The sequence below is a fragment of the Rhineura floridana genome, chromosome 10 (genome assembly GCF_030035675.1).
Source record: "Rhineura floridana isolate rRhiFlo1 chromosome 10, rRhiFlo1.hap2, whole genome shotgun sequence".
NCBI lineage: Eukaryota > Metazoa > Chordata > Lepidosauria > Squamata > Rhineuridae > Rhineura > Rhineura floridana.
The window spans coordinates 17,255,096-17,327,184 of record NC_084489.1 but is presented as its reverse complement, the minus strand read 5'-3'; positions in this window follow the sequence as shown (position 1 = coordinate 17,327,184).

Sequence of the window (72,089 nt, the reverse complement as noted above, 5' to 3'; positions counted from 1 at the left end):
AATTTGGGTGGAATGGCAATTTCAGAACACTAGGCAATGGTTTTTGAGAACATGTGGGTGTCCCTGAAATATTCCCTTTTGCCACAAAAAAACCGAATGCCATGAACGTTCAGCAAGCTCTCATTGTACCAATGGAAAAAGAAAAAAGAAAAAAGACCAGTGCTCCAGACAAGTATCAGTCATGCAAGGACACCTAACAATATTTTTTGTAGATAAATACACATTATTTATCGAAAATGCATGTATGTATTTATGTAAAGTATTTTGACCCCAGTTTTCACAACAGTCTCAAGGTGGCTTACAATTAAATAACATCAACACATTAAAAGCACAATAAAAAAGAGGTAGGCTAACAAACAATAAAAACAGCCGATAGCAGATCAGAAGACATGGAGCTGGTGACCAAGAGAAGAAAAACATGAAATCCAGGCAATTAAAAGATGTACTATCAAAAAAAGGGGGGCAGTTTCGTAAAGAAACCACTAAAGGCATATAAAGTAATTTTCATTTTATATTATTTTTAGAAAAAATAAATACACACTTTCTCTGGCAAAGGCTAAGTTATTCACTGAAGCAGAAATTATTTTGCTGGGTCACTAATTGTATCCCAGGTGAAGTGTAGCTGATGAAATGTGAAGTGGCTGTATCTTATAGAGATGTTGCTGGGCAGATCTTCATATATTACTTCTTTTCTCAGACAGAAGTGACTTGAGTTTTCAGTTGTATCCAACTAAGTTCTACTGAGAGTAGACCCGCAGAAATCAACAAAACTAAGTTAGCCATGGCCATTTACTCTGGGTAGGACTAACATTAGAGACAGCCCTTTATATTGCATGACCTCCAAGGGTAACAGTTCCCATGCTTTTGTGTATGCTGGCTTAATGCAAACAATGCCAGACCAAGATGTTGTGCTGCCTGAACTGGAGGCCAAAGAGTGCCCCCTCTTCCCTTGCTAGGGCTAATACATTAAAAAAAGTTTTCTTGTACCATTTAGACACTAATTCCTGTCTTGATCTATTGCCTGTCCCCCTGCACTCATGGTGCCACCTGAAGCAAGTTGCTTTGTCTGCTGAATGGCAGGCCCAGCCCTAAATCTCCCAAAGTAGTCCACATCAATCAGGGCCGGATTTATGTACAAGTTAAACAAGCTACAGCTTAGGGCCTCACATTACGAGGGGCCTTGTGTTAAGAAAGAAAGAAAGAAAGAAAGAAAGAAAGAAAGAAAGAAAGAAAGAAAGAAAGAAAGAAAGAAAGAAAGAAAGAAAGAAAGAAAGAAAGAAAGAAAATGTTTACAACATTGCCACCGGGAAACCATAAACATCATACAAAATGAAGATAATTTTTGGTAGGTATTGAATATCATTGTTGCGGCTCGCTTGCTAACAACAGTAAACAATTGTATAGAACATCGTACACATGCTGCCTTTTGGATTCTTGCAGAAAACAGCCCACGTGTGTTGCAACTCATCCAGCAGCTCTTGTTTCTCCAGTTGGTGACAGAGGCCAGAGTTTGCTTCCCCTCTCTTCTGCAGTCCGAAGGCAGATGGAAGCTATACTAAAATACATGGAGTTAACAGTGGTACGAAACTGGAGCAAGGGAAGAGAACTATGCTCAGCCAATGAGGAAAGGAGGAAGAACACTATACTCAGCCAATTAGCAGTTAGGGATGTGAATTATGCCCAGTCAATTAGGAGAGAAGAAAGAGAAAAATGCCCAGTCAATTTAAACAACAGACTACCAATTGTTTAATGGTGTGATTCTCAAACTATGTCTTGTGGAACCCTGGGGTTCCTCAGAAGCTGTTCATGGGATCCTCAAGAAGATCAGCAATGGTTTTAGAAATATCCTTGAAAGACATTTTCCCTCCCACACACGATGGATCTTCTCCTGCAGCATGCAACTTCAGGGGAGTGTTGGGTGTGTTCTGAGGTGCATTCCGAGTTCACACAGAGTGACAGGCTGGCCAATGCCCCTTGTGAATTGGGTATGCCCCAGAAACTGCTGCAATGCTTGGGGCTTGTGGGCAGGCAGGCAGGATTGCTTGGTGAACAGGCTGAAACAGACTTCATGCAAGGTTGAAAGTTCAAAAACCACTGGTTTAGGTTTTTTTCTGGATTGTGCCCTGAATATCTTTGAAGGATTGTACTCTCCCACTGACCATTTCTGTCTCCATTTCCTATTTCATGATGCCCTGTAAAATAGTCTGACACTTCAGACACCTCATGATGTCTGAGGCAGATCCAGAAGACATTGCTGGCTGCCTCCTCCAGTTCAGTGAAACTGGTTCTAGATATTGATTTAGAACGGTGTGCAAATGGCCTCTTGAAATGTTCTGCTCTATGTGCAGGCCAAGGAACTGAGAAGACCACTTCACTGAATTTCTCCTGGGCAGGGGAGGAGAAAGTCTCCAAGAGTTTCTTAGAAGTGGGGCTCACCAGCGATAGTAGCACAGCTTATATTCCCCTCCCCTATGTTTGGCAGCTTGTGTTAGCAGCCTGATTACCATAATGCCTTCAACCTAGCATTCTTCCACAGCATTGTGCGTGTATGGGGGGGGATGGGGGATAGTGCACCCACACCCACACGGTAGAGAATTTTCAGAGAAAATTCTGCAAAGTGGCCTTTTTCCAGGGGGTGAGAAAAAGAAAAAAGTCACATCCCCACCATACTACAGTTCCCAGAATTCTTTGGAGGAAGCCACATGTTCTACACGTGCTTCAAATGTATGCTGTGGATATGGCCATCTATCCATCCATTATCTGAAAAATGCAATCCAAGACATTTAGGCACAGCTCTAGTTTGATTATCCAAAAACTATTTTTCACAAAGCTAAAAAAGGAAAAAAGAAAACACTTTTACAGACAATCAGTTGGCAGCATTAGTTGTGTATATTAATGCAGTCCAACAAAATTAAGAAGCTGCCATTCTGTATGAGCTGCATATTAGATCTCTGAATTATTGGGAGGCTGGTGAGCCTTCACATCTGAGCTGTCTGTAAACACTGCCATTCTATGGTTCATGACCCCCCTGCTTTTCACTGAAAGGACAAAAAATTAATCTGGGTATATCTGCAGTTGGACTTGTTTAGACACTCTGATTGCCTTCTAGATACCAGTCATTTTCCACCCTGGAGGTGACAATCTTTCTACGTGCTGATTAACCAATGCCAGAAGAAATCATCACAGCACACTCCTTTCTTTATGCCTGCAGCTGTAAACTAAAGGGTATTTTGAGGAGAAATGATATTATGAACAGTCATAGACAATCTGTGTTTTCCAGTGTTTTGAAAGGCATTGGGCATAAATTGTGCCAAAATGCAACCTTATTGCCTGTTTTTAGATTTTTAGCCTGCTCTTTGCCCAAGGTTATTTGATTTGGCTTTATGATGAATTGCACTCTCTGCTAAGGACAAGGTTAACAGGATATCTATCTGTCGTTCAGGTGGATAGCCTTAAAATCTGTGTCTCAGAGCTAGAGCTTGCTATATATCGGCCATGGGGATGCCATGAAAAATGATACCCCTCTGGGCAAGTTCTTCACTGTAGTATGCATGGAAAACCAACTTCACCTTAGAATCTCCAAGTGTAGGGTTGGAAGAGGATTTTGTTTGGTTCACATTTTAAAGGAAGCTGACCTGATTCACATCTTGTGGACTAATACACGGGTTAGAACGTCATTAACCAATATGCAACTGCTGTATCCCTGACAGATGCCCTGTCTCTGCTTAAATACCTTCAGCAAGGGAGACCCCATAACCTCCGGAGGCAGTCTGTGCCACTGTTGAACCACTCTTAGCATTAGAAAGTTTCTTCTAATGTTTGGCAGAAATGTGCTTCCCTGCAATTTCCACCCATTGGTTCTGTGGACCATCTGCCCTGTGGACAAGAGAGAAGACATCTGCTTCAGTTTCCATGTGGAAGCCCTTCAGATATTTTAAGAACTCTATCATGTTTCCCCTTAATCTTCTTCAGGCTAAATATGCCCAGTTCTTTCAACTATTCCTCAGGACTAAGGATAGTGGAGACATTTGACTCAGTTCGCGTATAAAGGCAAATTTACCTGATTTAGTTTCGAAAACAATACACGAACCAAAGCACAGCCATCCTTTGAAATTCACACTTCTCTGAATTTTGCAATGGAGTTCTCCAGATGAGTAATGTGTACAGACGATAAGCAGACTTTTACAAGATGACCTGAGCTTCAAGCATGGCATATCTGGCAACATAATTGTCCGCAGATTTTTTTTTATGATTGATTCTTTCCTCTAAGACACCTAAGCTATACCGATACTCTGAATGACGTACATACCTGGACAATTGCAAATACATATGTTTTGGGTTTATTTGTTTGGTTTGTTTGTTCTTGATGTTTGGATGTTTGGTCGACTTGGTTTTTGCTCCAGATGGAGGAAGGGGTGGTCTGGAGATGGGGTGGTGGTGGATGTCACCCCATAGCCATGGTCAGATCACTTCCTGGTGAAGTTCAGACTTATGGCTCCGATCCTTCCCTGCAGGGGTGGTGGACAGATTAAGATGGTCTGCCCCCAGAGCCTAATGGAATCCACTGGATTCCTGAATGCCCTGGGGGAGTTCCCAGTAGATGGAGCAGGTGACCCTGTTGAAGCCCTTCTCACATTGTGGAACAGTGAGGCACGTCGGGATCTTGACATGGTTGCCCCCGACCACCCTCTCCGGCATTGTGGAGCCCCATCTACACCTTGGTACACCAGTGAGCTAAGGGCAATGAAACAGGCTGGACGACGGCTAGAGCGCAAGTGGCAAAAGATGTGCTGTGAGGCTGATTGGGCACGAGCAAAACATCATAACTGTGCCTACTGTGTGGCGGTGAGGGCGGCGAAGAAGGCTCACTTCTCTGCCTCCATTGCATCCGCAAGCAGCCATCCGGTGGAGCTTTTCCGTATTGTCAGGAGTCTGTTGACATCAACTCTAGGAAATGGAGTTTTAGACCCTTCAGAGGCCTGCTGTGAATTGTTTGCTAGGCACTTTGAGGGTAAAGTTGCTCGCCTCCGTAGCAGTCTTGATGCTCCCACCACATCCACTGTAGTCCCCAATGAAGTGTCCAGTGCAAAGTCTGCTGCAACTTCTTGAGAATGGTTTCAGTTGATGTGGCCTGATGATGTAGACATGGTGCTTGCGATGATGCAGCCAGCAATGTGTCCTCTCAACCCTTGCCCTCCTTGGCTTATTAAAGCTTGCTGAGGGGGGTTGATTGAGTGGATCCAGAATGTGGTCAATGCATCATTGCGTGTGGGAGTGGTTCCGGGCACCTTGAAAGAGGTGGTGATCCGACCACTCCTGAAAAAGCCCACCTTGGACCCATTGGTTTATGACAACTACTGACCGGTTGCAAATACCCCCTTTTTAGGGAAGGTGATTGAGAGGGTTGTGGCACAGCAATTGCAAGTATTCTTGGATGAAACAGATTATCTTGACCCATCCCAGTCTGGGTTCAGGCCTGCTTATGGGACTGAGTTGGCCTTGGTTGCCCTGATGGATGACCTTTATCGGGAGAAGGACAGGGGGAGTGCGGCCCTGTTATTCTTACTTGATCTCTCAGCGGCTTTTGATACCATTGACCATGGTATCCTTCTGGGCCGACTTGGTGAGATAGGTATTGGAGGAACTGTTTTACAGTGGTTCTGATCCTATCTCCAAGGTTACTCTCAGATAATAGCATTGGGTGACTGTCTTTTGGCCTGCTTGGCAGTTGTGCTGTGGGGTGCCGCAGGGTACCATCTTGTCCCCCATGCTGTTTGACATCTATGTGAAGCCCTTGGGAGCAGTCATCAGGAGATTTGGGGTGAGGTGTCAGCAGTATGCTGACGATACCCAGCTCTATTTCTCCATAACATCTGAATCGGGAGAGGCCATGCAAGCCCTGGACCGGTGCCTGGACTCGGTGGTGGGCTGGATGAGGGCCAATAAACTGAGTCTGAATCCTAGCAAGATGGAGGCGCTGTGAGTTGGTGGTTCCTGATTTCAGATAATTGGTCAGTTGACTGCTTTGGATGGGGTTGTACTCCCTCTGAAAGAGCAGGTCCATAGTCTGGGGGTGTTCCTGGATCCATCTTTATCACTAGAGACCTAGGTAATCTCTGTGGCTAGGAGTGCCTTTTACCAGCTTCCGCTGATAAGACAGCTGTGGCCATTTCTGGACTGGGATAGCCTGACTACTGTTGTCCATGCACTGGTAACCTCTAGGCTGGATTACTGTAATGCGTTCTATGTGGGGCTGCCCTTGAGACTGGTCCAGAAGCTGCAGCTAGTGCAAAATGCAGCAGTGAGACTGCTCACTGGGGCAGGGTATCACCAACATGTCACCCTGCTGCTGAAAGAATTGCACTGGCTGCCCATTTGCTACCGGGCCAAGTTCAAGGTTCTAGTTTTGGTGTACAAAGCCCTATACAGCTCAGGACCAGGATAACTGAAAGACCGTCTTATCTCTTATATACCCAGCCGATCACTGCACTCTGCAGGTGAGACCCTCCTGCAAATACCATCTTATCACAAAGTTTGTTCTGTACAACATAGGAAATGGACCTTTAGTGTGGTGGCACCTACCTGGTGGAATTCCCTTCACTTACATATTAGGCAGGCGCCATCTCTGCTAACTTTTTGGCACCTTTTGAAGACTTTCCTCTTCCAACAAGCCTTTTAAGTTGAGACCTATCCCAGTCTGCGTCTGTGTTAGCAGTGTCTTTAATATGTCTTTTAATATGTCTTTAACCGTTTCTTTTTAAAATATGTTTTTAAAGTTTTTTTTAATGTTTTTAATGTTGTTTTAATGTATTTTAAGGTCTTTTTATGATGTTTTAAAATGTTTTTAGTGTTCTGTTTTCCGCCCTGGGCTCCTGCTGGATAGAAGGGTGGGGTGTAAATAAAATAAAATAATAAATAAATTTCTCCTAAATATTTGTGTAAAGAGAAAACGTATTATGAGGAAATGCAATTAAAATGTTCATAAAAAACATACACAAATGCATTATATTAGGAAAAACTGCTTTGCAAAAAATGTGTGTATTAGGCAAAATTGGATATAAAATACATTTAGGAGAAATTTGCACAAAAATGCTGTTGAATTGTCATGATGATTTTTTTAAAAAATAATAGAGCAAATGGATGTAGAAATGTGGAGAACTGAACTTAATTTCGAAAATTGAGAAATGGAGTGAAACCAAAAATGACATATTAGACCATCCCTATTCATGACATGGCTTCCAGACCCCTCAGCATCCTGTTTTCTCTTCTCTGGATGTGCTCTAATTTATCAATGCCCTTCTTAAAATATAGCACCCAGAACTGGCCACAGTTAGACACAAGTAAGTTCCAGTTTGGCATAAGTGAACAATGAATGACAATTCCATACATTTTTAATACATCATTTGTTATTTATGCCGCCTGGGGCTCCTACTGGGAGGAAGGGTGGATATAAATCTAATAAATAATAATAATTTAATGTAAGAAGCTGTTTCTCAAAGATATTAAACATGGGAAGGCACTGATAAACTGGGTGATCCTGCATGTCCTTAGGAAGTCTGTTGATTCTCAGAGCCAAAGGTTACCCTTTAAACACATTGAAATGAGGCATTGTCATGAAAGAGGTCTGTCATAAATTTTCACACCCTGATATAAAACTATTTGGATACAATTGCATCTCAGGTTGGGGGCAATAAAAATGCACAATATTGCTGAGGAAATCCAATATATCACTGAGAGGATAATGTGGCCTTGTTTCTCTTTATTACAATTTTATTTTTAACTACACATAAGAGGTATCATAAAAAGTTAATGTGTCTCAAAATTAAAAACAGGCAAGCATCCTCATCCAAGCTCCCCTGGCATATATTCTAAGCCAGGTTCTTCCCCTACCTCAGACACAATTCAGCCTCTCCTTATTAACTCTTCTCTCCAGAGACCATGGCTAGAACTGAAATTAGATTTGTCGGCTGCAAGAGGAATGGCATAATAAATGCTGTGCTGGGCCTGTGACCTTTCAAGGCACACAAACAAAAAGCAATCTACAAGCCACAGTGTTAGCCAATTTGCGATGGGGATCTACAGGAAAATAAAGGGGGGAGGAATTCTGACACCAAGAATAGCCTAATTAGAACTGAATTGAAATTATCTGTTTAGTTTCCATTTTTGGACTCTCTCTCTCATACCAGCCCTTCACCATAATGTCCCAAGGTGGGTTACAACAATATAATACACAGTTATAAAAACAAATAAAGGAGCTACAATTATAAAAACAAGTTAAGACAGGTAACACAGAACTTCCAGCAAAAACAGAACAGCACAGATTCAGCAAAAGAGGTGGATCCTCAGCTGTCACAAGCCAGGGTAAAGAAGTGTGTCTTCAGCATATCGCGAAAGCTACACAATGAAGGTGCTAGATGCACCTTTGTGGGGATGGTTCAACAATTTATAGGCTGCCACAGAAGAAGTCCTCTGCCATGCTGCCTTTCCCAACACTTCTGAGGGTGGCAGAACTACCAAGACAGCCCTCTTTGTTGATCTCAACCTCTGAGAGTGTCTGTTTTGACTGCTTCCTAAGCAAGACTACTGTGTAATAAGCAAGCTACCTGATATTGAACCTCTTAGAGCCAATCTACAATTTTAGACAGATCACATGGTATACGTGGATCATTCTGGGTGAGTTGCTCCTGTGTCCAAGAAATTGGTCACTTGCCTGTTACACTCTTCCTGAAAGAGTAGGTTCACCATCTGGGGTGATTCTGGATCCAGCTTTGTCACTGGAGGCACAGTTACCTCAGTGGCTAGAAGCACCTTTAACAGCTGTGGCTGGCATGATAGCTGCACCTGTTCATGGACTGGGAGAACTTGACCAGAGTAGTTCAGGCTTTGGTGACTTCAAGACTGGATTACTGCAATGTAATTGGATTACATTGGGGCTACCTATGAAGACGGTTCGGAAACTTCAGCTAGTGCAAAATGCTGCGGCCAGAGTTCTCACTGGGACAAAGAAATTTGACCATATAACACCTGTCCTGGCGCAGCTGCACTGGCTACCGATATGTTTCCGGGCCAGATTCAAAGTGTTGGTTCTTACCTATAAAGCCCTAAACGGCATCGGACCGCAATACCTGATGGAGCGCCTCTCTCGCTATGTACCTACCCGTTCACTACGCTCGACGTCGAAGGCCCTTCTCCGGGTCCCAACCCATAAAGAGGCCCGGAGATCAACAACTAGATCTAGGGCCTTCTCGGTGGTGGCCCCCGAACTATGGAATGCCCTCCCAGACGAGATACGCCTGGCGCCTTCTCTGTTATCTTTTCGGCGCCAGGTAAAAACTTACCTTTTCGCCCAGGCTTTTTAAATTTTGTAAATTTTTAAATATTTTAAATTTAACATTTTAAACTTAATATGATCTTAATTTATAAATCTCAATGGCAATTTTATTAATGTTTTATAATTGTACTATATATATATATTTTTTCCACACTTGCTCATATTTTAATTGTGATTTTATTTGTTGTACACCGCCCTGAGAGCTTTCTGCTATAGGGCGGTCTAGAAATGTAATTAAATAAATAAATAAAATAAATATGTGGGCCTTGCCTTGTGTTTTATCCAGAAACTGCAGTTAGTGCAGAATGCTGCAACACTATTGTTGGCAGGAGTGAGACCCTGTCAGCATATAAAACCACTGCTCAGAGATCTGCACCAGTTGCTAGTTTGTTACTGGGCCAGTATAACAAGTTACTGCTAGTGTGACAGTTGGATGCCAGGGGGAAGAGCTCTAGCCTAGCCGTCTTCCCAATGTGCTGGCTTTCTTTGTGTAATATCTCTTTGTGTGAAGCTTTTCCTTTTTTTTTTACAATAATTTTTATTCAGATTTTCATAAAACATACAAAACAAAATCATAAAACATTCAAAGACAAAAAACAAAACAAAACAAAAATGATTAAACAAAAAAATAAAATGTTGACTTCCCATTTGTCGCAGATCAAATCAGTTATAGGTCTACAATATATAACAATCCTGTCTCTTAAATTATATTATAAAATCACTTTCCTCCAGTAGTTATCTTAATTAATCATCAAATCTCATAAACATTACTTTATTCATTCCACAAAAAGTCAAAGAGAGGTTTCAATTCTTTAAGAAATATATCTATCAATTTTTCTCCAAATAAACATGTCGATTAATCCATCTCGTTAATAATAATAATAATCTTATTGTCATAACCATAGTCCAAATAAACATATCGATTAATCCATCTCATCAAAATCTTGGGTCCAATAATTTCAATAGCCATTATTCCATTATCCCTATTAATTCCATCTTCCATCTTCAATAGTCCTGTTAAGTCCAGTAATTTCAGTGTCCAATCTTCCATTATCAGTATTCCATAATAATCTTGCTGTCATAGCCATAGTCATATAATAAGAGTCTGATGGGAATTTCCTCTATCCCAAATATTTTCTTGCCATCAATTCTGAATAAGTTGCTGAAATATTGTTGTAAAGTCATATCTCTGTTCTTCTTTTTTACAAAATGCGCTGGTTCATCTCTTGAGAGTTTTTCCATTGTCACATGGCTGCTGTTAATTCCATCGATTTTCTCTATATCAAGCTCCATCACGTCATTCCAGTCCAGAAAATTATCCAAGCCATTGATAACTTTATCTCTAATATCTTCATTAATTTCTTCAGAGATAACGTTAAATTCCAAACAGTAGATTTTATTTCTAATATCCATAAACTCCAGATCTTTTTCCAATTCCACATTTGTTCCAATCTCCAGGGCTTGTATCTTCCCTTTATTTTTTCTTTTCTCATCTCTGATCTCATTCTCCTCTCTCACAGGATCCCCTATTTCTTTAAGCTCCTGCGTCATTTTGCTCAGTTCAATTTTCAGCTCCTTACTGCCCTGTCGCAGGGTTTGTTTCGTTATCTCAATCTCATCCATTATTTTCTGAAACATAATTACTTCCAGATTCTCAGCCACTTTCTTGATTGCCATTTTTTAAAACTACGAAAACAAAGCAAAACAAAAATAAAGAAGAACCACTTCTTATTTCAGCAACAATTGGGTTAATATTCCAGGCTTGATGACATCACAGTATAAACAGAGCAGCCTGCCTTATCTCTCTATGTTCAAGAATACAAAACAAATTTAGTTCCCAGCATCAAAACAGTTAGTGGCGTCGTGAAGAAGCAGATTTGTCAAAATAAAATAGACCAAAAAGAGAATAGTCCCAGACAATATAATGTTCCTCGGAATAGAAATCCCTCTTCTGTGTATATCTTTAGAATGCACTTCCAGGACAGCTTTTTGCAATAGAAACAGAGATAAGCTGTTAATTTCGTGAATAACAGAGAAGAGTTATAACTCACCCAGAAGCTCTTTAAAGCTGATTAAATTGACAAATCTCTTTTTGCTGCAACAATTTAAACCAAGTAAAAAAAATAATAGAAAGAAGGGTGCTTGCCTGTTAGTCTGTTTTCTCTTTGAAGAAAAGATAAACGTATCGCATTAAACAGATAGAGCTTGTTCGGAAGTCCGTCCGGCATTGCTGGCTGGACCTTTTCCCATAAATTAATGAAATCCAGTCCTCCCAACAAAAACAGGCTTTTGAGGTTGATCTCTACGTTTCTCCCTGCCCGGGAGAAATTTCATCAGTCAAAAAAAAAATGTTCTGACTGATTTATATCTGAATAAGCTTCTTTTGAGGCGGGAGCCCGTCTCAAAAGCAGGCACAAGCGAAGTCACCCTTCCCGGAAGTCCTGTGTGAAGCTTTTCCTGATGAACATGAGCAATCTGGCACAAACAACACATTCTAAAATTCCCAGGTGGGTTTGGGTGAAAGTCAGAAGAACTGCATAGAACCACCATTAGGTCTCCCTATGGGAGATCCTGTGCTTCTCCTGCAAGTTCTTATTATGGTAAAGTAGAATAGACGAGGGAGTGTTTGACTATGTCAAACTGCATGTGGCAGCATTTCTATCCATGCAAAGCTACAAGGCTAGAGAAGAGGGCATGGCATTGACAAGCTAGGCATCTGACTTCCATTATCTATATTTATTTATGAAACTGCGATTTCGCTGTGGCTTTGGATGATGTTTTATCAAAAGAGGGAGACCAACAAGGGAACTTAGCTGCTCAGCCTTTCAGCAGAAACTGGCATGGGGTGCATCTACAGCTATCCATAACACAATAGCTAGCTATGCATAACACAATACAACCATTTGAGACAATTTAACGGTAGGGTTGCCAGATTCTTGGCCTGAGACTGATCCTGTATCTTTAGGAGAAGAGAAAGTCAGCCAAGTGCAGGTGTTCTTCCTCAAGGTGGAAGTCTCCCTTCCCCCTGCACAACTTTTAAAGATACAGAAGACCTCTTGGTTGCCTGGCCCGGCCTCCAAGAGGTCTTCTGTATCTTTAAAAGTTGTGGGGTGGGGAGGGAGAATTCCACCTTGTGGTTTTTCCATAACAGAGTTGCAAGAACACCTGCACTTGGCTGACCTTCTCTTCTCCTAAAGATACAGGATCAGTCTCAGGCCATGGACCTGGCAACCCTATTTAACAGAGTCAAATTCATATTCTGCTTCCTTCTTGCTAGTGATTAGTTTTTCTAGGACTAGTTAAATGCCACTTTGTATTTGTAAAGCCAGCCATCTAGAAAAAAGCCCAAACCAGTTTTGTATTTAGCGATGGAGGACAGTCAGGGCTGATGATCGCATTAGCAAACACGCATGCCTATATTGACTCACATACCTCTTTCTCAGAGCTCATTCACATGGGAGCTGAACTCCGTTTTAAAGACAAAGCTTTTCTCATTGCGGTAGAGTTTAAAAGTTCACACTTCTTAGCTTATAAGAGCCCTCAATACGCTGTTTTGCATTTACACCGAAGGGAAAGGGTCAATTGCACAGCTTCCTAATGACCACGCCCAGGGCCAGTTCTAAAGGGTGGCCAGGTTGGGCACTGGCCCGAGGACCCTGGAGCTACAGGAGCCCCTGAGGGGCCCCTGAGGGGCCCCTGAGGGGCCCTCCACCCCCACGTGATCCACGCCCCCACTTACCTGTCAGCTGGCTTTCTAGCATTGCCCTTAATGAAGATGGTGGCTGCAGCTTCCCTAAGGTACTGAAGCCACTGCCACCATCTTAGTTGATGGCAGAGATGTGTGCAAGTAGCACGCACATGTGCCATCAACAAAGATGGCGGCGGAGGCTTCATTCCCCTTAGGGAAGCCACGGCCGCCATCTTCATTAAGGGCAATGCTAATGCCCAGACAGGTAAGGAGGGCCGTGGGGGGGGGCAGGGGGCACACGCATATGCACACACACACCGGGGGGCCAGGGCAAGCTGATGCCCAAGGGCCCCCGCATGCCTGGAGTCAGCCCTGACTACACCCTCTTAAGGTCAAACTACCACATCCTCTGGCTACCTTGGCAACCGAGCATGCTCAGTTTGTTCCAGAGTAAGTTTCATTAAAAAAAGAGAAAAAAATCCTCAAATGCCATTGTTTGTATTTTCAGAATCCAGCAGAAATACAAACATTTGTTTGAACACTGTTGTGCTTTTTGCACAAGTTAAGGGGGAAAGAAAAAAAGCACCATTTCCAGCAGGCTTGCAGAATGGGAGCCAGCAGGAAATGACATGAACAAAGGGAGGAGGAGAGAGTGGGCGTGTGTAATATTTGCAAGTGTTGAAATGAACTCCAAACACTGTGTAGAAGGAGCAAACTTTATTGAACAGTGTGTTGCTGCAGAACCAAGAGCTCTACTTTCATTTTCCTACTGGTCCCACCCCCAACTGATTCCCCATACAACTACTTCTAATTCACTTGAGTTCCTACTCACATTACATCTCCCTTTTTATTTTTAAGAAAAAGATAGAAACTACTGTCTATATCGAATTGGTTTTCTGATCACTCTGCCTCTTGATGTAGTAACAGGTAACTCAGAGTCCAAAATCTTTTCTGGTATATCACTGGCACTTTGTGCTACAGCTGTTCCACTTTTGTTGTCTTGAGACTCTGATAGGTCTACCTCTGATGGAGGTGCAGTTGCAGTCTCAGTAGTCTCATCCATTTTTTTTCACAACTTGGAGTGCTTTGAAGATCTCTTCTGTTCCTTCTGTAGACAGCTAAATCATCAGTCTGAACCAAATATGATCTTGGAGTCATGTTTTGTCCAGTCACTCTGGCTGGTTTCCACACTCCATCTTGCCAAACATTAACAGAATCACCAACCTCCAAAGGTGGTAAAGGCTTTGAACCTTTGTCAAAGTAAAGCTTCTGTTTTTCTTGTCTTCTCTTCAGATGTGTCTGTATGTCACCTTTTACCTGCTGAGGTAGTAACAATGGTGCTGGTTCTTAAGCGTCTCCCCATTAAAAGCTGTGCAGGTGAGGCTGTATCTACTGTAGGCGTATTTCTGTAATCCAATAAACTAAGATAAGGATCTGTGTTATTCAGACTAGATTTCTTAAGAATCCTCTTTACTGTTTGGATCATCCTTTCTGCCATTCTATTTGATTGAGGAAATAGTGGACTGGATGTTCTGTGAACAAAGTCCCAATCTTTGGCAAACATTTTAAAGTCTCTAGAGCAAAATTGGGGGCCATTATCACTGACAACCTCTTCAGGTATACCATGTCTTCCAAATATAGATTTGCAGTGTAAAATTACTGATCTACTTGTAGTGTCTTCAAGCAAACATATTTCCACATATTTTGAATAATAATCAACCAAAAGTAGATAGTCCTTTCTTTGAAATTCAAACAAGTCCATTCCTAGCTTCTGCCAAGGTCTTCTTGGAATTTCATGAGGTAACATTGGTTCTTTTTGGTTTTTATTTCTGAAGGTGTGACATGTTGTACATGACAGTACCAATTCTTCAATTTGGGCACACATACCTAGCCAATATACAGCTTCTCGTGCCCGCTTTTTACATAATTCAACACCCAGATGACTCTCATGTATAATATTCAATATCTCTTTCCTCAAAACTTGTGGTACTACGATTCTGTCACTTTTAAAAATGAGTCCATCAGGAACACTTAATTCCTCTCTGTAATTCCAATAAACATGTATACACTCTGGAACTTCTACTCTTCTATCTGGCCACCCCTGCAAAATGGCATTTTTCAGGATTTGCAAAATGCTATCATTTTCAGTAGCCACCTGAAATTCTTTTAGTTTTGATTCGGAGATTGGTAAATAAGATAACATGAGGTTAACAGCAACCTCGGCTTCTTCAGAACTTATTCCTTCACTCTGTTCAAGATATGCCCTGGACAGGGTATCAGCAATGATTTTCTTTGCCTGGTCTATAGTGCACTTGTAATTGATATTTCTGCAGTGTTAACTGCCATCTTTGGATTCTTGGAGGTGCAGTATGCAAAGGTTTTCTGAAAATTGCCTCCAATCGTTTCTGGTCCGTTTCCACAGTCACTTTTTTGCCATAGAGAAATTGATGGAATCTTGTGCATCCAAACACTATTGCCAACGTTTCCTTTTCTATTTGGGCATAGTTCTGTTGGGCTGCAGTCATTGCTTTAGAAGCATATGCAACAGGTGCACCTCTTTGCAACAGTACAGCACCTAAGCCTGTAGAACTAGCGTCCACTGACAGAGTTACAGGTTCTTTCACATTATAATATTTCAAAACAGGAGCTTTTGTTAATAGTTCTTTCAACTGTGTGAATGCTGTTTCATGAACTGACATCCAGCAAAATTCAACATCTTGGGCCAACAGCTATCTTAAAGGGGTTGTTAATGTTGACAAATTTGGGATAAACTTTGCTAGGTAAGTCACCATTCCTAGAAATCTTTGAAGATCAGCTTTGTTACTTGGACTGGGCATTTCAGTGATGGCCTCTATTTTAGATGAATCAGGTTTTAGTCCTTTTTTGGTTAAGATGTGTCCTAGATATTTTATTTCAGTCATAGCAAATTTGCATTTCACTTTGTTCAGTTTCAGATTCCTCTCTCGGCACCTGTCCAGAACTCTCTTCAGTCTCTCATTATGTTCCTGTTTGGTCTTCCCCCAAACCAGGATATCATCTATGTAGCATGTGACCCCATCAATACTCTCAAATGTCTGTTGGATCATCCTCTGATAGACCTCAGGAGCTGAAGAGATACCAAATGGCATTCTTGTAAATCGGTACATGCCAAAAGGTGTATTAAATGTGCATAGCCTGGAACTGTTGTCATCTTGCTGAATTTGCCAGAATCCACTACTGGCATCAAGAACCGTAAACAATTCTGCTTCTGCTAGCTTACTGGTAATTTCTTTTACAGTAGGCAATTGAAAATGTTCTCTTAAAATTGCTCTGTTCATATCTCTTGGATCTAAACATATTCTTATCTGGTCCCGGCCAGGCTTGTCTACAACCACAATTGAATTCACCCACTCTGTAGGTTCTTCTACCTTAACTATGACTTTTATTTGCTCCATACAAGTCAGTTCCATTTGGACTTTATCCCTTAGTGCCACTGGAACCTTCTGAGATGCATGAATTACAGGTGGAACCTGTGGGTTGATTTTGATGTCATATTTCTCTGGTAAGCAACCTAAGCCTTCAAATAATCTTTATATTCAACTGCAACATCCCATTGATCTACTGGAGCTCTTTTCATTGAATTAACTCTTTGCACCAAGTTTAAATTAGTCACAGCCCGGAGACTGAGTACAGCTTGTGCATCAAAGTCTACTATGTGAAATTCCAACTCAGCTCTTTGATCTTTATATTTGCAATCCAGGTTACATTTACCAGACACATGCAGTCTTTCTCCAGAGTAGGTTATTTATCTGGTATTTGAATGCTGAAGTGGTTCAGCTTGCAAGGCTTTGTATGTTTTTAAAGACATTGCCTTAGCCTGTGCTCCTGTGTCAATCTTAAAGGTCACATACTTGTGATCATTTATGAGAAGATCCACACACCATTCATCTTCCAGAGCTGTAGAATTCAATGTGCCAATGAAGCATCATGAGCATTTTTAGCTGTATCTGCTACTGAGAACATTTGTCTGCGTTGAAGTTTTCTATCTCTAGTTTTACACATTTTAGCAAAATGATTAAGTTTGCCACATCCTCTGCATTCCGTCCCATATGCAGGACAAGCATTTATGTCATGATGACTGATACCACACTTGTAGTAGGCCTTTGCTGCTTCTACAGGCCTCTGTGGCATTTCCTTTTCTTGGGGGCTGGTAGTAGTGCCAAGACTCCCATTTGCATTGAGGCTGGCTTACTTTGGCTTTTCAAAGGTACTTTTGCCCTGTAAGGCATCCATTTGTTTTTCTGTTGCCCCAAAATCTTTCATCTGTTTTGCAGCCATGTCTTCTGCCCTGCATATATTCACTGCACACTCAAGGGTTAAATCACTCTCTCTCAGTAACTTGGCTCTCAATCTGGCTGTCTGAATGCCACACACTATGCGATCCTTAATGAGAGAATCACACAGCTCCCCAAATTCACAGGTCTGAGCCAAAAGCTTCAACTCAGTCACATATTGGTCTATACTTTCTCCTTCACTCTGTATTCTAGTGAAGAACCTGTGCCTTTCATAAGTAACATTTCTTCTGGGCACACAATATGCTTCAAATTTATTCATCAAAACTTGAATTTTATATTTATCTGCATCATCATCAAACTGGAAAGTATGAAATACCTCTCTTGCTTCTTCACCTGCCACGTGCAGAAATAATGCTGACTGGAGTCTCTCATCTTTCTTATCTGCTCCACTTGCAATGCAGTACAATTCAAACTCTTGCTTCCATCTTCTCCAATTCTCTGCTGCATTTCCTTCATACACCAACTTTCCTGGAGGCTTCAACTGGTCCATTTTTCACTGCCTTCTGTTTTTAGGTAGTCTTCTGACACCATGTAATATTTGCAAGTGTTGAAATGAACTCCAAACACTGTGTTGAAGGAACAAACTTTATTGAATAGTGTGTTGCTGCAGAACCAAGAGCTCTACTTTCATTTTCCTACTGGTCCCACCCCCAACTGATTCCCCATACAACTACTTCTAATTCACTTGAGTTCCTACTCACATTACAGCGTGGACTCACAAAAGCATCGGAGTTAAGCATCTGCAAGCCCCTAAAGATACGGCACAGACAGTTTTTTCTTCTCTTTTCAGATGTTGAAAACCTGGCAATTCAGGCAGGCCTACTAGATCCCTATCTGTTTTGGCTATGGGTGGTCTTAGTTTAAATTTGTATTAAGGTTCTCGGTTTTATATGTGTATTTTATATATTGTATGTTATTTTAATTTGTACGCCACCTAGAGTGGCTGCTCATGCGGCCAGATAGGCGGCTTAGAAATAAAATTTTATTTATTTTTATTTTATTAAAATGGATTGATTTGCTGTGCATTAAAAGGTAAAAGCAGCGGATTATGTTCATCTTGCCTAAAACGTCATGTAAACGCTGCAAATTAAATGGGCCTGCAATTAGCGCCAGATTCACACTAAAGCACTGTGTGAACCAACCCTCAACCTAGCCAAAGGACAAGTATGTGCAATGGAATACAAATTTATATATTTAATTTTGATTTATTATTTGATTTATATCCCGCCCTTCCTCCCAGAAGGAGCTGGTTTTGATAGTTTTTGATAGTTTTGATCTCAAGGACAGTTGTTCTGTGCTACAATTAGTCGCCAGACTGGAAAAGGAGTTGTAACCAGCATTCCCCCCCCGCTTTCTAAATCAGATTATGAAAGACAGGGAGAGGGTCCTTTTTCTGTCTAAGCAGGTGACAACCTGCTTAAACTCTTGTAACCTCAGGTCTCCTCTTGTGTCTTTAATAGCCCACAAACATGAAAGAGGATGCAGCCATGGCTTTTCATGCCCTGCTCCTCCCTGAGTCCACCCATACATGCTTGTTAAAACTACTATGTATCCCCATAGGCTCAAAATGGAGGTGGCTGAATTAGGAGACACCTGGAATGGTGTAAGATCTGGCTTCAAAAACCCACTCAGCTCATTGAGTTACCTTCTCTCAGATTTGTTTAACAATCTTCCCAGGGTGGGAATTACAGCTCTATCAAGGGAATAAAGGTCACCTAGTAACTCTCAGCACTCTTACAAACTATAGTCTATAGTCCCTCTGATTCTTTGGGGGAAGCCATGACTGTTTAAAGCAGTATAATCAATATAACAGAGGTAGCCAATGTGGTGCCTTTTCTATGTTGTTAGACAACTCCCATCAGTCTCAGCCTGCATGATTGATGGCCAGGGATGATGGGAGTTGTAGTCCAACAAACCTGGAGTACACCAAGTTGATCTCTGACTCAGGAAGTCCTAGTGTGTTGTACCAAACCTCTGCTTGATTTTACAGACATATGTCCAGTGTTTTCTCCTTTGGGTCGCTTGCTGCCTGTGCTAAAGCTGATTGGGTGTGTGCCCAGAGTAGGCTTCCCAGACCCATCCAGGATTTGATTCCCAAGAGAAATACACCTGGTCCATTTATTACCTGCTTTTAGATGGGTTGTGATGACCAATCTATTTTTTCATTGCACTTTCTTAGGCTGTTGTTTGCACTTACTGTTTTATGCTGTCATTTGAAATTACTGTGCATTTTGCTGTGGAACCGGCTTTGTTTCTATGCTGGGTTTTACCTTTATTTTATTGTATTGGGGGTTTTTTTGTCAGATGCCTGGTGCTCCTTTATTTTTTTTAATGATTTCCTGTTTTACAGTTTATAAAAATTAACTACAAGTCCTGCAATATTAATTGGAGCTTTTCCTCCCCATTCTGCATTTCCACACTGATCAAAATTTTCTGCTGATGTTTCTCCTTCCTTCTCTGAGACATGTATGGATATAATGTGGCATTATTTTGAATCTTTCCTCTTGACTCACTGAATAAATATGTTGTTTTGAAGGGTGTCATTATTGGACTCGGTTATTGAATAAAACAATAATTTGACTACAAATGTTTTGAAAACCAATGGACAGCAGGGGGATTAAAATGTCCCATTTATTCCCTCTACAATAGCATAAAAAAACCCTGAATGGATAAATGAATGCCCATTAATGTGGTGATGTTCATTCACCAAGTACATAATATAGGCTTCTCTACAGGGAGCTATATGGCAGGCTGGAAATGGTTTGGCAGTCAGATCTTTGGCTGGTTCAGCTTGGCATAATCCCTTGGTTTTAATGGGCCCTCACTGATTCAGACTGGTTGGAATGATCTTTTGATACATGAACAACTTGAAACATATAGCAAAGATCTCCATCTTTCTAGGCTGACCGCTCTGGCAATTAATGAGGAAAGATGGATTTTTAATTATAAGGGATATGTTGGTACATTTCTTTGGACTCTGCTATCTTTACACATTGCTCACTGATCCTCTACATGCCCATCTATCACAACAGAATCCAGCACTCCCCTTTGGCAGAATCTTTTCTATGATTTCTTCAGTGATCTGGCCTTGTCTCCTGTTTCTGTTCCCGTTAACCCATGGCACAGAAAGGGAACATATGAAAGCTGTTGCAATTTCGCACCTGGATACTGCACTGATTGAGCAGATGCTGATGGTACATGGAAAGGCTTCACATGTGAGAATTTCTATTGATGAGCAGAGAAACATTGCCAAACTCACAAGAGTAGATCTGAAAGGCTGGCTACTTGATCCTCTGCTACCTGATAAACTAAATATTAGCTCCAATATGATAAATTTTATCTTTTTAAATGGGGGGTGGGGAGAAGAGATTCATATTTGTGGGTCATAGATGCCTGGTCTGGTACCTTCTTAGAAGGACATATTTTGGACTAGGCAAAAACGCAATTAAGGAATTAATACAAGTATTTGCTAACTAGCAATGAGCAAACTGACCCCACTTCAATTCAGAATTGGGAAGCTGATTTATAAATCCTGTAGCATAAACTCAGATGAAAGCAGTCCTATATTCTGAGTTTTCAAATCATAGCAGAAATGTTAGCACATGTGCATCTTCTTAGAAACATGGCACACTTAGTTCAAAGTTCTTTTTCTACCACTATGCATCATGATGTCATGTGTCACAACAGCACATCATTTACTGATTGGCTATTATAGAAATGAATGGGCAGGGTATTATTTTATTTTATTTTATTTATTATTTTATTTACATCCCGCCCTCCTCCCGGCAGGACCCCAGGGCGGTTATAGCCCAGGATACACATCAGTATGTTTGATTCTTCCTGCTTGATTGGTTGTTGTATAATTTCAGATCCAAACTTTTAAATTGATTGGTTTCTTGGCAAATTGTAACTAAAGACTTAAAAGAAAAATATTCTGAGCATATGCCAGCAATGGATCTTTTCATTTCTGTGAGTAACTATAGGATTAAGTAAGCAATGTTTAAGCATATTCAAAGATGGTGGAGTTTTGCTGCTTAGTCATGAGAACCATGGAGAACCAACCATGTGCAGCAAAGGGAAATCAACACATAATAAATCTCAATTTTAACCTTATTACAATTTAGGTGGATCACCTAAGCTCATCACCTGAGGTGGATCACCTAAGCCAAATCTCATTGTACATACGGTAATTATGAACAACCTAAATTCATGGTATGGATTGAATAATGAGTTTCAGTGGCATCACTACAGCAAACACAAATTTCTCCCCACTAGTTTTCATATTTTATATTGTTAATGTATATCTAAAATATCCTAGTTGGGATAGCATGTAAACTGGCTCTGTGCTTCCATGGCAGCTGTGTTTGTGGAGTAACCTCCTTGAGGCAAGCTTGCTGATTTTGCTTGTCCACAGCCCTATTTGGATTGACATTGCATGGAGGTGCTATCATGTACCCTGCTTTCCTTGTCCCCATAAGGTGGAATCTGCTATCTTACCACATGATGCTCCATTTTAAGTACAACCATGTGCAATATAGTCATAAAATAGGTGTCATCGAGTTCAGTCGGGCTTCTTTCTAAGTAAGTGGCTATCAGATTGTAACTTCAGTAACTGATCCAAACGAGAAATGGCCTGTTCATTCCCTTCCTTTGTCCCCAGATAGATTGGCTGATTTTCATTTAATCTTTGTCCTGTTTTACTACAGTTTAATGGCTGTTATTTCATTAGTATTTTATGTGACTCTAAACTGCCCTGAAACCAACTTTCATAGAGTATAGACTGCCTGGTGACTAACTGATGAAATATTAAACTAATTAACAAGTCCCTGATATTAACGAGGTGCTCCCCTTACTACAGGGGTGGGGAACCTGAATGCGGCTTTCTAGGCTTCCCTTCTAAGGCCGCACTTGCTCCACAGGCCACTTTCATGACTGACCCTGCTTTTCACCTTCCTTGGATATATTTGCCTGGCTGGAATGTGTCCTTGAACTCTGCTAATGCTTCATGCTTGCCCAGATGGAGGAAAGAGGGAGTATGTAAGGGTCTGTAGAAACCAGTCTGTACAAGGGCAAACTTTACATTCATCACTCCACCCACTTTGCCTCTTGCCCCACTCACCACTGGCACGCGGTCCACAGAAGGTGGTCCAGAAGGAATGTAATAGTAAGATTCCCTTACTATCAGGCAAAGATAGCTGCTGGCAAAATAATTGCAGGATGCTATTGCCCAGGACAGGCTGGTGTGTGGTACCTTCTCATCTCTCCAAGAGAATAGGGAAAGCCAGTATGTGAGTCATCCTGCAGCCTCCTAGCGCATTCTGGCCATTGGCAAAAGGGAGTCTGATCCCTTTGTTGGGATTCCAGCTCAAGCAGAGGGACTTGCTACCTTCTTAGGGAAGGTAATGTATGAATTGACCTTCAAAGCCAAACTAGATGTGATGCAAAAGACCTGTGACTAGGAACTCACCCACTTTAAAAAAAAATTATTAACCACGGCCATGATATGTGTGTCATTTGGACTGGAACCATGACATTAGGAAAGGAGGGTTTAACCTGTACTACCTTGTTTATTATTATTTATTTATTAAATTTATATCCCGCCTTTTCTCCCAGTAGGAGCCTAGGGCAGGACTTAAATTTTCCCAATTAAAACTATCCTCCTCAAAGCTATTATCCTCCCCACCCCCAGCAATCCATATAAACACCTGTTTGACACCTGTATGTGAGGGGTGAGGAATCTTTTTCAGCCCTAGGACCACAGTTCCTTGAAGGCAACCTTCCAAGAGCTGCATACCAGTAGTTGGTGTGAGAAAATTTGGTTTGTTCAAACACATACCAGTCTCCATCCTCCATCAAGACAAGCAAGAAGTATTCGGACAGTTCAAGGACACGTTCCAGCCAAGTAAATTCATCAGAGGGTTCAGAGAACAGCCACTGAGAGGTATGGTTGGGGGACATGGCCTCAGCAGTATCCTGAGAGCCAGGTAGAGATGCCTGAAAGACTGCATTCCTTGTTGGCCAGTAGTGCAATCTATGTGACTCACAGACAGAGGTTTGTTCGGAGGAGAATGAAACCTGCAATAAACGGGTTAAACAGAGCAAGAGGGGTTGCCAGGTTCCTCAAGGCCAGCAGGTGGTTGGCAAGGGCAACCTGGTAGATAAGAAGCTGCTCTCGCAGAAGCTCTGGTGTGGGGGAAAGTCGTTTGGAGTGAGAGAACTGTGTTTTGTATTTTGTCAGTAAAGACTCTTACAAGAAACTTGCCTGGCCTGGCTTATTCACTGGATCTATTCAACACCAGAATTTCTTACTTGTATGATATCTATACGCACGCTCCGACAGGGGTTATGGGCCCAGCTTATCATACAAAGTAAGGGGTTCAAGAGTCGTTTACGTGACGTTGTTGCAGAGAAAAGAAAGTGCAAGAAAGAGGCAAGTAAAGAGTGGACAACATGGCTGTAAACCTGTCATCCGGGATGCCGATGGAGAGACTGAATGCTGTAAACTACTCCAGCTGGAAATGGAGAATGAGAGCAGTTCTGATTAAAGAAGATTTGAATGATGTCGTAGAAAACCCCCCTCCGGCAGCTCCTTCAGCAGCGTGGACGAAGAAAGACGAGAAAGCGAAGGCTTTTATTACTCTGGGGCTGTCTGATTCTCAACTGTTGCTGGTGAGTAATGAGCCGACAGCTAATCAAATGTGGGAGAAGCTAAGAGCCACTCATGTGCAGCAAACTGCAGGGAGCTGGCTGTGTTTAGCGCGGAAGCTTTATCAGATGCATTTTACAGATGAAGTGACTATGACAGAGCATCTGGCTGAATTTCGTAGATTATTTGCTGAACTTCAAGATAGAGGAGTACATCATAGTGACATCAGATGGTCTATATACTGTTCTTTTGATCGAAAATGGGATGTACTGGTCTCTAGTTTGGAGACTTTACCAGACGGAACTTTATCTCTGGACTTTGTAGAGCAGAAACTTCAACAAGAATGGAATAGGAGACAAGAGAGTAAGAGGACTGAGTTAAAAGAGACTGAGGCTGTACAACAACAACAATATCAAAGAAACAGGCAAGAGAATAAAATATGTTATTTTTGTGGGTCCCGGGGACATATACAGAGACATTGTTTAAGTAAGAAGAGAAGTAACAGGGACTTTGGATGTTGGAAACCAAGTGTGAACTTTATTACTAAGGAGGACAATAAACTAATTAACTCTAAATGGCTGTTAGACAGCGGAGCGTCTAATTGCCTGATCACAGACTCTAGTTTATTTTACACATCAAAGCCAGTGCAAGAGAAGATTTATCTGGCTGACGGATCGACTCAGAACGCAATTGCAAGAGGCACACTCAAGTTAAGTAATTTGAGAACTATATTGACAGATGTGTTATTAGTTTCTGGTTTAAAATATAACATTCTATTGGTGAGAAAACTGGCTCAAATAGGTTGTAAAATTACATTTGAAGGGAATAGATGTTTTGTGAGAAAAGATGGTGAAATCTGTATGCAAGGGAAATTACAGAACCAAATGTTTATGGTAGAGAGCAAGCTTGATAAACCCACGTGTGCCTGGATAGGAGTAAATAAAACCATACACGAAAACTGTATACATGAATGGCACAGAAAATTAGGGCACGCACATTTTGAGAAAGTGAAAAATACCCCAAAGCATAGTCAAGATTTGGAACTAACACATTGTGAGCATGTGGATGAATGTGAGGTATGCTATAAAACAAAAATGACTGTGACTCCTGTCAATAAGAGCTGTGAAAGTACTACCACTAAACCCTATCAGCTCATACATGTGGATTTGGCTGGACCTTCCCAGTGCTCAAAAGGTTGGGCAAGATTTTATTTAGTGATTGTAGATGATTTTTCCAGATTTACACATGTATTCTTATTGAAAAAGAAAAGTGAAGCAGAAGATAAATTAAAGGCATTTATACAGAGGACAGAGACACAATATGGGGTTGTTATCAAAAATATCAAATCAGATCAAGGAGGAGAATTTACCAGTAATTCGTTTAAAACATATTTAGAAAAGAAAGGAATAATTCAAAGTCTCACTGCTCCTTTCTCACCATCCTCCAATGGAACTGCAGAGAGGAGGAACTGGTCACTGCAGGATTCAATGAGAGCCATGCTGGCTGATGCAGATATGAATAACAGCTATTGGGGTGAATGTATTCTGTACACTGCTTACATTCAGAACCGCCTTGTGCACAGAATAATAGGCATGTCTCCCTATGAGAAACTGACAGGAAGAAAACCCAGGGTAAAACACATAGAGCGTTTTGGAGCAAAATGCTGGGTGCATGTTTCAAAGCAGAAAAGGCATGGTAAATTGGCCTCAAGAGCTCAGGCAGGTCGTATTTTGGGATTTCAGAATTCATATTATAGAATTTGGTTGCCTGAGAAACAACAATTAGTGTTAAGTAGAAGCATAAAGGTAATAGATAAACCTTGGAGAGACAGTCAAACAGTAATACTTGATGATGCAAGCAAGCAGGAAGCAGCAGATGTTCCTTTTGGGCATCAAATACCATTAAGAACCGCATTGACTGACTTAATTCAAAGTGGCAAACGTACTGTGAAAAGACTGAGGAGTGAAGACATGGCAATGCAAGATAAAGAGGTGCCAGGTACTAGTGCAGGAACAAGTGCAGACACAGGTGCAGGACCAAGTAAAATTGAGAGTGATGAAGAAATGGAAATAGATACTGTTAGACGGTCAGAAAGAAAAACAAAAGGAAAACCACCTCATAGATTTACATTTAACGTTACACAAAAGAATGATGAGACAGATGAATATCCTGTAGAATGGGAAAAAGAAGGTCCAATAGACAAAGAAACAATGGATCTCATGTGGAAATACTGTATTGAAGAATGAAATATAAATGAGTGTTATCAAATAAAAGTGAACAAAATGCTGTAAAACTTGTATGAATAAAGAAACAAACCTGAAATGGAAATAGAGACTGTAAAGGGAAACAACAAAAAAGATATGTATATATATATGTATTGGAATTGTATTGTATAACTGAAGATAAATGTAGTTTGTGATCTGTGAGTCCCAGGTGACCAGTAGTGCAATCTATGTGACTCACAGACAGAGGTTTGTTCGGAGGAGAATGAAACCTGCAATAAACGGGTTAAACAGAGCAAGAGGGGTTGCCAGGTTCCTCAAGGCCAGCAGGTGGTTGGCAAGGGCAACCTGGTAGATAAGAAGCTGCTCTCGCAGAAGCTCTGGTGTGGGGGAAAGTCGTTTGGAGTGAGAGAACTGTGTTTTGTATTTTGTCAGTAAAGACTCTTACAAGAAACTTGCCTGGCCTGGCTTATTCACTGGATCTATTCGACACCAGAATTTCTTACTTGTATGATATCTATACGCACGCTCCGACATTCCTCCCCTACTCCCAAGAGGTCTTCGGTATCTTTAAAAGTTGTGCAGGGGGAGGGAGAATTCCACCTTGTGGTTTTCCCATTACAGAGTTGCAAGGACACCTGCACTTGGCTGACTTTCTCTTCTCCTGAAGATACAGGATCAGTCTCAGGCCATGGACCTGGCAACCCTAGCCTGCAGGATGGTCGTGCCACCATCCCTGAACTTGCAGACACCTTACCCCATCCCCATTCAGTGAGAGACACTGCTGCCATCACTGGGAGACCACTGTTATTGCAGAGTCTTGGATCTACCCTGTGTTTTACTAGAACCCCAAGAGCCACTAACTACAACCAGCTGCAAAATACATACATCTAGTATGAAATAACATGATGTCTCTGAGAAGTTGCTGAGCACAGGATTATCAGAACTGAGATTAGTTCAGTTTTTCCACATAGATCTATTCCTTCTTTCCACAAGCACTCTTAATTTCAGTTGTCAAGTTTTCAGACAGGTGTGTGTCATTTTGTTGCTATTGTTAAACAACTGGAAGCCAGAAGCGCTTGCCACAAATCTCCCAGAGATCTACCAACAGGTTACAATCTACCTTCTGGCCATCCCTACACTAAATCATTTGTATGGACACAGGCCTACCTTGCTTGTTGTTGTCACGTGGTTCAAAGGAGCGCTTACAAGAATGAAACTACAATGGCAGAGGCAAGATTTCAAAACATTGCCAAAGAAGGCATTCTCAAAAAAGCAGTGTCACCTTTCTACTGTGCACCCAGAAACTGAGAAGAAAACAATTGTGGATTAGCTCATCTCTGTATAGCTCTCATCTTCTGCATCAAGTGTCATGCATCAAAATTGGACATATCCGATGGTCAGACACACGATAATGGCTGCCTCCATTAGAAACTGCTACTAGAAGCTGCTGCATCACATGGTTTTATGGTAACACAAACCTGCCTTGTACGTTTGTAATACTGTAGATCAGGATGGTTAGACTTCAGTTTTTTGATATTTTTATTATTATTACTACTACTACAAAAACCCAAGATCCACCAACCAGAATAAGCCACAAAATATATACACTTAGAATTAAACAATTCTTAGCCCAGGGATTTGTTTTTAAGAATAACAGGCAATGAAAAATTCTGTATTTTTATAGCTATAATTATGATAGTTACAGAAGTTGGTATTTTCTTTTTAAAAGTTGGTGTTTTAATTTTAAAGCTTAAGAATCTGCAGGAAAAATGAAAAGAGTAGAACTACATTTCCCTTTCTGCCAAAACTCTTTGTATTGAATGTAAGCCTTGACAGGAAACAGTTTCAGGAAGTATAACAGACCCAGCATGCCTTGCCTTGTTGCCAGTAAAAGGGAATTGCTTCAATGTCACATTTAATATGTGTCATTGAAGCCATTTTCTTTTCCTGGCAGCAAAAGTGTATATAAAGGAGATGGTACACTTGTTGAAAGTTACATGTGAATAACTGCACAAGTGTATGGCTCAACTACTTGTGTACCCAGGTACATAGACTATACGCATGTTGAATGTTACATGTGAATAACTGTATGAGTGTACAGGTCAACTACTTATGTACCCAGGTACACAGATGGTACACTTGTTGAATGTAATGTGTGAACAGGGGCCAGAACCTTCCCCATGTGTGGAATGCCCTCCCCAGTAAGGTGTCTCCCTCTCTCATTATTGACTTTAAGGATTTAAAAATATTCCTTGTTTTACCTAGAGATTTGATAGCTGACAATTCTGAGATCACTGGCTGAGAGAATGCTTTTAACTTTTTAACAATGTTTTTAGGTTTGTTTTTTTAAAAAAGGTTTTATCTTTGATGTATCTGCCTCCTTGGGCTCCTATGGGCAGAAGAGGGAGATATAAAATAAATAAATAAATATCTGTATCCCCCCCCCGCAACTGCTATTAGTACTTTTAAAAAACACAACAAGGTTCTATCCACAAATCTCCCTTAACACATCTATTTGGGCCCTCAGGCATCATGATGTGGGGTGTGTTTAGGGGGGGGAGGGCTTGCCAGTTTCCCTCCATTTCTATGAAGTGTATCATAACTAATCCCACGCCATCAATGGAAACATGATGAGGTTTGTGTTCCTTCTGGCTGCCCATAAAGCATCCTGTGTCAGCCGTCGCAACTGAGGGTCATGGAATGACAGCCTCACATCAGAGCACTGTAAAGAGCTTTCCGCTGTTCATTCAGTGTCAGGCACTGCGGTGAAGGACTGTCATTGGTAGACTCCATGGCAAAGCCTTAGAATGGTTACCTAGAACTGAGAAGCCCCTTATTGGCTGCTTCTTTTGAAAAGGAAAAAGCCTTTGACCGTGAGACTTTGGGGTGTGCTCATCTAGAAAAAAACACAGAAAACAAAATATTTACAGTTGAGCAAACTACCTCTGGGAAGTGGTATACAGCATACCTAACGGATGAAGTGCCTTAGGCAATCCAGCAGAGAATATTCTGTGAAATATTGTTAGCAGGAACTCAAACCATGGTGCAAAACCTCTCCACCTTTCTATGAGGAAGAAATACGTACACACGCGCACACACATTTTTCATTGAAGGGGGAAAATATGTGTGGGAACTTTCTTTCTGTAAAGAGCCTTTTCTGTGTTCCCAACCTGTCAGCAAAGGAGCTGCACGCCATTTTTTTTTAATTGACTGGCAAACTACAGGTCCAAAGGAAGGGGAAAAAACACACACCAGCCCTGAACTTTTTGCTTTTCACACACTTTGTCACCTTGACATATTGAGGAGGGAGCTGATGTTAATATTGCATTTTTGTAGTCCTGCAAGTAACTGAGTGAAACTGTTCCATGGAAAGATTTAAGAATATCATTGTAATTAAACTAATTATCCTTTTAATAGGAATTCAGGCTGATAGCACCTATTGTAATTTACACTTCCTGTCACAGAAGTGCTGAACGTTCAGGTCTCTGCTGCTTCTAGATAAGCTAGACATTTTTAGTCATCCCATTTTTTGCTCCATCTGTTAAGCGTTCATTGATGATCACCGGTATCTCAAGTGCCTGATCCTTTGGAGTGGATTAGTAGGCAGATGGTTACAGCTGTCAGTCACTTTCTAGGTCCAATTTAAAGTACTGGTTTTAACATGTAAAGCTTGGGCTTGGGACCAGGCTTGGGACTAGGTTTGGGACCAGATTACCTGAAAGATCACCTTCTTCCATATATACCAATCTGATGATCTGCATCGAGAGAGAGAGAGAGAGAGAGAGAGACTCCATTCAGGCAAGCAAGAAGCATTATCATTGCTCATGGACACATTCCAGCCAGGCAAAGTGTTTGAGGGTGCACAGCAGCACCAGTGCGTGAGATGTCAGGGATTTTTAGGAGGGCAGCAGAGAGCCCCAAGGCTCAACTAGAGCAGACTGGAGGGCTGCATTTGGATTTTTGGTTCCTCAGCCCTGCTTAAGATCGTCATCAGAGGCCCTGCTCCAACTGCCCCCACCAAATGAAGGGAGATGATGATGATGAAAAGAATTGATATATCGCCTTTCATTTCAAGAAGAAATACCAAGGCAGTTCACAAACAAATAAAAGCCAACAGCAAAATAACAAGAATAAAACCAATTATAAAAATACAGCTACCTGTTTTTAAAATCAAAGCATCATTCAAACATCCATAATTAAAATATATAATAAGCAAGCCCATTAAAATAGCACAACAGTTACAACAATTAAAGCCATTAAAAGAACAATCAACGCAGGAGATGAAAGTCAGGAGGTCAGGGAAATGCTTATCTAAACAGATGTGACTTCAAGAGCTGTTGGAATGTGAATATTGAGGGGGCGTCCCATATTTCAGCCAAGAGAGCATTCCACAACAATGGCACCACTGGTGAAAAATCTCATTTCTATGTTAGTACAAGCTGATAATCATGAGGTATGGCAAAACTAAGCAGCTTTAGTAGAGATGGGTGTCTACAAAAGAGAGATCCTTCTTGGTGTCAAACTGATTATGGGACAGCTTCCCCAGAGAAGCTCTCTTGGTGCCATCTTTATGGTCTTTTTAATGTTATGTGAAGACCTTTTAAACAACTTAGGTTTTTAATCAGGGCTTCTCAAAAAGCTGGTATAGCACAGTGGGGAGGAGAGCCTGGCTGGGAGTCCAGAGTCTGTGAGTTCAAATTCCTGCTCCTGTCTCCTGGGTGTCAAGGGCCAGCTAAAGATCACCCCCACAGTGAATGGCTCAGGGGTTTACGTGCCCTGCCACCTGTGCAGCCGTGGGCAAGCTGCATAGTCCCAAGGAGCCCAGTTGCCCCCCAGCTGGCAGTTGCGGACAAGGAAGGGTCTGGCTTGTGCAGCTGTGGCAAGCTGAGCAGGCCCTAGCCAGCTAGGGAGGACTAGCCTCAGAGGGAGGCAATGGTAACCCCCCTCTGAATACTGCTTACCATGAAAACCCTATTCATAGGGTCGCCATAAGTCGGGATCGACTTGAAGGCAGTCCATTTCCATTTTCCAATTTTATGATTCATGTTTTAGTGTATATCAGTAAGAAGGAAAACATTTTTATGCTGCTTTTAAAGTTTTGTATTATATTTTTAATATTTTATTTTATTCTTTTATGGTATTGGGCAGCCAAAAAAATATAGATCCAACAAGTCATGTTAGATCAATTGAAATCAATGAACTTAAGCTACTAAAGTCCACTGATTTCAGTGGGTCTGCTCTGAGTATAATTAGCAAGCGTCATTCTCCATGTCTAGCAGCCTGGGAGGGAGGCAATGACTGACGTAGAAATTCTAATGCATTGCTAGGGACTAAGCCTATTGTTGTTGTTGTTTATTTCTACCCCGCCTTTTGGCCAAAAGGCCCTCAAGGCGGCTTACAAAAAAAAAACACCACAAATATAAAAGTACATCATAAAAACAATGACATCCCCCAATACTATTCTCGTGACAGCCTTCAGTATTCTCCTCAGAACATCTCTCCCCCAAAAGATTCCTCTTCCAGCTTCCAGTCATAAACCCACTATTGACCCCTGTATTAATTCCCCATAATTATTCCTCTCAGGACATCTCCCTCCCCCACTTTCCTGATCAAAAAACACCCCCACCCGAAATATTCCTCTTAGGAATCCCATCCCTGGTCTCCATTCAGCTTCCAGTCATAGCTTGCCCACCCCCACCATATTAATTCCCCTCAAGGCATCTTCCTCACTCCAATAACCCCTTTCCAGATCAAAGACCCCCTCCCAAAAATCCCTCATCCTTATTTCCTCCACCATTACCTCCTTATCAGGACAACCAACATTCCCCATTCGCATTCTTTCCCAACCCTGAACTTGGCCTCCCCTTCCCGTCCCTCCGTAAATTGAACATAATGAGTCATGTCCCAAGTAAGCATGCATAGGATTGCTCTCCTCTTTTATCTGTTTAACATTTTACAAATATTTGCAGACCTTTTCTTTCTTGTGTTACCTCCCTGAGCACATATGATTCTTATGGTCTGTGTACCTTTGATTCACCTTCTCTAGACTGCTTCCCATGTCAGATATTGATAGCTGAACCATGTATTGAGGTGATGGAGAAGTATAAAATTATCGGAGCCATCCAATGAAGCTGAATGTTGGAAGATTTAGGACAAAAAAAGGACTTCACACAGCACATCTTTGGAATTTGCTCCTACAGGATGAAGTGATGGCCACCAACTAGGATGGTTTTCAAAGAGGATTAGGTAAATTCATGGAAGATAAATAGCTATCTATCAATGGCTACTAGCTATGATGGCTATATTTTACCTCCACTGTCTGAGACAGTATTTCTCTGAATACCAGTTGTGTTGTTGGTAATCACAAGTGAGGAAAGCACTGATGCACTCAGGTACTTCTTATATGGGCTTCCCATTGGCAACTGGTTGGCTGCTGGCTGTTTTACTGCACCATCAATCACCCCTATGCAGCCGGCAAAGACTGACAAAACACCAGATGGAGACCCAGTCCATCTGGAGGAGTGCCCAACTACAGGCCTGGACTCCTCAGGAGTAAAGGACTCCTTGAGAATAAAGGTCTGGCCACTGATGATTAATAGGAGTCAACTGACGTTTGGGGTGTGGTTCAGAAGCTTCAATATAAAAATCCCAGTGCTACGCTGGAGGAACTGCTGGAACAATGTCTATATTCCCGCTCTGTATCTGACTTGTTTGTGGCTTGACTGTTGACTCCAGACCTGACCTTGGACTTCTCTGGAACTGTTTCGTGCCTTGCCCCTGACCTGTGTTGCCCACAGACTGCTTGGTTCCTGACCCTGGACTGCTCTGACTGTGCTTTGAGCCTGACCCTTTTGTTGTGGTGGTAGACTCTGGAATCTGACTTTGGACTGGCTCTTGATACTGCCTTGGGGTTGCTCTCATCTGTGTTTTGCTGGGAAGTCTTTTGCCTCCTTAAAGAGCCTGGTGAGAATGGGACAGTAACACCCTTGTGCTCCATCCCACCAGCACAATAATAATATGTTTATTGCCACAGCAGAGACATATGTGGCCACAACATAAAATGTGAGAAACCTGGAGAAATTTAGTTCTTAGCTCATGGAGGTTCTGCTGAGCAGAGTTTGCAAGGCTTTGGGTTAAATCAACAATAGGATTCATTCATTCATTCATTCATTCATTCTCTCTCTCTAATCTTGCTGAATGTCAGGAGAATGTGGGTTTACAAAGGAGCAACGAGTTTTCAGCATTTATAAAAGAGCATCCAGTGTGCCTGGTCTGTCCCATTTGATAAATTGTTCCATTTTTGATCTACACATTATTTTGCTCTATATCCAAAAAGTTGTAAAACCTATAACTTTTTAAGAAAGGCCTGTGGCTTTTTACATATTTGTTGGACATTATCTTTTCCCAGCATTTGAATGACATTGTTCTATTATGCCTTGAAGTCAGTTTTCAAAATTCATATTTAATTCCCTTGTGTGAGCATACAACTGCCAGATTATCTCCATGCGGATTTTCTTCATATGGAGATAATTGGTGGGACATCAAACTATTAATAAATGAAGTGCTAAAATAACTACATTTAAATAATGCTAAAAGGGCCACTTGTCAAACAATTTTGGTACACAATTGGATTGAATGTGAAATTGTTATAATCAGGTAGAGTGTATCCTCAGACTACACCTTCCTTCTGAAAGTATCATTGAAGAAATCATGAAGAAATCTGCCCACATCTTACCAAAATAATACTCTGATGCACACACATATATAGATATAATCTCCATAAGTTGAGGTATGCACATATTATATAGTGCTAGGGGCTGCACTCCTGACACATTAACCCTCTCTAGAGTTTCCCCTTCCCACACCATGTAACTACTAAACTCCCTTTTCACCTTCCCAATCCCATTTCTGAAGTCACCTCTATTCTGCAGCCCAGCTTTGCACCTGTTTCCCCTTCACCCTCATGTCCATGCCTCCTCTTCCCCCTTGTTTTGTGCAACTTCCCCTCGCACACAGACTACTCCCATGGTAAGCTCCTGCATCTTCCTTCTCCTACACATTGCAACTACCAAGCACCCTTTCCACCTTACACCCAATTATGAAGCCATCATCCCCTCCTATCCTATCCTATCCCCCCATTTTCAGTTTCACTCCTGTTCCCTTGCCTCCTGCTACCTCCTGGTTTGCAACTTCCCTTTGCATCCTCATTTTCACTTTCACACCTTTCCCTCCTCCTTGCTTTTCTCAACTGCCCCTTGTGCACAGACCACCCCATTTCCATGCCTCTTCCCATTTCACCTATTCTGCAACCCCCTTTGCATACGTATCCCATTTTCACCTTCAACCCCCTTCCCTACCTCTTCCCCCGCTTTTTCTCACCTTCCCCTTACATATAGATCACTTCCATTCCCATGCCTCCTCCCCCCTCCTGTTCTGCAGCCCCCTTCACATACACAACTCATGATGATACATATTACTATATCCTTGAAGATGAATAGAATCTTAAGAGTAAGCCTGTTCAGTTAGAGAAGGTTAAGTTCAGTTGATGGGTGTTGTACATATGTGGATGTTTGCTTGCTCTCAAAAACTTGTTCAAAATTACTACATTGGATCTGGAACTTCACCTTGAAGACAACACATGGTACCAGGAGTGAGATACATTGTGCGAAGGTAGTATGGAATATCTGAGGGCTCCACATCCTTTATCTCTCTCACATAGACAGCTGAAGAATGGAAGATGGAGAAGTTTAAGTACAGCGAGAAAGGAGGGATACTGAAAGGGAAAGAAGTGGCTGTTTAAAATAATGGCAGATGTTTGAGTGAAGCAGGGATTGAGGAACACAGAGAAAAATGGTGGTTTTAAACAATGGCAGAGGTTTGAATGAAGCAGGGCTTGAGAGACACTAAGTGCAATTGTGGTTTTAAACAATGGCAGAGGTTTGAATAGAATGAGCAGGGGTTTGAGTACAGTGAGAAGGAAGTTGGGAAAGGCTCTATTGTGTTAGCTTCTGTGTTGTACCCACCTTTGCTATTTCTCCTTGTTAAACCTTTTTTTTAAAAAAAAACCCCACAACTCATCAATGTTCCTCACTTCCCATTCTATTCAAACCTCTTTTGTTTTACACCACCATTTCCCCCTGTCAATGTCCCTCCCTTCTCACTCCCATGCCATGGCCACCGGTGTGCAATCTGCCTTCACTTTTGCTCCCCTATCCTATCCTAACATCATGCAAATCAAGGATTGTGATGAGGCACTACACATTTTCCAGTGGGAGTACATGATGACGCTCTTACAATTTTATTATATGTAAGGAATAACCTTTGATGATGTATTGAGCAAAATGTATTGAGCAAAATGCTCAATGACCGACCAGGAGAGAGACCTCAGGGTTGTAGTGGACAGCACGATGAAAATGTCTACCCAGTGTGCGGCAGTGTGCGGCAGCTGTGAAAAAGGCAAATTCCATGCTAGCGATAATTAGGAAAGGTATTGAAAATAAAACAGCCGATATCATAATGCCGTTGTATAGATCTATGGTGCGGCCGCATTTGGAATACTGTGTACAGTTCTGGTTGCCTCATCTCAAAAAGGATGAGTTGGAAAAGGTTCAGAAGAGGGCAACCAGAATGATCAAGGGGATGGAGCGACTCCCTTACGAGGAAAGGTTGCAGCATTTGGGGCTTTTTAGTTTAGAGAAAAGGCGGGTCTATAAAATTATGCATGGCATTGAGAAAGTGGATAGAGAAAAGTTCTTCTCCCTCTCTCATAATACTAGAACTCGTGGACATTCAAAGAAGCTGAATGTTGGAAGATTCAGGACAGACAAAAGGAAGTACTTCTTTACTCAGCGCATAGTTAAACTATGGAATTTGCTCCCACAAGATGCAGTAATGGCCACCAGCTTGAATGGCTTTAAAAGAAGATTAGACAAATTCATGGAGGACAGGGCTATCAATGGCTACTAGCCGTGATGGCTGTCCTCTGCCACCCTAGTCAGAGGCAGCATGCTTCTGAAAACCAGTTGCCGGAAGCCTCAGGAGGGGAGAGTGTTCTTGCACTCGGGTCCTGCTTGTGGGCTTCCCCCAGGCATCAGGTTGGCCACTGTGAGAACAGGATGCTGGACTAGATGGGCCACTGGCCTGATCCAGCAGGCTCTTCTTATGTTCTTATGCAGCTGATGGGAATATTTTACACTTCTAATTTATTTATTATTTATTTATTACATTTATACCCCACCTTTCTTTTCATGATAGAAACCCAAGGCGGCTTACATATGGTTCCCAGGGAGTCTCCCATCGAGGCACTGACCCGACCTGACCCTGCTTAGCTTCAGTAGGGATCTGGCCTTATGTGCCTTCAGACCATAGCCTGGGTCTATAATTGATTATATATATGATTTGCATCGGTGATCTAGACTACTAAAAGTCAGAATAATCTAGTGCAGCCTTTTCCAACCTAGGGCCCTGCAGATGTTTTGGACTACAATTCTTATCATCCTTGATCACTGGCCATTTGGGTTGTAGTGTAAAAATATCTGGAGCGCACTAGGTTGCGGAAGGCTGGTTGAGTGAACAGAGTGACAAACTTGAATCCTAGCTTAAAATCCCTGCTCAGACAGCATCTCTTGGTGAGTCAATATATTCCTCAGTTCCTCAACTTTCATCTTTTTGAGAGGGTGAAAGAATAAGTAGGGCCAGCCCAAGATATTTTGCTTCCTGAGGTGAAATAGCAATACAGCCACCAACCCTTGCAAGTCAAGGTGCATAGTACCCAAGGCTGGACAAGTTGTTTTGACACCTGAGGCAGAACATCCCAAAACTGCCTCACCACCTCCCTAGCAGTAAAAAAACAAATAAATAACAATAATAAATCAACTAATTGACAAGTATCCTTTCATAACCAGAGCTTGGAAGATTACTTTTAAAAAGTAATAGAGTTACAATTACAAGGCCCACAAAATTAGTAATTACCTTTACAATAACAATTGCTCTGACAGCCTAAAACAACATTAAAAATAAACACACACATGCAGAGGTAGTAGAATAATTCTTTTTATCCATAAGATAGCAATGGTGGTCTCTCCGCTGGTAAAGGAGGTGGGGAGGGAGGCAGAGGCCACTACTCAGATCTTTGCACGTCAAACCAATTCCACCCCCCCTCAGCCAGCAAGCATAATCTCTCTCACTTAACCACTTCCCAGACCCTGCCACCAACTTAAGGACACTCACCCAAGCAAACATTTTCCCCTGAGATGCAAAAAAGTTAAAATACTGCAAATGCAGCACAGTAGCCAGAGAGGGTGGTGGAGGCCACTTTGTGTGCCAAGTGCAAACACAGTATTCTCTCTCTCTCTCTCTCTCTCTCTCTCTCTCTCTCTCTCTCTCTCTCACACACACACACACACACACACACACACACACACACACACACACACACACACACACACACATCATCTTTCACCTGCACAGTTCTTTATCTCCATTCTGCTGCCTCCTCCTCCTCCTCCTCCTTTATCCATGTTCTTGCCCTCAGGCTCCTTTTTCCCTCCACTCCATTTTTCACCACCACCATCCATTTTTTTAAACAATTGTTTTCTCCACTCCACCCCGTGTCACTCTCCACCTCCTCCCTCGTCGCCTCCTACCCACCCACAGAGCACGAGGGAAGAGCGATGCTGCACAGAAGCCCAGTTTTAGGCACATGATTTTCATCCACAAATCAGAGGAGCAGAAGACTTCCCCTGCTTCCCACCCCCCAAAAAATAATGCCCAAAAGTAATCCTGGAAACATTACAATTACTCCACAAAAGTAGTAAAATTACTAGTTCTATTACAATCAAAATGCAACGGAATTACCCACTCGTTCCTCAAAAACGAATTACTTCCAAGCTCTGTTCATAACACTATGACACTCAAAATCAGCTATCTCAGGTGGCCACAACAGTATGCCTAATGTAGGGCAGAAAGGCAGATCTTCATACCAACACTTGGCAGGCAAATGAGGGCTTGTTTGTACATTATTTTATTAATTCATTTATGATTAGCATTTATTGCCCACCATTCCCAGGCTGGGTTAGAGCAACCTTAAAATACAGTGTTAAAACCAATTTAAAACAACCAGAGTCACAAAATAGAGTGGGTCCTAAAAATATGTCTCAGGTGTTAATGGCCAGGGTAAAGAGGTATGTATTCAGCATTTGCCTACAGCTGTACAGTGAGGTTGCCAGATGGACCTCTGTATGGAGCGAGTTCCATAACTTAGGTCTGCCACAGGGAATGCCCTCTTCCAGGCCACCACCCCCGAGCTTCTGAGGGTGGTGAAACTACCAAACAGTTCTCAACACCAGACAGGATCTGTAGGGAAGCAGGCAGCCTTTTAGGTGTTTGGGACCTAAATCATTTAGGGCTTTAAACACTAGCGTGAGCACCTTAGATCAAGTCCAGAAACTAACTGGCAACGAAGCAGCTGTTTTAAAACAGTAGGCTCACATTAAAATGTGAACTGAACAAATGTCTCCCTCATCTCTAGGTGCTGTATGCAGAAATAAGTGATCAAGAGAAGACCCAAAACTCTTACCAAATCCTCCCACATGAATGGGCAACTAAAAGCATGTTAATCAGGGTAATGAATCAACATTAAGTGGTTGTAGCTTAGTGGCAGGCACATGCTTTGTTTGTAGAAGGTCGTAGCTACATGGGTTCCTATTAGCACTGGATAAAAAAAAAAGTAGTAGTACAGGGCACAGAGGCCTGGTATTAGCAGTGATGGGCTGTCCCAGGGTTCATGGGCCCGGACATTTACTTAGGTTTGCCATGTGTTGGCACCAGGCCTAGGTGGGGGAGATGTAGAATGACTAACTTTAGACAGCTAAAAATATAGGGTTGTATTCATTTAAGTCCCATTGAAATAAATGAACCTAAGCTAGTGATAGCTATTAACTTCAGTGGTCTACTCTGAGTAGGACTAGTACAGAATACCGCACAGAATCAGCAGCACCTTGTATCATGGAGGAAGAGCCAAGGAAACTGTTTCTCATTGCAGCGGGTCTTACAGCATGATGTTGCACCCTAAGGGATATGTGCTGTATTTGGTACAAATGCAAAATAAAAATCAGCTATATTTATTTACAGACTTATATCCCACCTTTTGGAGCCCCCCCCTTTGCATAGAACAAGCAAGTCAGCATACTCAGAAATTAGTCATGAAAACTCTTCTAAAATAAAAACATTTTCAAAGTGTAGGAATGTTTTAAGTTAGGTAAACAAATCACTTGCCAAGGGGATTTGAAACAGACACATTTCTTTTTTGTTTGTTTTTTGTTGAATTTTAATCAACATGTAACATAACAAAGAACAACAAAAAATAAAACTGACAAAGTACAAATATATCATATATTCAAATACAATGTAGATGACTTGAGGCTGGGGAAGCACAGAGGTCCTCTAGTGTTTCAATAATGGTTGTAGACACTCGAGCTTGCTTTCCGATAGAAGGGCCTTCTCCCGGGTCACTTTCAGAATAAAATCCAGATTCGGATAGCGTTTAGTCCCCTCCGTCTTCAAGTACGCGTTTACGGTCAGGCTGGCATATGCACTCTTCTGCAGCAACAATATCTCCAAAGTCAGTTTCCTGAAAAACTGCCACTGTCTCTCCTGGTTCCCCCACTCCAGCCAGTTCACGTCCCACAGGTAACGGATCGCCATCTGAAGCTCCTCCAGACACTCCCAGACTTTCTTGTGGCCATACAGGTCCATCAAGGAAGGCGAAGTAGGTGACGGGGTTGACGGAGCTGTTATATAAAGCCCGGGGCACGGAGTGGATCATGCTGATTGTAGGTATCCCAACCCCACTGCAAGAAGTCACGCACCTCCTGCGTGCTGATGAGCCCCCAGTCAGCTGGTAATTTCCGGTCGAAGATGAACTTGAACATGTGTTCCTTGAGAGCCGCCCGGTGGTCGAAGGTCAACGTGTTCCCATCGTACACAGTGGTCATGTCTGTGTTGGACATGATGATGACGGGGGTGCGGTTGAGCTCCACGGACTGCCAGTTCTTCTGGTCGACCCGGCAGGGGGTGCTGCCCAGGATGGCCTTGGCCATCTCCACGAACTTGGACTTCATGCAGCCCTCTTCCCACCAGATGATGTGCTTGCGGGTGCAGTCGTTGAGCGGGAAGTTGTCGTTGGTCCAGTTGACATTGCCGTAGTTCTGAGAGATGTGGGCCAGGGTCTGGCAGAGGTTGGTCTTGCCGGTGGAGGGGGGCCCGTAGAACCAGAGGGTGTTTCTCTTACCGGTCTCGTGGTTGGCCCAGGCATACAGGTAGTGGGCAGCCAGGCAGGGCTTGTACTGCTGGTGCCAGAAGAGCTGGAACACCTTGTTGGTCTGCAGCATGATGGGGTCGATGGGGCCCATCTCGTCGCGGATGATGAGTTTGGCGAGGGTGTAGTGGTTGAGCAGGACCTGGCTGGAGACCTCAAGGGCGAGCCGCATCTGGGAGGTGGAGTGGGTAGAGGCCTGGTACTTGATGTAGAGGCTGGGGAAGAGCTTCTGGACGCTGATGTGGCTGGAAATGTGGTGTCGGATGAAGTACTCACAGAGCTGCTTGAACTTGGCCTCGGCCTTGGTGAGGTGCTCCTTGGTGGGAGACTTGGCCACCGGGCTGGAAGGCAGGGTCTCAGGCACCACCATATCGTTGGCCTGGATCTGGCACAGGGTCATGTTGAGGGCAGATGGGAAAAGGCAGGCGTAGTTGGTCCAGGCCCAGAGCACGCAGTTGTCCCCTCTGGGCTGGTCGCAGTCGGTGGCGAACTCGGGGCCCCGCTTGCTGTAGAGGTAGCCATTGACGAAATCGATGGGCACCACCTGCTTCAGGTGATAGTTGTTGGATTGGGAGCTGAGCACTCGTTCAGTGTGGACCATGCACGCCGCGTGGTCAGGTTCAAGTGTAAAGACAGCTCCAATGAGCCTTCGGGTGGCCTCCTGGACATATTGATTGAAAGTGTAGATGGAAATATGTGGCCCAGAGCTGACAACATGTAGGTGGTAGCAGCCGTGAGCCTTCCCCACTTGCATAAAGTAGCGAGTCCCCAGAGGAGTACAAGTACGGTAAGCAATGCAAAACTCACTGCTGGCAGCAATGTTGAGTCAGTCGATGTAGCTAAGACGGGAGGTGTCCCAGTCCAGGAAGTCAGTGTAGATGTGTTCGAGCTCACCGGGGCTGTTGGCGCTGAGGAAGTCATCGCAGAACTGGTCCTGGGGGAAGTGGACGACAGCAGAGAACCCAATGTAGTCATTCTCACGATTCATCCTGAGCAATCCTGCACAGCTGCTGTACACTGCTCCTTATATGCAACTTATCTCACATCTAAGCTCCGCCTACAGACAAGTCCACCCAATCATTACTAATGATCTGACTACACTGACCCACCCATGTAATAGTGCAAGGGTGGGGTTTGAGGGTGGAGTTTGGGAGACGTAGACACGTAATTATTCATAGGGTATTATCAAGGTAACTGGGAGGAACTATGGACATACCCTCTCCCCACACATACACAAAAAACTATGCTGAAGGGGGTGCATCATTACCATCTCTATTTACATAAGATAGAAAAGGAAACCATATAATATCCAATTTATCTTTTTTTGCCCTTCCACTAAATGCTGTATGCTGGTACACCAGGCTTTCCAAGAGAGCCACATCCCAGATTTTGTCTAGCCAATCTTTCAATGAGGATTCCATTTTTCAATGTGTTGCCAGCTCCAACTGAGCAGCCACCAGCAGGAGAACTGCCAATTCTGGATGAATTATTTGGGGATCCTCTGGATGACCTATAGTCAATAGCACCAGGGCTGGATCAAGAGGGAGCAATTGCCCTGTAATGCCTGAACATTTTGCAAGTATTATATTCCAGAACTCCTGGACATATCTACACTCCCACCACATGTGGTACAGATCTCCCCTATCCCCACATCCCCTTCAACACTCTTGTGAAAGTCTGGGGTTAATCCTGTGTAATCTCATAGTGGTCCTATGCAACCTATGAATATCTTTAAATGTTGCTTCATGAATGCCAGCCAACATAGTTTTAAATGGCACTTTACCAATCCTCTAGCAAAGGTCCGTTGAATTCCAATTCCCATAGCATTTTAATCCCAAGGGAAGTGTCCAATATAACCTCAAATAAAGCCATATATAAAAGAAATATTGCTCCCTTGAAACTCATCCCCAATTTATTACATAACCACTCATACCACAAGAGTTCTCGTACCAGAGTCCCCACCCTGAGCTGTTGAAATTGTTCTGACTTGATGTAATTGGAACCAAGATGGTCCGACTTCCCCCATTACCTGCATGAGCCCTGCTTCAGATAACATTTGACCTTTTTTATACAAGTCTAGAAGACAATAAATATCCTTAGCCTCCCAAGTCTTGAACTGAGTATATTTGTCTCCATGTTTAAATTCCATATGTTCTAACAGAGGAGTGTGGGGAGAGCTCTGTGGTGCCAGGACCCTCACCCACTTGCACCATGCAATTATAGCAACATTTAAAATGTGTTATGGATAGCCTGTATATTTGCATTTAACAATTTTTGAAATGGCAGGGCCCTCAACCCTCGGGGATCTGGACTCAGTTCAGCATCTACCCAAGGGATAGCAAAATCACCTCTAATAATATGTAATGGTTGCTTCAGATGACAAGCATGATAGTATGGGCCTATCCACATGGGAGCAAAACATCATATTAAGGGCACTGCTTTTACCTCCATTTTCTGTTTGCACAGTCCACATAGGGGGCTCAAAGCCAGCTGTAAACATTGTGCTTTTAATTCACACTGAAGGGAAAGGATCAGTCACACAGCTTCCGAATGACCACACCCTCTTAAGGTCAAAATTCCACTTCCTCTGGTACCTTTGCAACTGAGCATGCTCAGTTTGTTCCAGAGTTTCATTTTTTAAAAAAAAAATGAAAACCCCGGAAGTGTGATTATTTGTATTTTCACTGCTACAATCCAGCTGGAATGCAAATATTTGCTTGTACAGTGTTATGCTTTTGTGCATAAATTAGGGGGGAAAGAAAAATAAAGCACAGTTTGCAGCAGGCTTGCAGAACGGGTGCTAGCAGCCAAAGAAATGAAAGAAGGGAGGAGGAGGAAGGGGGCATGAAGAGGGCAATGACTGACACACCCACATAAACCATTGGAGTAAAGCATCTACAAGCACAAGAGATACAGACTGAATACATTTTTTCCTGCCCTTGTCAGATTAAAAGAGCATTGATATACTACACATTTAAAGGAGAAAACTGCGTTCTAGCTGCTGATTGCCTGCAACGTCATGTGATCCATGCAAATTAAAAGAGGCTGTGAGTAGCACCAGACCCGTACTAAACCTTTGTGTGAACCAGCTCTATGTCGGCAAATGTGGGAAGCACAGACCCCTGCAGAGCTGTAATGCAATAAAGTGTTTTTTAACTGATCTGATTCCATTTCCCCCCTTCACTGCTTAGTGATTCCCTGCCATTTTTAAAACAATTTTTTTCTGTAATCTGAAATCACTAAGTACTTCTTTTGTTACTCTATGTAAGTTCCTCCTCCTGAGTTGCTTCGAGTCTTTGGTTCCCCCCCAACCAGCGGATTTAAAGTCCCGATGGCACAGTTTGAAACCCAGCTCATCCCTGAAATGCTTTTGCTCCTCCAAGGGAACACTGAAACACATCATCTTCGTCTTGAAGCAGTTAATTTCCAGTCCTGCCACCTCTTGCCATGAAAATGTTTTGTACAGAGCTTAGACCCAAGCAAAATATCAACAGATTAGTAACATGTCATTTGCTCACCATTTGCAGTCACTCAACACCATCCATAGACTGTATTTGAATCACCAAAGCCTCTATGATAAGAACAAAAAATGGAGGTGATAATGGACACCCCTGCTTTGTGACTCTGTATGTCAATAGGGGCTCAGTCAAAGCCACCTGATAGCTGCTTTGCAAGCAGAGTACAAGTAATCCAGAAGGCCTTCAAATTTCTGACCAAATTCCATTTTTTGAACCAATTTCTTAAGAAACCCACTCCATCCATCAAAGGCTTTAAAGGCATCTAATGGAAGCAGCGTTACTGGATGGTGCCTTTCTGATGCAAAATGAGTAATATTAAGAACCCTCCTTATTGAGCTGGAGATTTCATAGAATCATAGAATAGTAGAGTTGGAAGGGGCCTATAAGGCCATCGAGTCCAACCCCCTGCTCAATGCAGGAATCCAAATCAAAGCATTCCCGACAGAGAGCTGTCCAGCTGCCTCTTGAATGCCTCCAGTGTCGGAGAGCCCACTACCTCTGTAGGTAATTGGTTCCATTGTCATATGGCTCTAACAGTTAGGAAGTTTTTCCTGCTGTCCAGTCGAAATCTGGCTTCCTGCAACTTGAGCCCATTATTCCGTGTCCTGCACTATGGGACGATCAAGAAGAGATCCTGGCCCTCCTCTATGTGACAACCTTTCATGTACTTGAAGAGTGCTATCATATCTCCTTTGCCTTCTTTTTGCCTTCTAGGGATAAAGCCAGCCTGGTCAGAATCCACTAACTGACCAACAAAAATATTCAATATCCTCACCAAAATAGACGCAAACTCTTAGCATCAGAACTGATAAGCAATATAGGTCGATATGGCCGTAGTTGAATTGGGTCTTTATCTAGTTACAAAAATACAACTATATATGATTTTCTCCACGGTGCAGGAATATCCTCACAATTTAAAATAGAATTAAACAATTTTGAAATGTATGGTATCAGCTGTTCTTTGAGTGATTTGTAAAATCCCCCCCTCCAAAAAAATCTATTCATCCTGGGGATTTCCTTTTTTTTGTTTTTTGTTTTGCTTTTTAATTACCTCCTCTATTTCTCAGCTGGATATAGGAAAATTCAGAACCAACCTTTGGTCTGATGATAATTGTTTAACTTGCATCTTGCTTAAAAAAGGATCTATGAACTCAGGCTTCAGATTCCCTGTAGTATACAAATTCTGATAGAACCCATTGAAAGTGTTAGAGATATCCTTGGTCTTATAATATAATACCCCTCTGTCATCCCAAACATCTCGGAATAGATTCCTGGTTCGCTTCATTTTCACTGCATTTGCTAACAATCTAAAACCCTTATTTCCAAATTCATAATACTTGCTCCTAAGCCCTTTAGATTCATCTACATCTACATCTTGCCCATAAGAAGTTTGCCAGATTCCTGTCATTGTATATTCAATACTTAAGCATTCAATATCACTCAATAATGTATCATGTTGTACCTTGCAGAGCTTCTTAAGGATGCTGAGCTCTTTTATGCATTGACCCCTTATGATGGCATTCACTGCTGTCAGACCTCCTCTTCTGCGCTGGCCCTGACACGGATCTCTCATGATCCCACCGTTAGGCATCACTACCTGCCACACTGTAAAGCAATGCTGCCCTGAGGCTTGGCCTTAGTCTCCTCCTTTTACAGATTGCTATTAAGTGTCTAGGTACACTTTCAGGCTGCAACTCCCCTGTATCTTTCTGTCTTTAAAGACTATAGCCCTGGGTTGACTTTGGATACTTGCTGCTGATACACTAACCATTCACTGCTGCCACCATAGATACTGGTTCCAGCTTTGGATTTTGCTCTGCTCATCCTTCTCCTCTGTATGAACCCAGCCAAGGATCAGGCATTTAACCAAACAGATTTATTAAATAACATTGGGAATAAACAAGATTACTTTTAATTCAGTTGTCATTCGTGTGGTTACATATTAATGATCTTCAGTATAGTTTCTCTTACTTCATATACTTTTCCTAACACCTAGTTCTACCTAACTAAGTTGGAGGCGCAATGCCCAGACGTGGGTATTGCCCTCATGTCTCAGGAGGGAGAGCAAAGACAAAGATGTCCCCTCTCTCCTCTGACAGTCAAAAAAGAAGACAAAGGAAGGAGGGGCAGATCAACTTCCCTGAGCAAATCAGTTTACAATGGAAGAAAGTTAGGTAGAGAACAGCACAGGTAAAGGTAGGCAAGCCTAGCCAGCTGGAGAATCCTAACTCTATCTTCCTTCTGGAATACAGACAAAAGAACCTAAACAGGAGTTGCTCTTGCCCCACTTCCAACACATGCATCAACCAGATCATACTCCAGCAAAAGATTCACTAAGCCTGATTGATCCATCTTAGAAACTTAGAACTTCTGTCTGGTCTAGCATTCAATCCTTCATTTAAATCTCCCCCAACAATTAGAACCCTTTGATTAAAACTTTGCAACTTATTTAACCCTCCGTCTCATGAATTCTACAAAGGCAAAAGTATAAACAGCCCTTTCAAAACTGCCCCATACAAAACCATATTGACCCATTTCATCAACAACTGTGTCTTCAACTGAAAATTGGCAATGTTTGGTGAATGCAACTGCTATTCCTCTCAATTTGGAGGATCCTAGAGCACATACTTGATCCTCAAACCACTTTCCAGATCCTTTTCTTCCTTTTCTCCCATAGGAACATTACATCTAGGCATTCTCTCTTCATCATTGACTCTATCCTGGCCCTTTTGATAACAGATTCCAGACTATTAATGTTTAGAGGAACTATTTTCAGTCTACTACCCATTATGTTTTGGATATAGTTCACTCTTGCAACATATCCACATCTTCTGAACCTCATAACCCCCTCTTCTGACCCATCCTTGAACTTGTATTCTGTAGTAGTATAACATAATCCCCCCAAAACACAACAATAGTAAACCCGAACTAACAACAAACCATAAATCCCTGTTTGGAACTCCATCCCCATGTTCAGGAGCCTTGGCACTCATGCCAGAAACAAAGGGCATATAGTGAGGCTGGAAGTGACTGCTTTGATGGACCCAAGCACCCTCCTCCCCAGAAACTTGCACAAGTCACATGTAAACAATTTCATCATGGATGATGTCTGTGAGACAATTTGAGCTATCCCAGTAGTAAGACAAGATAGTTCATTTTGGTATGACTCCAGCTGCTTGTGCTGCTCTCCTTTTTCTTTTGTCTCTTTTCACTGCCATGGAAGATCATCCTCTACTCTTTGAGATGAGGCTTCATGCAATGCTTGCAAAGGCATCAAAGCTTGTGTTAGAGTGCTCGCTTGCAAGCACTTTATTTTTATGTGTCACCACTAGTTTGAAGGGGAAGTCCCAATGATATAGGGTCCCTGCATCTTGTAACATCTTTGCAATTTGCTTAAATCTCCACTTAAATTGCCACTATTTATTTATTTATTTTATTTATATCCCACCCTTTCTCCCAGTAGGAGCCCAGGGCAGCAAACAAAAGCACTAAAAACACTTTAAAACGTCATAAAAACAAACTTCAAAATATATTAAAACACAACAACCATTAAAAACATATTAAAACAAAACATCTTTAAAAACATTTTTTAAAAAGCTTTAAAACATTTTTTAAAAGGTTAAAACATATTAAACAGCAATTCTGGCACAGATGCTTATCCATTTCCTGACTTGGAACACCTGGATCTGATGGTTCTCATATTTAAGTCTTCGAGATTCCTAAGTGCTTTGAAAACTTTATCCCTCATTTTGAATCATTCAGAACATGATATATCTCTTGCATAGTCATCCAGCCGGGTTCTAGCACCCAGGGCTCAGTGCACATATTCAAAATCATCCACTGTGAGTGATTCCAAGTAGCAAACCGTTTAGCCACTCAGTCAAAAATCCCACCATGGGACCCTTCCACTTCCTCTGGTACCCCTCTCCAACAGATATTCTTCTGGTGACTCCAATTCTCCTGCTCTGCAACATGGTGATCAAGCATCTCGGTCGCGATTTTTATAACAGCCAATTTACGCAGGTGTTCTAGACTCAGATTCATTGCTTCATTAGGTGTAGTAGCAATATCTGTCAATTTCTCTGAGATCTCAGAAATTTTAAACTCTATAGATTCTAAAGCAGATCCCCAATCCATTGATATTTTGCGAAGCCTATCAATATATTCATTGGTAATATCAATGGTCACTATATCATTCAACTGCTTCCTGCCTTTCCTGGCCTTACAGCCATTGCACACCATGTCAGTTTCACCGTTAATTTCTGACAGCACCACTGCTCTCAGCCTGAAATCAGACTTGTCTTGAAGTTTAGGGAGCTTCACAGTATACAGCACTCGTCTCAATGACATGCACCTCAGTTTAATGTAATTCTTATTTAAAATATCTAGATTATTCTTGCCATCCGACACATAATAAGCCCGGGGTTAAGGAGAGCTACAGAGTTCTTCTTCCATTTTACCTGCTGGCAAACCACATCCTCTAAACAGACACATTTCTATCAGGCTGCAGAGCCTTGAGTTAACTGATAGTGCTCAAACCTGCTTTAGGAAGGATTTCAATCCCCTTATAAACCAAATGGCCACTTGACACATGGTGGATTTTCTCACAATGCCTTTTCCCCTTGTGCCTTGTTACTTGTGGCATGTATCTATTTTACAAGTTGAGGAAAACTGTGACTGGTGGTGGCTTCTTGCCCCATATGTCTTTATCATCCCAGAGAATTACACATCTGATTCACAACTTTTGTTACTCAGAAGTGACTTCCATGTAGAAAGCTTGGTTTTATGGGAAAGGCTCTGAAAGGACAGAGAGTAATAGAGTGAGAGTTGGAGGGGGTCTTAGGCCATCGTCCTACTTCCTGTTCTGTGGAGGACATTCAGAGTAAGGGAACTTCAGATGGCTTCCTAGACTCTCCATGAAGACCTCTAGCAAGGTAGACCTGATCAGTGGTTCCTAGGTAAATGGCTCCTTAGTTGAACTGCTCTTACCAATAAGACGTTTCTCCTGATGGAGGCGCTTCAACAGAGGAGCTGCAGCAATAGCTTCCTGTCAATGGTGTCACTGCTGCTTACTGGAAGGGGCAAGGTGGCAGCAAAGTCAGGGCTGCACAGACACACTGTCAGAGCTCCTTCTGGTACATCTATGCAGCCCCGATCTCACCAACACCTCACCCTTTCCATTCCCACACCTGGTAAGTGGCTGCAGTGCCCCTGTTGGGGGGCTACTGCAGCAGCTATGTCCCACTGGGCAAACTAGTTGTGCAACTAAATCAACTGTTATTTATTTAGTAAAAATATACTCTTTAATGTATTAGAAATCTCTTTGTCATTTATAAGAATAATCCAATAGCTACCATGAAATGAAAACACCATTGAATAAAATCAGCTTGAAAATGGCTGCCTTCAAGTCGATTCCAAATTATGGCGACCCTACGAATAGGGTTTTCATGGTAAGCGGCAGAGCTTGGAAAAGTTACTTTTTTGAATTACAACTCTCATCAGCCCAATCCAGTGGCCATGCTGGCTGGGGCTGATGGGAGTTGTAGTTCAAAAAAGTAACTTTTCCAAGCTCTGGTAAACGGTATTCAGAGGGGGTTTACCATTGCCTCCCTCTGAGGCTGAGAGGCAGTGACTGGCCCAGTGAGCTTCATGGCTGTGTGGGGATTCAAACCCTGGTCTCCCAGGTCATAGTCTGACACCTTAACCACTACACCACACTGGCTTTCACAAAATCAGCTTAAAAACTGGTTAAGAACAAGGTAAAAATGCCACAACTAAAACTGAGCAGTGTACAAAACAAAGATGAAAAATGTAAGAGGCAGAGGACAGCTTGGGTAAGCATATACACTTTTAAGAGGCATTTAAAGATTGCTCCTGTCTCCGCCTTATGAGTTACCTGCTTATGGTGTGTGTGTGGTTGCAGAGGATGGGTGCTGCCTGCCACTGAGAAGGCCCACTTTTGCATTTAAACCAGGTGACAGCCCACTGATTGTGAAACAACCAGCAGAGTCTCCTCAGAAGATCTTAAAGGTCAGTTTGGTCTATACTGAGAGAGGTGGTCTGCAAGGTATCCTTGCCCCAAGTTGTTTTGGGTTTTAAATATCAACAACAAAATCTTGAACTTGGCTTCTTACCCAATAGCCAGGAAAAGCAGATCTTTCAACACTGGTGTAACTTGTGTAAAGCTGGGTGTCCCACTAAGCACACTAGCAGCTGCATTTTGCAGCTGCAGCTTTCAAACCAGGTGCAAGTCAATGTACTGGTAACCTCAAGGTTGGATTACTGCAATGTGCTCTATGTGGGGTTACCCATGAGGTTGGTCTGGAGGCTATAGCTAATGCAGAACATGGCAGCTAGGCTGGTTGTGGAGGCCCTGCCATCAGTGTATAACACATCTGCAGGATTTGCATTGGCTACCAATCTGCCGCTGGGCAAAGTTCAAGGTTTTGATGCTAACATATACAGCCCAGGGCCAGGATAAGTCCACCTTATCCCATATATGGCCTGTAGGTCACTGTGTTCTGCATCAGAGTTTCTTCTTCAAGTCCCAAAAATATCAGAAGCCCACTCCACAATAACACAGAGTAGGGCTTTCAGCACAGCTGCTCCTGTTCTGAGAACAGCATCCCTGTTGACATATTGAAGACATTTTTGTTTTGACAAGCTTTCCCAGCTGGATGAAAAGGTCTCTGCCTTAGGTGTTTCTTCTGTATTGTTTTAAAACTTATCTTTAGGGGGTTTTGTATTGTTTTTAGAACTATTTGAGTTGTTTTTATGTAAATCACCTTGAAACTCATGTGAGATTCATAAGTTAATAAAATAAAAATGAAATCAATAATAAAACTTTCTGACTATCTGCTAGTCACTGTCACTTGCGGATCACCTGTATTTTAATCTTCTCATTTATCCTCAGGGGCTCATGGTTCCATAAAGCTGAACACCATAACAAAGGTGCTCAGAGAAAGTGTAGCTTCAGATTCCCTAAAACAGGTGTAGTCAACATGGTGCCTTCATATGTTGTTGGAGTACAACTCCCATCAGCCGTAATCAGCAAGGCTCATGATCTCAGATGATGGGAGTTGAAATCCAGCAACATCTGAAGGACACCACATTGGCAGCTCCCCCAATTGTTCTCCCCACAGAATTGCAGAGACTGGACCTTAAGAGTAGGGATGGAGTAGAATTTTGTTTGGTCCACATTTTTAAATGGACTGAACTTAATCCACACCTCTCAGACTAACACATGAATTGGAATGTAATTATCCTATGAATTTCACACTTCTCTGACTCTGGTGAAACAATTCTGGGCTCAAAAGAGGAACAAAATATTCTTTAAAATGTGCATTTGAGGATCATACACGTTTAGGAATGTGAATGTTGAGACAAAATATTTAAATACATATTCTGCGATAAAATATGAATTTAAATGCAATTTTTGAAATACTTTTTAAAATTTCAGGAGAGTGCAGAATTGTGATGGAGTGGAAACATGAAATGTTTGCACTGAAATCACATAGGGCCACCGCCTTGCTGAAATTGAACAGGTCCCAATCAAGACAGAAAGACCACTTGGGAACCACATGTATGCAACCTTGGGCTCCATGAAGGAAGACAGGGGGATATCGATAAATACAGAGACCAAACTAGAGACAGGCTGACCTGGCCATCGCAATGCCAGACTCTCTGAAAATACATACTTAATTTTTTTAACCACAGAAGGGCAGTTTCATGGAAATTCTAGACTCATCCCCCTCATTTGTTTTGGAATATTGCAATGTTGGGTCTAGAAGAGTTCAAGGGGCTACAATGCCTATAGCATTGTCTGCACTAGGAAATGCTGCTAAAACATCAGGTACAAGTTAGGTACTGGTATTCATAGTAAAGAAATGGGTACTTCATGCTCCTTAAATAAATGGTAGGGATGCCTGGGTGGTGTGCACAGCAGCACTCTGCCAATTCCAGATGGTAAAAAAGTTTCTAAAGCTAAGAATAATTGCAAACTACTGTCAAGTAGGCTTTAGTGACTTCTCTTTGCAGGAAAATGCTACCAAAATAGGCAGGAAAAAACACTCATTTCGATGTTTCTGTTGCTAGGAGCTCTGAAATGTTGCTAACTTTGCTACAAAGGACCTAACTTGGCAACACTGAATGGCGCTGTGCTGGAAATACTGGCAGCTTTAATCGGAACAGCATGGAGATGTTGGTGGGAGGGAGGGTGGCATTGAAGCAGTGGTAGCAACTATCAGAAAGCAGGCAGGATTCTACTACAGGATGTCTCCCAGATTACTTAAATGGCTTTGGTGATTGCTGCATCAATGAGGGTGTTTTTTTTAAAAAAATATAGTCATAGCTTGGGTGGCTGAGGTCTAATGGTAACCAATTGTCAAATATTTCACTAATTCATTTTTCTCCCAGGGGATCAGTTGGAGAAAGAATCACTGCTGCTCCTTCACTACAGGCCGACAGTTTGTTCCCATGTTGGAAAAGGAAAGTGCTTATCTAGATTAAGGGAGCTACTCCATTATTATCACCCTTTCTTCCCCTGCCATGTGATTGTGAGGCTGCAGCCATGCCATAGCTTTCTTTTAGGCTCTTCAGGTAGGAAGAGGAACAACAAAGGACAGTTGCTCCTTGTTCCCTCTAATACTGAAAAATAGGAATATAAAGACATTATTAAATGTGTTATCAAGCCATCTCCCATGTACTTGGGAGAGAAAATCAGTGGAGAGCTTGTGCCAAACCTGACCCATAGAAAAGGCCTGTTCTTTTAACACAGCCCTGCAGAACTGGAGAGAAACCAAGCTGAAGGCAGCCATCCATCCATGTACAGCCACATATATAGCCAAGGTTTCCTGTTTTTGCTGAAAAAGAATGGAATGGATGATGTGTTCAGCTTGGTGGACCACATCTCTTGAGGCTTGAAATAAAGTAGACACTTATTGTCTCCTTTTAAAAAAAGTGACACTTGGTATGGTAATCTCACTCCATGTTTTTATTCCTGAATGGATTCACTGACAAGTGAACAATGAAAATTTCATATTAGGTTCTTGACCATGTGAGCAATTAATGATCCAGGCTTGATCTGCTCATCAAGGCTAGCTCAAGATGTTTTGCATGAGGTGAAGGACAAGATGGCACCCCACATTCTACTTACAGAAGCCATCTGGGCAGGCAGTTGAATCTTATTCCTGCCCTGGTAAAGGTATAGCATCCTCCAACAAATCTGACAGTAGCAGCAGGCTAACTTAGAGGACACAGAACAAGCTGTGTGACATACACAGTTTTGTTTTTCAACAGGAAGTAATGTTCAGGGGGAGCTTCGGAGGAACAGCTGGGGGATGTTGCTACTGCCTCCCAGCATCTGCCATATGGAGTTGTCATCACACTCTGCCCAATGGTAGAGCCAGTCTTGCTGATCACCATTGTGTTTCAGGAAGAGCGGGGGGGGGGAATGAAACAACACTGCTTCACTGGCAACTATTTGTTGCAAAAATGTCTAGAAGATCAAAGGAAAAACATTAGACTGACGGAATCAAAATAACCAGTCTTTTTGCTTGTCTTTCAGCCTAGCTCACTCATTGTCTCTCATCTCTAAGTTACAAAATGGAGGACGGCGTTTTTGGAGTCACGAAGATCAGGTCTTGAAAAAGCTGAAGAAGAGCCAATTTGTGTCCTTTCAAACTGAGACTGTCTTACCTCCGGAGCAGGGCATATCTAGTATAAAAAAACTGCCTGAATACGGTTCTCTTATCGTGACACATTTAAATGTTTTTTTTCTTTTCTTTTAATAATGTTATTTATTTAATTTTGAGAATTGCATTATTGCATTGATGTATTATGATGCGTTGTTATATTCATGTTTTTGTAAGCCGCCTTGAGGGCCTTTTGGCCATAAGGCGGGGTATACATTTAATAAATAATAATAATAATAATTGTGTCCTTGAAATGATGTCATAGCAACTTAACAATCATTTAAAAGTAATATGTCTTTTCACTGGATCCAAATGCTGCAAAACCTACCTTAAGACTCAGTAGTCTGGCGGCATGAAACATTCAGATTGTATGACAACGGTGTCACATCATCTTCATCAGCTGGACAAAGCTGAGAGAGAACTTGTCTGAAACCAAAGAGAGCCACAGCTCTTGTTCAGATTGACTTCATCAAACATCAGTGGTGACTGGTGCCCATTGGTACTGAAAGGACAGAAAGCAGGGTGGCCAGCAGTAGGTGGAGCCAACCAATTCTAGTCCGCGCCCTTCTGAGTTCTAGAAGGGTGACACTGAGGCTAAGAAAAAAAAAGAGGGACTGGATAAATAAGAAGACAAGCAGATGGGGGCTGGCTGAGGTTAGTGGGACATGCCTCACTAGCCCTAATGGACTAGCCTCCACTGTCTCACAGTCCAGATTTATTTGTGCCAAGGCTTGCTGGCTCAGCCACAGCATTTCTTTTCATTGCTATGGCTAAATCCTAGAACATTTGAAGTAAGAATAATGAAAATACCTCTGAGGAGGTACTGAGTGCATCAATCTCGTCTCGGAACCTCCACACATCACGGATAAGGGGGAAGGCATCCCAAATTGCAGGGCATTGTTTTCTAGACAGACTGGTGTCTACAGTGCTGCAAAACTTTCTCGATTTCTTCACTGAGTTTTCCAAGTCAGTGCCATCAGGGATAAAGGTAAACAAAAGTAGCACAAAATGGAATGGGCTGTTAGGTCTACACATGGCTCTTTGTGAGCACTCGCTGGAACGTACCTCAGAAGACAGACAGGGCAAGATCAAAGACCAAACACAAGTGAAGGACAGACTGCAGCAAAATGAGAACGAAAAACTCCAAGGTGCAAAAAAAAAAAAGGAAAATAAAAATAAATCCTACAACTAAACAAAAATAAAACGGAAGGAGACTGTTGAAAACTCATTCCCTCCTCAGGTTTTCTATTGCACTAGCCACATGCTTTCAAAATGGCACTATTGGCACCCAGCAGGTCATAAAACAAAAGAGTCTGTTGTCAGGGGCTTCTGAAACACTAAGGGAGAAAAACCTGAGAGATCATTATTGACCTAGGCCTTCCAGGCAGGTTCACACATCTGACACTACTGTAATCAGTACTCAGTATCTGTTTTCTGGCAGAAGTTAGATGAGTAGTTACTGTCTAGTAGGAAAATTTGTCCCCAGACTCAGCTGAGTGGCAAAGTGCCAATATAAATGGTTATTAACCTTAGAATAGAATTTGAGATCTTATCTTACAAATGGAAGGTCTCCCAAATCCAGAAAGGCTTACCGCAAATATTTGTGTCTCCACAACCTAACTCATGTACAAAACACATGCACACATGCTGAGGGAGCCTTAAAAACAGAACTGTGCCTGGTGTTTCCATAGGGCTGAGCCAGATTCTTGCAGGTTTCCATTTTCACGTCAGCTTGTGCACTTTCAAATTTTTCAAAAATCTCTTTGCAGTTCATATGAAACTGTGAAGTATAAAACAGGATTGAAGGCTAATATATTTTTATTATACAGCCATGAGAGTGGTTGTATGCAATAGCCAGCATGGATTTTTTGCATTCCTCAATGTTAAATTGAAAATTCCCCCATGCCATTCTGATGCTTCCCATAAGCTAATTTCTAAACAAAACCTTACAAAACTTATAGTCCTGAACTCTGAAATGCTTGCTTAACAACCTTCTACATTTTAATGGCGATACACAAAACAGTCAGAGAAAATTGAGAGCTCAAAGTATAAAAAGAGAGAGAGAAAATCCAGACCCCTGTTGGACTTTTTTCTGTCAGAGTTCTCATAATTTGTTGAAATTAATTAAAAATCAGCCATGTTCACAGAGTACCTGTAATCCTATTACTGACATTGCCCGATACTCTGACTTCATCTTCAGCAGTTTAAAAGTTAAAAAATGCTTGGCCAGTTTTTAATTAATTTAAGAAATTTAGCATTGGAGTCAATGATAAGCCAGGGCATGCACAGTAAGAACCAATTGTCAGTGTTCTAAAAGCCAGAGTCACAGCTTCTTGGCATGGCTAATCAGGGGGCCACACCCACATCAGACCTTTATTTCACTTTAGACAGTCATAGCTTCCCCCAAAGAATCCTGGAAAGTGTAGTTTGTGAAGAGTGCTCAGAGCTGTTAGGAGACTCCTATTCCCCTAACAGAGCTTCAATGCCCAGAGTGGTTCTACAGTCAACTGCTCGGACTGAACCTCTGTGAGGGGAACAGGGTGTCTCCTAGCAACTCTTAGCACCCTTCACTTCCTAGGATTATTTAGGGGAAGCCATGACTGTCTAAAGTGAAATAAACATCTGGTGTGGATTGGGCCAGAGACGGGTTTGGTTTAAATTTGGATGGGAGACTACATGTACTTGCTGTAGAAGAAAAAGGTGGGGGAAACACTGAAAAACAATGATATTGTTCACAATGCTTTCCTTTTGGAAAGGAAGGGGCTTTCCCTCTGCTCAGTGCCCACCCACTCAATCTCCTGCCCTCTGCTACCCTCCCCTCCCTGCCCCTCCCCCAGGTCAGTTTAATCTATCCTAAACATAATTGCACAGGAGTAAATCCCATTGAACTAAAAAATCATGCAAATGATCAAACCTCCCCTCCCCTCCTCCTCCCTCCTATCCCCTCCCTCTTACCTTTCCCTCCCCTTCCTTTGCCCCTCTATCCCCATCCCCTTCCAATCAATTTCTTCCCCCTCCTCCTCCTTCCACTTCCCTCTCCACTCCCTTCCTCCTCCCCCATGGTCAGTTTTACCTATCTTTAGCATGATTGCATGGGAGTAAATCCCACTGAACTCAATAAGCATGCAAATAACCAAACCTGCCCTCCCCTCCTCATCCCTCTCATCACCTCCTTTTTGCCCCTTCCCCCTTCCTTCAGTGCTCCCAATCCCCTCCTTCCCCCCCTCCACCTTCCACTCCCCTCTCCTATCCCTTCCTCCTCCCCTCTCCTCTATTATCCCCTCCCCTCTCTCTTCCCCCTCCCCCAGGTAAAATTGTCAGTTTACCTATTCTAACCATGATTTCATGGGAGTAAATCTCACTGAATTCACTAAGCATGCAAATGATCAAACCTGCCCTCCCTTCCTCCTCCTATCCCCTCCCTCTTGTTCCTTCCCTCCCCTTCCTTCACTCCTCCCCTTCCCCTTCCAATCCCCTCCTTCCCCCTCCTCCTCCCGCTCCCCTCTCCCATCCGTTCCTCCTTCTGTCTCCTCTCCCCTCCCCCTCCTCCTCCCCCATTGTCAGTTTTTTCTATCCTAACCATGATTTCACAGGAGTAAATCCCACTGAACTCAATAAGCATGCAAATGATCAGACTTGCCCTGTCCCCTCCTTTCGCCCCCTCTCCTCTCTCTTCTTCCTCACTTCTTCCTCCCATTCCCTCTTCCTTCTTCCTCTTCCCCTGCTCATTCCAGCCCTCCCTCCCTCCCTCTTCTCCTCCTCACCCCCTAGTCATTTTTACATATACTAAGCATGGTTGTATGGGAGTAAATTCCACTGAACTCAATAAGCATGCAAATAACCAAACCTGCCCTCCTCCTCCCTTCTTCCTCCTGCCTGCTCCCATACCCCTCCTCCCCTCTGCCATTCCTCTCCTCCCTACTCCTTTCTTACCCCTGCCCTTCCTCCTCCTCCCCTACCCATCCCCTGTGGTCAGTTTGAAACACAAAAGGCTGTCTTCAACATCACATGGTATTGGCCAATAAAAAGGCTTTGAAATTAATAAAAATAAATTTGACACAGATTTCTAGGATGAATAATGAGAGAAATATAATGTTCTAGCTTAGATTCTCTGTAGAAACATTAGCAACACAGGAAAGAAGCAAAGTAAGAAGAACACCAACAAACATACAAAAATGTAAATCTCCATCTTTGGAGATGGCAGGTGTTGCCACCACTCACCATAGGCTCAGAGGAAGTGGACTGGACTGTGAAAGACCAACCCAAATTGTGTTTGCATTTTCACAAATTTGTAGGGCAGTCCAATACCTCAGAGAGGAGGTCAGGTCTCCTGCTCCCCTGGTGCATTCACTATAGCTGCCCAATTTCCCTGCTTCTTAAAGTTTGATAGAAATATCTGTTGGCTATAGGTACATTCTTAAACTGCAAAGGTTTTTTTTGCCTATTAGTGTATATATGAAATTATTTTAATTGTTTTATATATGACATTTTAAAAATTGCTTTCATTGTTGATGTTTGTATTGTTAAATTACTTTGAGATAGCTTATAGGAAGCAATTCTGAAATGGAAATAAATAAGTAACTGTTTAGGACTCCTTCTGCGTCTTCCATTCCATTCAAATGTTTCCTAGTTTTGTTTTGCATTGCTATCTTTACTTAGCAGCATAAATATTAAGATGCAAACTCCTAAGCCAGCCTTTTAAATGGCAAGCACATACAGAAGCAGACACATTAGCATATATGGAGGGTTTTCAAGCTCAGTTAGAGAAAGATCCTTAGAGAAAATGGTCCTAAAATGAATGTGACACTGAGGCTGTCTGGGAAATGACATAGAGTGAGATAATTTAAAAGATATTGATAATGACACTGTTGCTGTGATTCAGTGCATGAAGGAGGACTCTCTCTCTCTCATGCCAAAAGTGAACTCAGTAAGCATGCACATGATCAGACCTGTCTTTCTCGTCCTGCCCCTCTCCTCTCCCTTCTTCCTCCCTTTTTCCTCCCCTCTTCCTTCTCTTTCCCTCCCTCTTCTCCTCCTCTCCCATGGTCAGTTTTTACCTATCCTAAGCATGATTGGATGGAAGTAAATCCCACTGAACTCGCTAAGCATGCAAATGATCAAACATGCCCTCCTCCTCCTTTCCCCATTCTACCTGCTCCTATCCTCCTCCTCCCCTACCCCTGCCCTTCCTCCTCCTCCCCTCCCCACCCCCTGTGGTCAGTTTCACCTATCCTAAGCATTGCAAGGGAGTAAATCCCATTGAACTCAATAAGAATGCAAATGATCAATCCATTCTCAGCAAACTTGTACAAGATCTCATTTCTTACCCCCCAGATTTAAAAGCAGAGAAATTCACTAATAGGCAAAAAGAACTCCTTGCAGTTTAAGAACGTACCTATAGCCAGCAGATATTTCTATCCAACTTTAAAAAGCAGGGAAATCGGGCAGCTTTGGGAATGCAACAGCAGAGGAGGAGACCTGACCTCCTCTCTGAGATATTGTACTGCCCTACATATTTGTCAAAATGCAAACACAATTTGGGCTGGTCTTCCATAGCAGCTTCAGATTCCAATGCAGTAACACAATACATGTGGAAGCATTGTGCAATGCCATCACACAAAATGGCTGGGTAGTAATGTTATGGTTTCTAATCTAACTTGGCATACTTTCAACACTAAATTGCAACTGTTTCACATGACATTATGGGTGCAGCTATGGCTAGCTTGCTATGGAAAATCTTGAGTATAATGTTTACAATCCCCTTCCTGCATCTCGTGATGTCCTCCATATTCTCCGTCCCTATTCAGAGTGACAGGAAAGCTTCATACCACTCATGAGCAATGAAGCATTTTTGAGCCCTTCGTCTTAATACTCTTTTAAAAAATTATTTATTATTTATTATTTCAATTTATATACCGCCCTTAGCAGAATAGCTCTCAGGGCGGTGAACAAACAAGATAAAATACAATATATCATAGTAAAAAATCACAAAAACATGTACAAACAAACAACAGAAAGCACAACAAAAACGAAATACAACACAAATTAAGAAGGATACATCTTAAAAGTAGAAAGATTAAGAAAATTAAAAGATTAAAATGCCTGGGAGCATAAAAAGGTCTTTACCTGGCACCGGAAAGATAGAAGTGTAGGTGCCAGGCGTACCTCTTCGGGGAGGCTGTTCCACAACTCAGGGGCCACCACAGAAAAGGCCCTAGATCTAGTAACCACCCTCCGGGCTTCCCGATGAGCTGGTACCCGGAGGAGGGCCTTAGATTCTGAACGAAGTGAACGGGTAGGTTCATAGCGAGAGAGGTGTTCCACAAGGTATTGAGGTCCCACATCGTGTAAGGCTTTATAGGTCAAAACCAGCACCTTGAATCTCGCCCGGAAGCAAATAGGGAGCCAGTGCAGATGCACCAGAATAGGTGTTATATGCGAAGACCGACTGGTCCTCGTCAATAGTCTGGCAGCCGCGTTCTGCACCAGCTGAAGCTTCCGAACTGTCTTCAAGGGCAGCCCTACGTAGAGCGCATTACAGTAATCCAATCTTGAAGTTACCAGAGCATGAACAATGGAGGCGAGGTCATCCCTGTCCAGATAGGGGCGTAGTTGGGCTACCAGACGAAGATGGTAAAATGCATTCCGTGCCACCGAGGCCACTTGGGCCTCGAGAGACAAGGAAGAATCGAAAAGAACCCCCAAACTACATACCTGTTCTTTCAGGGGGAGTGTAACCCCATCCAGAACAGGGTGAACATCCACCATCTGAGTTCACCAGCAGTGTCTCGGTCTTGTCTGGATTGAGTCTCAGTTTATTAGCTCTCATCCAGTCCATTATCGCGGTCAGGCAACAGTTCAGCACATCAACAGACTCACCTGAAGAAGATGAAAAGGAGAAATAGAGCTGCGTGTCATCAGCATATTGATGGCAACGCACTCCAAAACTCCTGATGTCCGCACCCAGCGGCTGCATGTACATGTTGAAAAGCATGGGGGACAAGACCGACCCCTGAGGGACTCCACAATGTAGAGTCCATGGTGTCGAGTGATGTTCCCCAAGCACTACCTTCTGGTGACGGTCCGCGAAGTAGGAGCGGAACCACTGCCAAGCAGTGCCCCCGACACCCAACTCCCCGAGTCTCCCCAGAAGGATACCATGGTCGATGGTATCAAACGCCGCTGAGAGATCAAGGAGAATCAACAGAGTCACACTCCCCCTGTCCCTCTCCCGACAAAGGTCATCATACAGGGCGACCAAGGCTGTTTCGGTGCCAAAACCGGGCCTAAAACTGGATTGAAACGGATCTAGATAATCGGTTTCATCCAAGAGCGCCTGGAGCTGGCCGGCAACCACCCGTTCCAAAACCTTGCCCAAAAAAGGGACATTCGCCACCGGTCTATAGTTGTTCAAGTTATCTGGGTCCAAGGAGGGTTTATTTAAAAGAGGTCTCACTACTGCCTCCTTGAGGCTACCAGGGACTACTCCCTCCCTCAAGGAGGCGTTAACCACTTCCTTGGCCCAACCGGTGGTCCCAGCCCTGCTAGCTTTCACTAGCCAAGATGGGCAAGGATCCAGAACAGACGTGGTTGCCCGAACCATTCCAAGCACCTTGTCCACTTCCTCGAGCTGCACCAACTGAAACTCATCCAATAATGAAGGACAAGGCCGTGCTCCGGACACTTCAATGGATTCATCTGTCGCAACATCGGAGTCAAGATCCCTGCGGATACATGCGATCTTATCTTGAAAGTGTCCAGCAATTTCGTTGCAGCGGGCTTCCGATGTTTCCGTAGTATCGTGGGGGCCAGAGTGTAACAGCCCACGCACGAAAGAAAAAAGAAAAAAGAAAAAGAAAGGCATGCACACAATCCTCATCCTACATTAAGCCCTCACACCTACCTGGGAGTAAGTCCCATTCAACTTAGATACCCTAGTTCTATGTGAGATTGTTCTGTGGCTGTCTATTAGCTGCAGGGCCAGTCGTCTCCTATTTTTAACAGTCAGCTCAGAGCCCTGAACTTGGTGCAGCTCCTTAGCTGCTGCTGCTGCAGCCTCTAACTCCTGTCCCATCTGCACCATATATTGAAGCAGTGTTATCACCACTTTTAACAGTCATGGCTTCCCCAAAAGAATCCTGGGAGCTGTAGTTTGTTAAGGGTGCTGAGAGGAGACCTGCATTCCCTTCACAGAGCTACATTCCCAGAGTCCTCTGGGAAGAGGGATTGACTGTTAAACCACTCTGAGAATTGTAGCTCTGTGAAAGGAATAGAGGATTTCTTGTGGGAAGCCATGACTGTTTAAAGTGGTATGATAGTGCTTTAAAAGTTTAGTGCATGTGGAACCTGCATGCGTAGTAAGTGGTTTTGTGATGAATATAGGGCTTTATGATGAAATCCCCTATGGAAAAATTTTCTTGAACCAGATGGGGACTTAATCCTGAGAAGAGGCATGGATAAATATTTTTGACCCAGTTCTTGGCAAATGTCTGCATCATTACTGTGCTGTCCATAATACACAGCAGTATCTTTCCACTCTTCCTTTGGAAGTTGTCTTGAGCTAATGCAATTCCAATAGGTAATAATCTTAATATTTTCCTTTGGACATGAGAAATTATGGTTAATTACTTTCCAGGTTTCATAATCCAGTGGAAATTTGTAAGACTTTCAGTGCTAGCACTCAGACTAGACAAAATGAGATCAACTTGAATAGAGTGTCATCCAAGGTTGGCAAAATGTATTTTTCTCATTTTAACCTCCATTCAGTGTTTTCAAATTCACATACATTCTTACTGTTTCATTAATGACTATTAATATGGGAGTACAACATTTAGTTCAGAATGGAACATTGGATATTATAATCAAAGGAACACCACCATTATTAGTGATGTTGCTATGGTTTTAATCCCCAATGTTCTATTCTTACAAATTCTCATTTTATTTGAGGAGAAAATGAATGGGGAACTACCAGGCTTATTGTATATGGCTAGACATTTCCCTCAATTGGCACTGGTTTTCCCTGAATGGTGTCTGGACCTCTAAACGGCAGAATCACCCCTTGCAGCTAGAGGATCTGATTAGTTGCTTGCTAAACATTAGCTGAGTAGTTTCTTTTTTGGTTAAACATACCACAATGCTATTCAGTTTTGTTTTGTTGTACATTATTGTATAGAAATTTTGCCCAGTGAAGAATTGCCCTGGTGAAAAATTAAAAGGCAGAATGTATGGGTTCTGGGCCCATTGTATAAGCTCTCAGTACACTGATACTGATTACACTGACCTCAGTTCATCACAGAACTTTGTTGCTATTCTGTGTTTAGTGATGTGCTGCTTCCATTTCTTGCATATACATAAAATGGAGCATTGTTATTTAACTTTCTGTAGAATCTCTTTGCACATAGACAATAAAATTATGAGACAGCACAAGATAATGCATAAAGGGCTACCACTGTATTGAACATTAAAGGATCTATAAGGGAAAAATACAACCTAAAACCAGGTAGGCTTCTAATTTCTAACGTATCGGGGAGGAGATGGTGGCCAGCAATCAGCCACCCTGATCCCTTATCTGGTCGACTCCAGCTCAGTTCAGATCCTATAAGCAGTCACTTGAACTAATCTCAGCTCTTCTCAGCCAGCATCTTTATGATGTGGCAGGAGATCTGGTTGAGCCCTCATCTCCTGGGCTATTAACCTTTGGGCAGGTGAGGTGGCCATGCCTCAAGAGCAGCCCTTGGGAAACTGGTCTAGAGGAGATCGTGTTCAACATCCAAATGGTGCTACGGGATGCTCACCAAAGTTTCCTACTTTAATTTCTCTTCCTTTATCCGCACTGTTCATGCCTATTGAGACTGATATAAACAACAACAAACCCCACTGACTCAACTCCCAGTGGGCTTAAATTCTGACACTGCAAAGCGGAGTAGGCAAACAAAATAAAGCCCTAATTCCCAAAGCCAATCAAGGTAAAAAAAAATATCCCTGCTTGTTCCAGAACTGGCAACCAAGATCCTCCCTTGCAAGGCATGAGGTGTGGCACACTAGATAGCAAGGGCACAGAGGATGTGCTTTTGTAGCCACTATGACACCTGCCTCCTATTGGTTGTGGTGCCCAGGCCAGTAATATGAAAGTCGTTGTATTCCCCATTCTGAGCACTGCACGCAAAGCTGTCTTCCCAACAGACTTGTAAAGCAGGGAGTGGCTGTTAGCAAGTTTAAGCTCACAATGGTAACTGTGTTATTTTTGCTTGATTGATCAGTCTTTTCCTCGGCAGAAATCGAAATAGAAAATATTAAGAGCATTTCTGACACCAGTGTGTCCATTGTCAGCCCTCAGATTTCTTCAGAACCTGAGAGTCAAGCCATGCAATGAATGGAATCATATAGTGCAATTCATAAGGATGGGTATACCATTTCAAACTGCAGATGGAAGATCACATTTATTTATTTATTTGTTTGATTTATATCTTGCCCTTCCTCCCAGTAGAAGCCCAGGACGACATGTCTGAATGTACCCTCCATTTTTTTTCTAAACCCTGCCAACTCCAGTTTTCTAAGAGCAGCAAGGGGCTTTTGAAAACAACAACAAACAACAAATACATGGAGGAACATTAAAGCGAATAAATGAATTAAAATGTTAAAACAACATTTATAAACTTTGTAAGAAGGATAGCTGCATTTCGTTCATTTAGAAAGTGCAAACTTGATAGATTCAGCTTTAAATGCGAACTGAATCAAATTCCTCCCCCCTCCCTACTGGCAACAATTCGGCAGAGTTTGAGATCACTGTAGTTGTTATATATTTTTCTCTTGTACTATTTAATCAGTTTGGGAGATCATTAATATCAGATATCTTTCTTCAGTATATGCCTTTTAGTCTCAATGAAGAGATGTATGCCTTGTGTACACAGGTATCTGTGTAAAACAAAATGTGAGCTCTCTGTGAGGTCATGTAACTTGAATGGCATAGCAACTATTTAACACTTACATGAAAATTAAGCAGCTGAGAGTAAGATAATTTTTAGCCCATATTTATTCGAACTGAGAAAAAAACAAGGTGGAAGAAGTCTAAAATCAAAGAACAAAAAGCCAAAACAGAACAAAATAATTTGTCTGGGATTTTATTTAAGAATCTAGGCTAAGTGTCTTTAATTTTTTTTAAAAAAAATTAATATCAGGTATAAACCATGTCTGAGTTTTTGGGAAAGGTCTTAGATCTTAGATGTTTTAGACTTCAAGTGGGATTTTTGGCTCTTTTTTTCTTTGAACAGTACAGCCTACTTTCTATCACAAACTGCTTTTGAAAGTCCTCTCAAAAGTTTGGGGTAAGGCCTAAGTCAGGTGTAAGCAACAACAACTCCCATCATCCCTGATGACCAGGGATTGGCCAGGCTGGCTAGAGGTGATGGAATCCAAAAACATCTGAGGGTCTCAGGTTTTCTGCCTTTAAGGTGTGGGACTGATGTTCAAACACAAACATAAATCCTGCTGAATGCTCCAGCGACAGTTTTGATCTGACTGTGAACCTCATAAGAACCCAAAATGGGAGATCATTGGGTGCCCTATATCTTCTTCTTCTCCTTCTCCTCCGGACTATTAGCTCAAAGCCCTCTTGGGCATGCAGAAATAGTTGTGTTATTCTCTGGATGTCAGCCACTGTCATTTTTTCCTTAGAATGAGGCATTCTTCAAAGGCAATTATTACAACAATTTCCAGGATACTTAGTTTAAAATACACTGTTGTGCATGTCTTTCAGTTATTGGAGATTGCCTATTGTTCAAACAGATGGCAATCATGTTAGCAATGATATTCTGGCACTGGGTTGTCATTGTTACCGCTGCAGGGCTGGGAAGAACCACAGGGAACACTTCTTTGGACCAGCCCATACTTTGTGGCAGCTCAAAGCCCAAAGCAGCAGTTCCAACAGCTTGTTTACATCACTGCCAAGCATTATGTTATGGTCTGTGTGATATCTTGTGTGACTCTGTGTGAGAACATCGTATGCAAACTGTGTTATCAGGGAATGGGCATATTTGCAAATAACTTGCAGATATAATTATAAATGTCAGTTTAATAAAATGGAGGGGCGTTGGTTGGGCTTAATGACTCTAAGGCAGTGTTGTAAAAGTATTGTTAATTTCCACTGGACCGAAGTAGAGGAAATTGCCAAGACACAGTCATGGATGCAATATGTGAGCCCCATTGTGTTCAGCAGGGTTTACTCCTGAAGTAAGTGTGCATAGAATTGCAGCCTAAAAGTGTTTTTAATATTCACTTTGACTTTCTGTTCAGCACAAGCTCATCCATTGCCAATATGCACCAGCTTTGTGCTTGCTATGAAGAACCTGCCAAGGTCAATTATCCGGATCTAGCAATGTAACCTCTCTCTGCCAATAGGTCTAAGAACATAAGACCCTGATGGATCAGGCCAGTGGTCCATCTAGTCGAGCATCTGGTTCTCACAGTGGCTAATCAGCTGCCCATGGGAAGCCTACAAGCAGGACCTCAATGCAACAGCACTCTCCCCACCTGCAATTCACAGCAACTGGCATAGAGAGGCCTCTAGCAATGGTGGTAGAACATAGCCATTGTGGCTAGTAGCCATTGATAGCTTTATATTCCATGAATTTATCTAATCCTCTTTTAAAGTCATCTAAGTTGGTGACCATAATCACTTGTGGCACCTCTGGAAAGTCTTGGATACCCAAGCACATGGGTAATATATTTGGGATGGGGGCAGAACTCGGATGAAGAGCAAGGAAGAAAATCTCTCAATATATTGGATAACAGATCTTCATTGGGGATGTTTGCAACAATGTACATAGAATCATAGAATAGTAGAGTTGGAAGGGTCCTAAAAGGCCATCAAGTCCAACCCCCTGTTCAATACATGATGAGCCACAGCTAAAATAACATTCTCAGCCAAAGCAATTCATGCTTTAGGTGAGGAAGAGCTGAAGCCTGCAGCCACTAGAACTGATACAAACGGAGCAAAATTGTATATATGTTTTCTTATTTTGCATGATGTTTTCCTTTAACCAACAGCTAAACTATTTTGCACAACTGATTCTGGATTTGCTACTCACAGAGAGGAACAAAGTGTTAAGCAGTACACTGAAGTCCTGCCCACCCCATATTGTGAGGGTATGTCGCTGTTCTTAGATGTTCTTACATGTTTTAAAATGCTTGAAAATATGTTTTATTTTAATTGTATTGTTTTTACTAGTTTGTTGTTTGATGCCCTGAGCTCCTTTCAAAGGGAGAGTGGGATAATACTAATACTAATACTGATGATGATGATATTTTTAATCCTCATATCTTGATAAAAGTGCCATGGGTGCCAGCATGTAATAGCATAATAAAAAAGTAATGAAAAAGAGGCAACGGTACTCCATATCAGTGAGTACCATCACAAAAAAGCAACAACAACAACAAGAAAATCAACAACACTAATAATATCTACTGAAATTCTCTATCAGCTACCCCCATGATTAGCCCAAGACGGAGCCCCATCATTCCACACACAGAAGCCAACTGAATTGGCAGTTGGAAATTGGCAGTGGGATAGCATCCTCTGTCATATATGAGATCAGCAGGGTAATTAAGGACAACCAGCCAGTGGCGTCACTAGGGTTGGTGTCACCCGGTGCGGTAACTCATGGCGTCACCCACATGGACCTCCTCCCGTATCAGACCATACAGAATCCTTAGTAATGTTTTTTGTACTAATGTTACTCGTAAATCGTAATTCCCATATATCACTGAATGTAATGGCAATAGTAGTGACATAAACAACTAGCAAAATTAAAATTACACCTTTAAATTACAATATCATACGCACAGCCCAAATTCTTGCTCTTATCACTAATGGGAGTTAATTATCTTGCATATGCCCATAGTAAATTTTCAGATACTTTCACACCCTCAGCAATTTTCAAGTGGTCTATGTAGAAGAAAAGTTTGGGAACCCCTGGTATAAGACATCTGCTTATGTCCCTATGCTGCTCTCACCCCTCATTTAGGTGCCTGGGATGCATGCATGTGGACATACGTCCTTACAATTATGGAAATTGATTCTTAATAATAAGTCTCCAGACACAAAGTTACCTAGGTATTTATCAGTTGTTCAGTAGAAAATTCAGAAGTGCAGAGTCCCTTCATGATAGTTGCTGCCACATACACCCTTTTTTGCTCTTGGATTAAGAATGAGATCTTTGTTAATGCATTCTCTCACAACAAACATCTCTAGGAGCCAATCAGCATGTAAGTGGAGAGCGTTAGCAACTGAGAAGAGTCTTCTCAGTGGCTGACTCACCTCCTTTCACTCTGATTGGCTCCAATCAGCAGGAAAGGCAAGGAAGCCTATTAGAAGACTCTTCTCAGTGACTAACACACTCCCTTTTCATGCTGACTGTAGGATGCTTGGAGACATAGGGACCCTGCTCCCAAAAAAGCAGAGGGACTAAGATCTCCTGGGCGACTACCCTCCTGGTGCTTATGGACATGACCATAATATATTTTGTAAAGTGCAAGTTCGATATTATTTATTAAGTGTGTTTAGGATTACACTGATGGCATTCCCAAATATGTACTTTCACACAGACTTTGGTTTTCCATAACACAATGTTTGTCCAAGCCTCCACACTTGGGGGGGCACTACTTGCACACCCCTTCCATAAGCACATCAAAGTTGGATACACACCTGAACCAAGACCCAGATAAAAGGGCACTCAAAACAAAAAGGTAATTACAGTGGCTAAGTAGATCTTGTACAGTGGCTATACTGACTGGGCAGCCACTGTCCTTCACATTTTACAAAATACTTTTTCCTATACAAAGATTAAATTTCTGTGTATGAAAAAGTAATATATGAAGTGGTCTCAATAGTGAGAAAAGTAAACAAGTGAAGGTGATCCAAATGTTTTTCATTCTCACGTTATGAAGCTAGCTGCCAGAGCGTAGACTGAAAAAACAGCACCCAAGCCACCATTCAACGTGCACGTGTTCTTTCCAACATGAATCTACAGGTCTCAAAAAGTAATGTGTGACAAAGTCCTCAAACACCTTATAACATGCCTCAAACATGGTCTCTTGTTCTACCAGCATGCCTTCACACCATCACTTTGCCAAAACATAAGGATAGGTAAATAGCTTTTAGGGAGGTTCACAATTATGATTTCCTATTTATTTAATCTAAAAATATTTAAAATACGTAAAAACAGCCAGGGGAAGATATTGGAGAAATATAAAATAAATACAAATAAAAAAGGGGGGGGGAGGTGACCTTAAATGTGCTACTCACCATCTCTCAGCCTATCGTCCCCTCAGGATGAAAACAATGGAGAACCGTGACCACCCCCAGGAAGAAGGGCACACTTAAAATGTAGAGGAAAAAATCATCTACAACCATAGTGTGAAATCAAATACTTATTGGGACACAGTATGAAGAAATATTTATATAAACATGACTCTCAAATATGTTTATGAATTACACAATCTGTAAATATATTTATAGTGAAATCCGATGTTTGTTTACTCAGAAGCAAGTGCCAATGTATTCAATGGGGCTTACTCAAACTGGGAAGTGTGCAGAGAACTACAGCCTCAAGTGATAAGGAATTTGTTCTTTCAACTTGTTCTTTTAAGTTGAGACCTTATCCCAGTCTGAGTCTGTGTTGGAATTGCTTTTTAATATGTTTTTAAGCCTTTTCTTTGTTTTTTAAAATTTTTTTTAAAGCTTTTAAAAATATTTTCAAAGATGTTTTAATATATTTTAAAGTCTGTTTTTATGATGTTTTAAAGTGCTTTTAGTGCTTTTGTTTGCCTCCCTGGGCTCCTACTGGGAGGAAGGGTGGGGTATAAATCAAATAATAAATAAATAAACTTCATTCACCCAACCCAAAATTCAGAATCATGCCTCTTTAGGCTGTTTTCCAACTGTTTATTCTTGCTTTATGGTTACTGGATTTTAAATGGCTTTATTTCGTGTTGTGAGCTGCCTTGGTTTCCAACCCTACCTCACAGGGTTGTTGGAAATATTCCATATACACATGCACTGGAGATGTAAAAATACATACACCCTGTAAAATAGTTTATTGTCAAAATGAGTTGGTCATTGCAGAAAAATCAGTATTAGTTTTTAAAAAATCAGTATTCGTTTCCTACAGAATAAAAACTGTAATACCTAAGTAAGCCCTGCCTACTTGCTTTAAAATAGGACTGGAGGAGGGGGGGACAGAAAGACAACACAAACACAATTCTTTTTTACATTCACTCCAAAGTCCCACTGATTTTCAGCACATTCATAACCATGTCTACTCAAAAGTAAATCCTATTGAATTCAATGGGATTTACTCTGGAGATATGGGATTAGCAATGCTTTTACCTCCACAAAAGCAAGTATTGGGAAGGTTTTGAAAACACTGCCCAGGATCTGACTCCTACACACAAGAGGGGAAAAAACTGAAATATATATACTTACCCAATTTATGAGATTTTCAGATAAACGGGGGGGGGGAACCACCATTTTCTGGCCTTGCAATGAGGTTTACTAGACACTGCCACAGGTCAAACAAACACTTCACTGATTGGCTGCAATCCTGAACGAGCGGGGTTAAAGCTACAAAGTGCTATACAGTAGTTTAAAAAAAGATTTAACGGGGCGACTGACGTTTTTATGTATATCTCGAGAACCGGACCACCTAGAAACTTAATTTTTTTAAAATTAAAGCTGAGAATCACCCCCCTCTGATGGTGTCACCTGGTGTGGTCCACACACCCCAAACCCCCTAGTGATGCCACTGGGGGCAGCTGATGTTTTTATGGATATCTCGAGAACCGGACCACCTAGAAACTTAATTTTTTTTAAATTAAAGCTGAGAGTCACCCCCCTCTGATGGTGTCACCTGGTGTGGTCTGCATCCCCCGCATGCCCCTAGTGATGCCACTGCAACCAGCTGTGTCTTCCAAACAGAGCCAGGGGTCTCAAGAGAAATACCCAGGTGGTGAGCATGAGCCCCCAGCATCTGCTACCTGAAGCGGTTGCCTTACCCAGTCTAATGGTAGGGATGGTCCTGGTCGCCTTTCCAGCTTCTGAGAATTCAGCAGGCAGGCACTACCCAGTGCTTTCAAACATTTATTTGCAGCTTTCAGAGCTGAGATGATCAAGATGCTGAAATGTCATGCTCAGTGCCACATTTAACACTTTGTATGCACTCTCACATCATATGGTCAGCCTGGCACATAGGCCACTGATCTGATTTGGCACTATATCTACTGAAATATTTATAAACCGCCTTTCAAAAAACAAAAGCCCTCACAAGGTGATGTACAATTCTCAAGTACTAACATATAAAAAAAGTCAGTTTTTTAAAGACATATATCCCTTAAAATGAACAGTAAATACTGGTTAAAAGCAAAGCAATTAAGTAAATGCAGATGGAAATAAAACGTGTTTAACTTTTTTTTAAAAAAAAACTAATAATGTTGGACCCACACAAATATCCAGGGGGAATAAATTCCATAGATGTGAGTCCCCTATTCATTTGTCGGGTAAGCCCCTATTCGATTGTCTAGATAGGTTGCAACTTGCAACTTCAGTCAGAACTTGAACATGGGTAAAAGAGGTCCATTTTAAGCCCATTCCAGATGTTCAGTTTTACCAGATTAAATAGAAATATTTTCAAGAATTACATTTGCTTGTAGATGAGCAAGAGGACTTAAAGAGCAAACCTTTGATCAGGCATTTATTAACAGCGGCATGCCTAACCATTGTACAGCAATGGAGGGATTTTCCTGGGGCAACAATTAATTATTGGTATCAGAAGGTGTGGCATTTGACTTTAATGGAAAAATGAAAGTTAAGGGTGCTGAGGAGACAATGAAATCTTTGCATTTATTGGAGAATAGTCACTTTATTATGTATACAATATAAGAGAGCACAATCAGAGTCTCCCTCCATCTCCCATTTATTTTCAGCTATGGAACTCTTAATTCAGTAGCACCTCTTCTGCAAACAGAATGTGACTTGGTGGTGGTCCTCACTTTCTTTCTTTCTGTTTAATGTGTCCACCTTGTCTGGAATGGGATACTACTGTCCTATTTTGGACTGGAGGTGTTCCTGTGAAAACAGAAGGGTAAAGCTGTAATATAATTCTTGATAAATGGTTATGAGCTGGACTGAAGTGTTTAGTTGTTATTGATTTATTTTGTACTGGATATCTTCTGATATGCTTGTGTCCTGTATTTTGTAAAATATAAAATCCAGACAAACATATACACAAAAAAGGAAAGGAAAAGGAAAAATAAAGCAAATCATCTGCTCTGTATTGAACTTGTTA